The 60,948-nt window shown below is 46.8% G+C and overlaps 1 protein-coding gene across 1 annotated transcript; it reads right to left on the bottom strand.

The window, feature by feature from the left end:
* Positions 1 to 2,362: 2,362 nt before the first annotated feature.
* On the bottom strand, positions 2,363 to 23,880 carry LOC135915259 (retina and anterior neural fold homeobox protein 2-like). The gene is made up of 2 exons (XM_065448285.2): positions 23,421 to 23,880; positions 2,363 to 3,980 (listed from the first exon to the last, which is right to left on the bottom strand). Exons 1-2 carry the CDS (start codon positions 23,706 to 23,708, stop codon positions 3,903 to 3,905), a joined length of 366 nt encoding a protein of 121 aa, XP_065304357.1. The 5' UTR covers positions 23,709 to 23,880; the 3' UTR covers positions 2,363 to 3,902.
* Between the last annotated feature and the right edge of the window lie 37,068 nt (positions 23,881 to 60,948).

Genomic DNA, 60,948 nt, shown 5'->3' with positions numbered 1-60,948 from the left:
ATAGAGCAGCAACTCCCAGGTTTATTTTATGCGGACGATATTGTGTTGCTAGCTAACAAGCAAAGTGATTTGCAACGTCTGGCTAATATCTGTGGACAGGAAGGCAACAAGTTAGGTTTGAAATTTAGTGTTAGAAAAAAAGGTGTCATGGTATTCAATGAAAACAGTGAACAGACAGTGGAGATACAGGGCCAAGAAATACCTCGGGTAACAGAATATATACCTTGATATATGGATAAACGAAGGCAATGGATATATGGAAACACAGGGAAAAACCATAACAGTAAACGGGAAGAGAAATGCAGCCATAATGAAGCACAGAGCGCTATGGGGATGCAATAGGTACGAGGTCCTTCGAGGTATGTGGAAAGGTGTAATGGTTCCAGGACTTACTTTTGAAAATGCGGTTGTTTGCTTTAAATCAGGGGTACAATCAGGACTCGACGAGAACCAAAGGTCAGTGGGTCGCCTCGCATTGGGCGCTCACGGGAAGACTACAAATGAAGCTGTGCAGGGTGATATGGGCTGGACTAGTTTTGAAGTGAAGGAAGCTCGCAGTAAAATTGAGTATGAAGAACGGCTGAGGAATATGGAAGAAAGTAAATGGGCTGGGAAAGTGTTCAGGTATCTGTACAGAAAAAAACATTGATTCACAGTGGAGGAAAAGAACTAGCAAGCTTACCAGCAAGTATGCGGCCTGTAGGGTGGGCAACACAGCTACAAAGAAGGTCGAGCGGAAAGTCAGAGAGGCTGAATTAATCTCATGGGTGGCGCAATGGAAAAGAAACCTGCCATGAGTAACTATACTTAAAAGGAAAAAACTAAATCAGGAAAGAAACAATTTATGATAACTCAAAGGGAAGCTCATTACTTTTCGAAGCGAGATCGGGATGCCTTAGAACACGCACCTATAAAGCGAGATATAAGAAGGAAGAAGCATGTGCTTGCTGCGGTAAAGCTAGGGAAACAACGGAGCATGTTTTATTAGAATGTGAAGACGTCTACCCAGCGGTCGATTTAGGAGCCACTGGCCTCCTTGAAGCCCTTGGGTTCAGCGGGAGCAGTGGGAAAGCAAACATGTCCGCAATAGACATTAGTAAGAGGCGATTGGAGAATTGGTGGAAGAAAAGTATGGAAACGACAAAAGACGGAGACGTACAAAAGCACAGTTCGCAATAGGGGATCAGAAAATTTGGGCCTCGTAGTTCATAGTGTTTTTTTTAATTGTTTAACCTAGGTAGGATATTAGGCGTATAGTAGCAAGAGCTTGGTGGCGCATCCCACCGCCCCTTTCCAAAGGAGACGCTCATAACATCCATCCATCCATCCATCCATCCATCCGTCCGTCCGACCGTCCACGTTTCGGCAACCAAGTAAAGGGTAATTGAAACTGTAACCAGACAACCAGGAGTCGTCAGAAAGAAAGTAAGAGAAACAGAGACAGTTAAATGGATGCAAATCCATTTAACTGTTAAATTGTTAAAATTTAACTGTTAAAAGTTAAATGGATGCACCGTGGAGATTTTCAAGACTGAGAAGAAAGAAATCAGAAGGGAAAATCGGTGCGATAACACAAAAGGCAGTGCCCTGTTACTTCAGACTCGAGCCGCTTGCCTAAGGAGAAAAACATACCGGAACAAATATTTGGAAATAGATGAGGCATGTGTATGCTGCAGCAAAAATCTGGATGCCACTCGGCGCATCATAATGCAATTCGAAGGGATTCACCCAGTGAGAACCGTAGGTAAACGCACACCGTCCAGAAACGCTTGGGTTTAAAGTGGACAGAAGCGTCAACCGGTCAGCAGTCGCGATGAGCAAGAATTAGGGGGAACAAAGCAGGGAAGAGATACGACCGCATCTCTGGCATTCGTAGCTAGCGGTATACAAGGTAGATTTTTAAGAAAAAGAAGATTAAAAAAATGTATGCAAAAATGTTAGATAAAAACATGTATAGCATACCTGATTAGGTCAAGCAGTTTAGGTGACTATTTGTCACTGCCCCGTTTCAAAGGGGATGCCATTAAATCAGTATCGTCATCAGCGTGGAAATTTGGCAAGCAAATATTTGGACAGCAGGGGTTCATCGGTTCATCATCATCATCGGTTCATCATCATCATCATCATCATTATCATCGGTTCATCAGCAGGGGATCATCGGTTAAGAAAGAAAGCTTAAGGAAACAGAGAGGGGTTTGTGGAAAATAGGGATGCAGACGAAATCGGCACTGGGAACATGCAGAACTTTCACGTAGGAATTTTTCAAAGAAAATATCTATGATAACTCTAGGTGAACGTCTTTGTTGTTTGAAGCCAGGACGGGCGTATTGCGGACTAAGACGTACCGAGTCAAGTACCAAGGGATTGTCACGTTATTTTTTATTTTATTTCTGAAATACTGCGTACACGTAGTCCAAGCAGGGAGGGCGTCATATGGTACATACAATAAAAATAAGATTGACAAAACAAACCATAAAGTTACAAGATTAGGATGTGGATTCAATTATACGATCCCATTCGGTTACAGTTCAAGGAAAAAGAGAAAACTTATGTATAATTAATAAAGGAAAAATGAGCCATTCATCCAATCGTAGCAATTGCTACAATGGAAACCCATAAGGGTTCCTAGAAAGAAAAGCCTCGCAGTTGCAGGACAATTCGTCATGGTCCGGGACTCGAACCCGGGACCATCGCCGTTCCGGGACAGCCATTGAACAGTTCAGATGTGTCTTCCTTGAGCAAAAGAGTTACTGTGCTCGAAGCAGTGTGACACATTTCTTTCGCTGTAACACCGTTAATAAAATTCCCAGAACTGGAGGTGTTCTGTAAAGGCTGCGACGGTTAACGTGAGTTGAATGCTGCCAGCAGCAGACGACACGCGGAGCAAAAGTCACGTGAGCAGGGTGTATCTCGATCACAGTGCCGCCGCGGGCTCGCTGCTTTGGCGAGCCCATGGAGTTTCCAAACTGCCCACTGAGCAGCTGTGTGCACAACACAGCCATTGTACATACGCTGGTTTGCATAAGCCGAATTGTCAGTAAGTGTCCAGCGAAATCTACTTAGCTGGGCGCTGACAAACGCCGATGGTCTCATCTCGTGTACCATCGAGGCGCGACGCCCGCAACGCCGCTGGCGGCGCTCACGCCAGGGTGGAAATAAGGGACTTTAGGCTGAAAGCCTTCATCTCTACATGAATTCTGAGACGCCTTCCTCCTGTTATCGCTTTCTGTACCTGGCCTTCCGTCTAAGCTGCCATTTTTTTTATTGCGATATCAATTATTGACACTCCAGGCGAATTTCCGCTGTCGGCGTGATATTCCGTATAAAGTCCTGGTGCGATAACAGTGCGGCCACGCGCCATGTGCTGTAGGTGCGAGCGTAAGCTTGCAGCGAGTGTCCACGGTCATCGAGTGAGATGTGTTCATGTTTGTCTGGTGGCGCGTGACAACTCGCTTGTAAATTCAGTTAGTATATAGGGGAATATTTGCACCAGTTTATGCAGGCGATAAAACGACTAACCTTACTTCGTATTGCTGTCTAATAATTTGCTATCGCAATCAATGCTTCGCATTTCGGTTGAAACTGAGTCTTTTAAGTGTACCATATTGCCAAATTAACATGGAATAATTTCGCTCTACGCAGTCGACAGCTTTCAAAGCCGCTCCGTGATATGTATCACTAACCGTCTTTTGTCTGTGCGTAAACAGGAGTTGCAGAAATAATGTTTATTGCTCCACGAGCGTGGACGCCATAGTCATCACGCCCTGGTCGGTTAGTACTTCCGAAATGTGCGTTATCCGGTGCCTGAAGTAGGCGTCCCTTTAGTGTGTGAAGATGTCTTTGGCTCGTGTCTCTGCATCGGCTGCCGACCGCATCTGGTGGTGCGGTAGCGCCGGTCCACTTCACTGGTTCACCATTCTGCCGTTGGCTGGCAGGCCCTGGGACACTCGCCAGCGCGCCAGTCGGTTCTCGAACCACATCTGCGAGCACCAGATATCATCATTATGCAACAACTAATAATTGCTGGGGTTTGACGTCCTAAATTCGAGTATATGACAGACGACGTATATGTAGTTGAGAGCCCGGTTGAATTTTAACTTCCTGAGAGTTTTAGTATAGCGTTTGCAGCCAAATGTAAACGTATTACTTAAGTAAATAAATAGCGTTGTCGTCACTGCATGCGCATACTCTGTGCGCTGTTGGGCTTCTGCGGTTTACGTACGCTACGTTAACGTATACATAGAGGTTTAGTTTAAGGAATGGCGTCCCCAAGCAACTTATAATATATACGCAAAAACGCAAACTCCATTTACCCAAATTTAGGGACGCAAACCGCGGGCGTACAGGAAATCCGAAGCGGTACAAAAGAACGCTAGTAAGGTGTGGCACTTTGGGGGCGCAAAGGCGTTTTCTTTGCGTTGCAAAAGGCCTTTGCGTTCTTTTGCGCTCTCTTTAATTGCGTTCTTTCGTAAGCGCGGCGGTTTGCTTCCGCTAACTTTGAATGCACAAACGTACGTTACAGAGCTATTTGGAACACCACTCCCTTGCGGCATTAAAAATTTTGGGGTTTTACGTGCTAAAACCACTTCCTGATTATGAGGCACGCCGTAGTGGAGGACTCCGGAAATTTCGACCACCTGGGGTTCTTTAACGTGCACCTAAATCTAAGTACACGGGTGTTTTCGCATTTCGCCCCCATCGAAAACTCCCCTGCGGCATAGAAGAAACACAATCGTGTGTTTCGTGTCACATGGGGCAATGTTTACGTGTATACGCTAAGAAATAGCGTTGCCGATCCAACATGGCGGCCCCCCGTTGGCCCGCGCTTCAGCGTAAATTCTCGTGGCTCTCTCGCTTTCGTTGGTCGCCGTTGACTGTTATAATGAGTTTTCGTTTTCTCGAACTCATCTGAAACGTTCGTGTATAGCGCGTCCAATTTTTTTGAGATCGTTCAAGGATCTTGGTGTCCGTAGGCTTAACGAGACGCGTCGCCATAAAAATGACAGGCTGGTTGCTAATAGATTGCCTCATTTGAAATTATGGACATTGCGGCCTATTGCGTCCAGGAACAGAAGACCCCATAGCCATTTAGCCTCGACGGTGGGTCACCGCAAAACTCGTTTGGGCCGTGCCAACTATGTCTGACCATTCCGTTTGAATCGCTTTGGATCTATTTTATTTCTTCCATGAGTGGACTGGTCTGCTGGGCTAAAAGTTGTTCAGCAGCGGGATAAGTACCCAGGGGTCGTTTGTTCATATGACAGCAGTATTGAACGTATTGAGAACTTGTTGTTAATGGCCGGGACATCACTAGCAATAAACACTGATATTACAGCATCCATCATTTTGACATGTTAACTAGGGCATTACTAAATATTCAACACTGCAGCACCACACAGTAACGATATAAAAATAAATAAAACATAGTATTGTGTGATCTAACATACTGAGAAAACAGAATAGAAGCATGTGTACTTGCACAAAAAGATACCGTTAGAAGAAATAAAGCGAGAGCAAAAAAATGATTTTAAATTCTCGTTTTGTCACATAAACAGATACACATAACAATAACGCACGTAACTTCTAGCATCTGGCATCGATACAAATACTACATGTTAACAAAATGCATTTCCAGTTGGTTGTACGTGGGTGCCACTCAAATTACTGTAACTTGTTCGAGCTTTAGCCGCAGCGCATTTTCTTCCCCAGATATCCTCGCTATTGCTCCACTAGAAAGTCTGTTACACAATGGCCAGTTCATAGGATTTGTCAAAGGATCACACGAAGGTAACGAGTGTATAGCGTGAATGTCTGAGCGTTAAAATGGCTGATCTCTACATGCGCAAAATTGGGAAACAGGATATCACACAAGAAGAGACACACAGGGGCTCGCTATAATGGCATCCGCAATTGTAAGTCTGGGACCTTGCAGGTGTTTATTTTTAGGGCAAGAAGGCACAAAGCTGAGATACATTTCTGCACCATTGTTAGTGAAAAATCCTCGTGGCAGCACGAGGCTAGCCAATTTCTGCTAGAACACTTGAAATCATTGAACGTTAATGACCCGTTTTCGACTTCAAAAAAAAAAAAAACCTTGGAGGTCTCGCGTTTTTGTGCAGGCGACCGTGCGCCTGGGTTTGGCATTCTAGGTTGACGTACAGGACCTGTTTTATTCCGTTTCTCATAGAGTGCTTTTTAAATGCGTTAGAACTTGCCTAGAAGAGAACTCTAAAATTGAAGTTCAGAACTCTACAGGCTCGACTGTAGACAACTCAATGTAGAATTTCATTTGAGGCACACTTTTATAGATGAAACTTGCCAAGGTTGACGACTGGGCGTGTCGGTATAGCGTATTAGAGGTTGGATTGCACAACATTTTGACGAGACACAGAAGAGAAACACACACCCACAGAGCGCTCTGCGGTGTGTGTTTCTCTTCTGTGTGTCTCGTCAAAATGTTGCGCAATCCAACCTCTAATACACTTTTATAGGCTTTGACAAAGGCCTGTTCCTGCAGAGACAAGATATATATGCATCGTCTCTTGTGTAACCCTTGTGCTATGTAACATTTTTTAGCTTATATTGACCGTGACCTTGTTACTGCTATTAGTGACGATGATGTTATGAAAGTGTCTAGATGCGTGGACGATTTACTTGTTCATAAGAATCAAACTAGCACAACTAATTGCACTACGGTTAACAATGTTGAAGTTTCACGACTATGGGAAGGGTCTAACTTTCAGCCACGAACTGCCATCCAAAGGATGTTTACAGTTTTTAGATTTAAAGCTCACCGTCAGGGAACACCACACCTGTTGGGCGTACTGTCCGCGACCTAAGAAAGCTTTACTGCCGTACTCATCCGCGCATTCTAAGACCCTCAAGAGGGCAGTCGCTTCCTTGTGTTTGGAGTCGGCCCTTACGAAATCGTGTCCTCACGAGATGCAGGCCAAATTCCTACATCAGATTAAAAGATTAAAATCAGCTGGGCTAACACAGTGGGTGTTTGCAGCGGTAGTTGAGACCCTCCTGCAGAAGTTTAAAGGCCGCTCACGAAAGCAGTGGCAGAAGGAACCAGGCGTCTTGCGTGAAAAAAAAAAAACCGCTGGTGGTTCCTTAGTTACAGAGGCTTACGTAAAACCTGAAGAAGACTGCGAACCATCACGGCATAGGCATGGTGTTTTCGGCACCGCAAAAACTTGCGCGGTTGTGTTCGCGTATTTCACGCGATGAATTCAATTGGATTGAATTCTGAGGTTTTGCGTGCCAAAACCACGATGTAATTATGAGACACGCCGTGGTAGGAGACTCTGGATTAATTTTTATCATTTAATTGGGGCTCTTTAACGTGCACCCAATGCGCGGTACACGGCTGTCGTAAAGCGAAGCTTTCTTTGCCTCTTCCTTCGACTTTCCCCCTGTTGCTGCTGCTGCTGTGGGCTGCTGTGGCTGGTGCTGTCGCGCACCCGGCGTCAGGGGCGAGTAAGAGAGGAAAGGCGAAGGGAGAAACTCGTTTTCACCCCACCGCGTCGAATGTGCACAATGCCCTCTGGAGCATTGTGGCTAATGTGGTCGTCGCCACATAAGCCGCTTGACAGCTGTAATTATCCGTGACTCCCCTCAGAAGCATTATCCGTGACTCCCCCCAGAAACTGCAGCGCTTCCCTTTCTACTAACGTGCGAGGCCAGAGGGGACGCAGATAGAACTGTAGAGACGAGAAGAGGAGAGGGAGAAGAGGCAGTTCCTATATAAGAGAGGGGGGGAGGTGACGTGAGAAGGCAACGAAACAGGTAAGCTTAAGTTCAAGGTACGGTACGGCATGTTGCTGCTATTTCTGAAAAATAAACGCCATGCAAATATGTCAAGCCGTCTAATTATGCAGTGCGTGCAGAAGCAGAGCAGCATTAATTAAAGCGCACCGCAGGGTCCAGGCGACATTACGGAAGCTGTCGACCGTCAAATCAACACTTCTGTGCCCGCCACGGTAGCTTTGCGGCTATGGCATTGCTAGAGGTCGTGGATTTGATCCCAATCGCGGCAGCCGCATTTCAACGGGGGCGAAAAAGAAAACACACGTGCACTTAGATTTCGGGATAACGTTAAAGAACATCACGGTGTCAAAATTAATCCGGAGTCTGCCACTACGGCGTGCCTCATAATCCGAGTGTGGTTTTGGCACGTATAGCCCCATAATCCAATTCAATTTTAATACTTCTGCCACGATGCGATGTGCCCTGTGAGGAAATGACAACGCTCAACCTTCTCAGAGGCTATAAAATATGGCGCACAACAACGCCTCAAGCAAACACCTCTCCCTGCGTGTTCTGTGTACTACGCAGACAAACAGCAGTGGTGCACGCAAGGTAACGTTTAACATCAACTCACCACTCTCGTGTTAGCCTAAACGTTGAAGAAATTGAGGGTTAGCCGTCAACATCACCGCTAATTATCGTCAATCAAAGCATCCAGCACGGAAAGCTTCGCTTACATCGATTCCCACAGTGCGTGGGACCTGCATAATTTTTGCATTTCACCCCCGTCGAAATGCGGCCGCCTTGGTCTGGATTTGACCCGTGCATTCGGGCTTGACAGCACAAGGCCGAAGCCACTACGCCACCACGGCGGGTAGTGGTTCTCTTCCGTTGTCGATTATTACTAGCACCTAACATTTTCGACCATAGTGCATTATCACCCGCCGTGGTTGCGTATAGTGGCTGACGAGGGCGCGGGATCGAATCCCGGCCACGGCGGCCGCATTTCAGTGGGGTTGAAATGTAAAAAACACCCGTGTACCGTGCATTGGGTGCGCGTTAAAAAACCCCAGGCGGTCAAAATTAATACGGAGTTCCCCACTACGGCATGCCTCATAATCAAATCTGGTTTTGACACGTATAACCCCAGAATTTGATTTAATGGTACATTACCGCACTGTAGTTCATTTATGTTACACCAAGTGTGAATTTATTGCTATTGATGAGTTGTTTTATTGTAATTCTTTTAATTATGTAATCCCACTGCTATCTTGGTCCTAATCAGCACCGATAGTATCTGTAAAAAAAGAAAACGTTAGAACCTGTTCGACCTGGGCCGATCACGAAGGTGGTATAGCTTCGCACAGTTTCTACGTGCAACTGCTACGGCTGAAGTACTGCGGAATGTGGGCCGATCCCGGAGATGGGGGTGGGGGGGGGAAGGGGCAGTCTAACATGGCTTCTCAAAGCGCGAGCTGCCCCAAAGAAAGAACACTAGAAACTGGCACGTGATGAGTGAGTGAAGAAACTTTATTGCAGGTTCGTCGCGCACCCGGCTAGTCCCACGTCGGGACCGGCAGGCCTAGCCCACCGGCCCGGTCGCGGGCACGCCGGACAGCCAGGATTTGCTTTTCTAGAGCGGGGCTACGCAGAAGCGAGTCCCACTCCTTCTTGATGAACTTCGGGTATGTCGACCCGCACTCCCAGAGCATGTGCGCTAGAGTGGAGGACTGCCCGCAGGAGGGGCAGGCGTCGTCGCGATACACGTCCGGGTAGACCTCGTGGAGAACGGACAGACACGGATACGTGCTGGTCTGCAGAAGTCTAAGCAAAACGGCTTGCCCCCTATTCAACTTGGGGTGAGGAGGTGGAAAGACCCTTCTAAACATGTAGAAGAATTTAATAATCTCGTTGTGAGTAGCGGGAGCCTCCCTGTGGCCGTAGGGAGGAGGGGAGTCGGTGCTTCTTGCAGAGGAAGCGCGGTCGGTGAGGTCACGCGCAGCCTCGTGAGCAGACTCATTGAGGTTCGCGGGAGCACCCTCGACCGACTCCACGTGAGCCGGAAACCAGTGGATTGAATGATGCCTAAGAGCATATGGAATCGAGCTGCTAAGAAGACGAGCAGCTTGCTTGGTGATGCAACCCTTCTGAAAAGCCCTAACGGCTGTTTTGGAATCGCTATATATGTCGGACCCACGACCGACTAGCAGGGCGAGGGCGATGGCGGCTTGCTCGGCGACTCCGGGGTCTGAAGTGCGAATGAAGGCGCTATTGGAAATCCTGCCGCTGGAGTCGACCACAACGATGGCAAAGATCTTACCATCGCTGTACTCCGCGGCGTCGACGAAGCTTGCTCTAATGTCTCGTTGCTTGATCTGTTTGAGGATCGCTGCTGCTCTGGCCTTGCGTCTGCCCTCGTTATGGACGGGATGGATGTTTCGGGGCACAGGGGCCACTTCGAACTTGTCTCGAATGCACCTAGCGATTGGGGTACTGACCATCGGGAATCCCGCAGGGTGGTAACTCAGCTCTTCGAGGATGTGTTTGCCTGCCGCTGCGGTGCTCAGGCGAGTGAGTTGCGCACGTTCTTGGGCTTCGCAATCTCCTCGGTAGTGTTTTGTACCCCCAGCTTGAGGAGATCCTCGGTATGGGTCCTGATGGGTAGCCCGAGAGCCCTCTTGACCACTTTGCGGATGAGTGCGTTGAGCTTGTCTCGCTCCACTCTGAGCCAGTTGTGCATAGAAATTGTGTACGTACAGTGACATAGTACGAAGGCATTGATAAGCCTGAGGAGATTGTTTTCCTTCATTCCTCGGTGCCGGTTTGCTATTCTGTGAACGAGGCGGAAAGCGTTGCCCGTCTTTGCGATGATCTTGCGGAGAGCCGTTCCGTTCCCGCCGTTGAATTCGGCAAACATGCCCAGGACCCGAATAGCGTCGACCCTGGGTATCACCCCCCGTCACAAGTGCGAAGACTGATGCTGCTTTCGGAGACTGGTTTCCAATCTTTGGGTCTGCCTCCCTTCTCTTTTCTGTAAAGCAGAAGCTCCACTTCGCAGGAGAGCATCGAAGTCCGGTGGGGCGGAGATACTCCTCGATCACATCGATCGCCTCCTGCATGGATTCTTCGACTCTGCCCTCGCAGCCGCCGGAGCACCATAAGGTGATGTCGTCGGCGTATATGGTGTGCTTGACGCCCTCTACGCGTGCCAACCTCTCGGAAGGACCAATCATACAGATGTTAAACAGTGTGGGTGAGATGGCGGTACCCTGAGGTGTTCCCCGCCCTCCGAGGGGCAAATCGTCGGAGCGGAAGTCCCCAATGCGAAGCTTGGCCTTCTGTCCTTTAAAAAAGAGCTGACGTAGCTATGGAATCTGGAACCGAGGCCCAGGTCTGAAATTGTCTTTACGATGAAGCTGTGGAGCACGTTGTCGAAAGCTTTCTCGAGGTCCAGACCGAGCAAAGCCTTGACGTCTCTGGAACGGCCATCCACAATCTGATGCTTTATTAGCTTCATTGCATCCTGCGTCGAGAGTCCGGCGCGGAAGCCGATCATGTATGTGTAAACCTCGTTGTCTTCGAGGTACCCGTTGACCCTGTTGAGGACGACGCGCTCCATGACCTTGCCGACGCAGGAAGTTAGGGGAATCGGCCTGAGGTTCTCGATGTTCGGGGCCTTGTCGGGCTTGGGAATCAGCACCGTGCAGGCCATCTTCCATTCTGCAGGAACAACGCCGCTATTCCAGGACTCGTTGATTTTGTCAGTCACAAAGACGATCGACGTGTCCTCGAGGTTTCTCAACATTCTGTTGGTGACTCCTTCCGGACACGGCGCCGACTTGCGGTTGAGCGCGAAGATGGTCTGTCTCACCTCGGCAACGGAGAAGTCTTCGTCGAGCTCGGGGCGTGGAGGGCCTTGGTAGTCCGGGAGTTGGGTCGCCGGGTCTCCGTCGCGATGGACGGGCAAGCACTTCTGTACAAGTTTTGAGACGAGGTCATCGACCGTGTGAGACCTGGTGGCTTCGTGAAGATCCCGGGCAAACGTATGCCTCTGATTTGACTTCGAGCCACTTTCGTCGAGAAGGTGCTTCAGCATGCCCCAAGATTTGCCGTTGCGCATCTGTCCGTTGATGGATTCGCAGAGCTTGTCCCACTGCTGCTGGCATAGCGCCTTGCAGTGGTAATCGATGACCTTGTTGAGCTCCGAGATCTTTTTTCGGAGTCTGCGATTGAGCCTTTGACCCTTCCATCGGCGGAGCAGGGCGTTTTTGGCCTCGATCAGGTGGGCAAGTTTGCTGTCCATCCGCTCGACGTCGAGATCGGTTTCCACTTTCTTGGTAGCCGCGGAAGCGTCGTTCCGGACGGCACGTGACGCACACGGCAGACGCCCCAAAGAGCTTGTCGGCACGAGAGGAGTATGCGTGTGATCGTGACCCTGTTGAGGTACGATCTTTAGGCTGCTATGCTCGAAGGCAGAGGTTCCATTGTATGTCATGCATTTCTTTTTTATTGGAGAGGTCCAAAGTGTGGCGAGACACGAAATACCCACCTACCGCAATGTGCCTGGAATAAGGCAATGAATGCAGAAAAAGTGAACTGTTTAAAGAGGTCGTCCTTTTACGAAATTCGCATAATTGTCGCACTATGTTATTAGTTTTAAGCACGGCTTTTACAATGCATGGAAATAGGTTGATAATGTCAAACACTTCTATGTGTACATCCAACAACAGCAGACAAAGCGTAAATATGACCGCTTTGTGACATGCAAAACAGTTGAAAGAGAAAAAAGTTGTTCGGTTGCCTGTCTCGTCTAAATACTGAAATGAAATACGGGTAGGTAAGACCCGTCCTCATTAGAGCTTTGATTAAGGTTTAGAAATTGGTGGTTCACGAGAAGGGCGGGGGGTAGGTGTGCGCTGCAGGTATTGTATTTCTCGGAGTTGTGACGAGAGACCCTCCCTTATGAGTAAACAGCTCCCCCCTAAAACTATTGATTGGCTAACGTGCTCATCTTCTGATACATATTGTTGCGTGTGGAAAGACACAGACAGAAGAGGCTATTTACAGGCTATTTACACTGGAGCCAGACAGTCAGGCCGACACTCGCTCGAGCGCCAAGCGCACCGACCAACTTCATCGTCGTTCTCGCGGCGGCTCGTCTCTTGAGCATCGGTCGATGATATCGTAATACTACCTCCCCCCCCCCCCCCCCCTCCCGGCGGCGAAAGCGCCGTCACGGTGCTGTTAAATATCCAAGGCGCGTGGAGTCATTTAGTGCTTGAGTCGGACGACGTGGACAATGTCACTGGTTGTCACAGCGGAGGACGTAGTGGGCTTGGCTAGAACGATTTCATAGGTGACATCGGTCACTTTGCGGAGCACGCGATATGGGCCTGTGTAACAAGAAAGCAGTTTTTCACAAAGGCCAACTTTACGCGAAGGTGACCAAAGCAACACGAGGCTGCCGGGCACAAAATGGGCATCATGGTGACGGAGGTCGTAGCGTTGCTTCTGCTTGTCTTGAGACACTTGTAGACGAGCGCGCGCAAGTTGGCGAGCGTGGTCAGCATGGACGATTGCATCACGGGCATAATCGCTAGTTGAAGCTGTGGCGGACGTACGCACAGTGTCCAGTGGTAGTAATGGTTCGCGGCCATACAAGAGATAAAACGCGGAAAAGCCAGCAGTTTCGAGACGGGAAGAGTTGTATGCAAAGGTAATGTAAGGTAGAGCCAGGTCCCAGTCACGGTGGTCGTCAGAAACGTATTTGGATAGCATGTCTGCAAGGGTGCGGTTCAAGCGCTCAGTGAGGTCGTTCGTTTGGGGGTGGTAGGCGGTGGTAAATTTATGCCGTATTGAGCAGGCACGCATGATGTCGTCGATGACTTTGGCCAAAAACGTACGGCCACGGTCTGTTAGCAATTGACGCGGGGTACCATGCTTCAACATGATATCATGTAGGAGGAAGTCCGCAACATCGCGGAGGACGAAGAGGCGTAGAGTAGCATCGGACGGAGAGTGCTCAAAACGGTCGATGAGTGCTCTGATGTAGGCGCCACGGCGTTGCTCATCGGCGAAATGAAGCAGCTGTGATACAGAGAATACGCAAGAAGCACTGGCAATATTGGAGGAGTCAGAGCAGTCAACAGGGTAACACGACAAGCTGTCAGCGTCTTGGTGGAGGCGGCCAGACTTGTACACCACGGTATATGAAAATTCTTGTAGCCTCAAAGTCTATCGACCAAGCCGGCCTGTAGGATCGTTTAGCGATGAGAGCCAGCAGAGAGCATGATGGTCAGTGACTACGAAAAAAGGGTGACCGTAAAGGTAAGGGCGCAACTTCGCAACCGCCCAGACAACAACAAAGCATTCTCGTTCCGTAATGGAATAGTTGCGCTCCGATGGTGCTAGGAGGCGACTCGCATAAGCAATAACGCGATCCTGGCCACGCTGACGCTTGGCTAAGACGGCACCTACGCCATGACCGCTGGCATCTGTACGCAATTCTGTAGGGGAATCAGGGTCGAAGTGGGCGAGAATGGGTGGTGAGGTTAGAAGAGTGACGAGACGAGAGAAGGTGGCGGCCTCTCCAGTGCTCCACGACAATTGTACGCCTTTCTTCAAAAGATTTGTTAGGGGTCTAGCAATTGTCGCAAAATCTGGAAGAAAACGACGAAAGTACAAGCATAGCCCTACAAAACTTCGAACGTCAGCGGCTGTCTTCGGAACCGGAAACTCTCTGACAGCGCGAGTTTTGTCGGGATTAGGCTGTACTCCGGAAGCGTCAACGAGATGGCCCAGAAGAGTAATTTGCCGGTGGCCAAAACGACATTTGGACGAGTTAAGTTGCAGCTTCGCCTTTCGAAATACATCAAGTATAGTTGTGAAACGTTCAAGGTGAGTGTCGAACGTTGGCAAGAAGACGATGACGTCGTCGAGGTAGCAGAGGCATGTGGTCCATTTGAAACCTTGGAGCAAGGAGTCCATCATACGCTCAAAGGTGGCAGGGGCGTTGCATAATTCAAACGGCATTACTTTAAATTGGTATAGGCCATCAGGTGTGATGAACGCGGTTTTTTCTCTGTCGATATTGTCAACAGCAATCTGCCAGTATCCCGAACGGAGATCAATAGACGAGAAATAGCTGGAACCGTGCAGGCAGCCAAGGGCGTCGTCTATACGTGGGAGCGGGTAGACGTCCTTCTTAGTAATGTTGTTCAGATGACGGTAGTCTACACAGAAGCGCCACGTGCCGTCCTTCTTAACCAACACCACAGGTGACGCCTAGGGACTAGAAGAATGCTCAATGATGTTTTTATCTAGCATTTTGTTGACTTCGTTTTGAATTACTCGGCCTTCCGACGCAGAAACTCGATACGGTCGTCGGTGAATAGGCGTATAGCATCACCAGTAAGAATCCGATGCTTGACCGCGAGCGTGTGGCCTAAAGGGCGATCGTCGATGTCGAAAATATCTCGGTAGGACGATAATACTTGGCAAAGCTCTTCAGCCTGCGCTGAGGACAGGTCCGTCGCAACCATTTTCTTTATATTGGGATCGGCACCCGAGACTGGCGCGAGGGGAATGCTAACCTCGCGAGAACCATCGGTCGATAACGCTGCCACGTATTGGTCGCCGAGACAATCAACGGTGGCAAGGCAAATAAATACCTTGCGGTAGAATTTGCTTCGCCAATCCAAAGTTACAGAAAGGCATGCGAGTGCGGTTCCCAGTAATATTAAGTATACTGTGAGGCACTGTAACGTCATACCATATTGGAATGTCGGGCAGAGGAGTGACGCCATGTACTCGCCATCAGGAACTGGTGGGAAAGACAACTTGACTTTGGGTGCAGGCGAAGAAAGCCGGTGGGAGGTAAGCGGCAGTAGGGTGCGTCAGAAGGTTCTGCGAGCATCGGCAACTCAAGGCGAAGGGTACTGGAAGAGCAGTCAATAAGAGCAGAATGTGCGGAGAGAAAATCGAGTCTGAGAATGAGGTCGTGGGGGCAATGACCATTTACGGTGAAGAGGACAGGAGTGTCGCGGCCGGCGATGCTGACGCGTGCCGTACACATGCCGATGATAGGCACAGTACCGCCATCCGCAACGCGGATGACGCGTGCCGACGCTGGGGTGAGAAGCTTGTTCAGTCGTCGTCGGAAGGCAGCACTCATAATAGAAAGATGTGCTCCTGTATCGATGAGTGCCGTGACAGGATAGCCGTCAACGTCAAGAAGGTTTCGGTTCGTGGGTAACGTGAGCAGAGGATTTGAGGGCAGGGTCGACAACGCAGCTTCACCTCCAGAAGCTGCAGTGCCTAGTTTTCCGGCTGGATCCGGGAGGCGATAGGCGGCGAAGAGAAGCGTCGGGGTTGGGGCGAACGAGACTGATGGCGTCGAGGTGAGGGCGAGCGGCTGTAGCGAAGGTTCGGAGCAGGAGCATCAGCGGCAGTGGATTCATGGCGGGTGGTATAGGGAACGGAAGGTCTAAAGGTGCGGGAATAAGCGGCGGCGTATGTCCGAGGAGGTGGTGGCCATCGGTTGCGGCAGTGACGAGCGACGTGGCCGATGCGACAGCAGTGGAAGCAGATCGGCCGGTCATCAGGGGTACGCCAATCGGACGGGTTGCGGCGAGATGTGGCGGAAAAGGACTGCCGAGGACGAGGAGGGCCGCTAGAGAACTGGGGAACGCTGGGTTGAGACGTGGAACTCACGGAGTTCAGACCCATGTTCTCAAATTTCTGTAGGACGACGGCCTGAATCATCGCAATGGTCGTTGCTGGCGGATCGGGAGGCGTCGTGGAGAAAGCTGGCGAACAGGCGGCCTCGAGTTCGCGGCGAACAATAGGGGTGACGTCGCCACAGGTGGTGGTCTGACGTGGTCGACCCTCACGTGTCGACGTAGCAGCAGTGTTGGGTAGCCGCGTGATATGGTGTGTGATACGGCGGCTCTTAGCTTGTTCAAGGCGACGGCATTCTTTGATGATGGGGTCGATAGTCGAGACGTTGCCGAAAACAAGCAAATTGAAAGCGTCGTCGGCGACACCTTTTAGAACATGCGACACTTTATCTGTTTCGGACATAGCATCGTCAGCTTTGCGGCATAGAGCCAAGACGTCGAGGATGTAGGAAACGTACGGCTCCGTAGATGACTGAACACGAGACGCAAGAGCCTTTCTCGCGGCAGCCTTGCGCCCAATGGGCTCGCCGAACAGTTCCCGTAGCTTCTCTTTGAAACTGTCCCAACTGGTTATCTCGTCGTCATGCGTTTGGTGCCACACGCGTGGGGTGCCTCCGAGATAAAAGATGACATTGGCGAGCATAATCGTTGGGTACCACCTGTTATTGGCACTGGCGTGTTCATAGAGCTTGATCCAGTCGTCAACATCCTGTCCCTCCAGGCCAGAGAACACACTTGGGTCGCGATGTGGAGCGACCGTGACGATTGGAGAAGTGGGACAAGCCGAAGCCGTTGCAGAGGTGGGCGCGTCACCGGGAGGCATGGTGACAAGCTCGGTGTGCCGACCACTTCAGAGTTCCGTTGTGAGGACGGGGATCGCTGACCTCCACCAGAATGTTGCGTGTGGAAAGACAGACAGACAGACAGACAAAGAACTTTATTAATGGTCCTGAGGAACCGGCGTTAGGGTACCTCCCTTTTCAGGGAGTCCCCGTAGCCGTCGCGGGCCGCACCCAAGTCGGGGTCGGACACAGACAGAAGAGGCTATTTACAGGCTATTTACTCTGGAGCCAGGCAGCCAGTCCGACACTCGCTCGCGCGCCACGCGCACCGACCAACTTCATCGTCGTTCTCGCGGCGGCTCGTCTCTTGAGCATCGCTCGATGATATCGTAATAATATATACGATAAGAGCTTTTAACCACTGCTGCTGCATTCTGTCCTGATGCTCCTTCTCAAAAGCCAGTTCTCAGGTTTCGACAGCAGTCTGAAAGGTGAAAATATTTCTTGTCCCGATCGATCGACCATACTTCAGGGGTGCGGAAGATGAATACCCTGGAGTATAACTCAGAGCAGTGCGTTTTCTTATGTGTTTATTCAAGAAAAAAAACAGTCGCAAAAAACAAAAGACAGGAAGAGAGGTTCGCATCACAAAAAGTTGTGGTGTGAACCTCTTTTTTTGTCTTTTGTGACTAAAGTTGGAAAGGATCAAGCGCTGCTCACGGGAGCGCGTAAGATGTTGTATTCGTCTTCACTCTTCTCTAAACGCCTGAGGAAAACGCACTGATCTGACCTATATTCCTCGTGCTTCACCGTTCATGAAGCCTGGCCAACCAGTACAGGGATAGGTTTCGCCTTTTACAAATATTGTATATTAGAGCGACCGTTCCTGCGGCGAGCGTCGGCGGCGTAACCAAGCGAACGAGCAAAGCGAAAGATGAAAGAGCGAACGCGGAGCGGGAGATGAAAGGACGGGAGCCGCGAACGGCGGATACCAATGAGAGCGGCCCCTTCAGTGACGTGCGCGCGGGAATCTGGTGTCATGCGGACCCACCCGACCGCCCGATGCGTATTCGCATCTGGTCTCAGCCGGATGGCTCCTTTCGCACTATCGTCTGCTCGCGTCAGCTCTCGCTCGCGCTTGTTTGGTTTGCTTGGTTTGGTATCGTTCGTGCTTGTTTCGGTTGTCATGGTTTACGATTGTTTTGTAATCTGATTGTACGCACCACACGAATTGTGTAGTACTTTCTGGAAGCCACGCGGCACTAGCGATTATGTTTTATTTATTTATTTACAGAGTACCTACATTGGTATAAAGGCATTACGTAGGGGGGGAATAAAACATAACCAGTAAAACAGAAGAGCTTTTGCACACTTATATGATCACAAACAGAAGCACTATAATAGCATTTACAGAAAGACATACAAGTATAAGGTGAAACAAACAGGTTTTCAGGATATATAACACATACAGTTGTTTTACAAGAGCGCCGTCACAGCACATAATAGAATAGTTCGTTATTTGACACATTTTCGATATCATTTGATAAACTGTTCCATTGTCTAATTGATTTGGGGAAAAAAGAGTAGTAAAAGTTGTCTTGCAGTTGCAGGCTGAGATCTTGTTGTTGTTATCATAGCCTGTCGATATGTAATTTGGTTCCAGAAGATACTTATAGCGATGGATACCTGTCTGACTCTTATATATTCGGTGCAATAGTTTGAGCCTTAGCTTCTGCCTACGTGTATGTAGCAGATGCTATCCTAAGGTGGCCTTCATTTCTGAAACGCTAGAGTACGGGCTGTAATTATTACAAACAAACGTTACTCCTGGGTTCTGTAGTTTTTCCAGTCTATTAATGAGGTAATCTTGATAGGGATCCCGTATTACACAGGCATTATCAAGTATTGTTCTGACATGTCAGAAATATAAAGCTCCTTTAACTTCGCGTGTTGCCTATTTGAAATTTCTGCGAATAAAATGTAGCATCTTACTCGCATTTGCTATGACAGTGTCAATATGTTTATGCAAACGAGTGATTCGGTGAAATAAACTCCTAGGTACTTGTATTCCGACTTTATGTCGATAAGCGTGCCATTGATGTTATATCGGGGCTGAAATTTGGATAATTTTCTGGAAAAACTTACGCTACTGCACTTTTGAAAATTTAAATTCCTGTTCCATTTTTTTACGCCAGTTCGCTACCTTATATAAATTTGTTTGCAAAGTATGTATGTCATATTCAGTAGTAATTTTTTTGTAAACCACTCAGTCATTGGCAAATAGTTTCATGGGTGATGTAATTAGTTCGACAATGTCGTTTATGTAAATTAAAAATAACAAGGGTCCCAATACACAATTCCCTGAGGAACGCCCAAAGAAGCAGTTATTGGTGAAGATGCGGCGTTGTTTAGGACGACAGACTGTGCTCTTCCGCTTAGGTAGTTTCGTATCCAATTTTGAACGTTTTTGTTTACATTACTGCAGCACGCTTTACGTCTAAGAGCTTATATGGGCCACAGTACCGAAAGATTTTTGAAAATCAATAAAAACCGCGTCCACCTGACTGTTGTTATCAATGCCTTTGGATTAAAAATGCTGAAATTCCATTAGTTGTGTGTTGCAGGAATAACCTTTTCGGAATCCGTACTGGGAGGGTGTAAAGAAAGCGATTGAGTCAAGGAATGCAGATATGTTGCTATACAAATGTGTTCGAATATTTTGCAACATATCGACGTTAGTGAAATCGGCTTATAGTTTTCTCTGAGTTTTCTATCGCCCGATTTAAAAACTGGTATCACGCTTGCTGTTTTCAAATCTTGGGGTATCAGGCCTGTTTCAAGGGAAAGCTTATAGATGAGCCTTAAATACGAAGCAATGATGCTATGGCACTCTTTAAGGACCACTGGGGATATTCCATCAGATCCAATTGCTTTTGTTTTATCTAAATGCGCAATAAAGAATCGACGCCACTAACATCTATTTCAATATCTGGCATCATATCGCCCTGATTGTTGTTGTTCAAAAGCGAAGTCTCCCCAGCAGATACCTGCGAAAACACGGATTGGAAGTACTGGTTAAAGCATTCTGCCCTCTGACAGTCTGACGCCACGGGTTTGCCGTTAATAGTTAAAGATGGTATGGACATGTCTTCTTTTCGATTTTGTTTTACATATTTCCAAAACCATTTTGGATTTTCTCTCAAGTTCTTGTTTAATTTACAGTGGAAACTTCGACGAGTCATATATAAAAGTCGACGCGCTTGACCCGCAGATCAGATTTTCGACGATCGCCGACTCTGCTACATGTCTCTCTCAAATTCATTGCCTCAATATATCGCGAAATGAAAACACGTAAAGAGCGGCATTCAGATTTCGCATTAGGGCCTATCGTAGTCACCGGCGATTTTTTCCCTGGTGCTTCCATTGATGTGGCCCGTTAAAACCATATTATGAACTAGGAAAGCATGGGTTATAACACACTTATTTCGATATATATATATATATTGCGATTCGAAGCAAACTAAAGAAGCAATGTTTTTCAGTTTTACTTGCATTGCCGAGGCGTTCGAGCGTGGTGTGGCAGAAATAGCCACATTCCAATGCTCATAACTGTTTAGAGCAGGAAAAGAAGGAAGGGCAAATGCGAACGCGCTTTTCCAACTACCGACGGGGCAGGATTACGGCGCTCAAAAGAATGCAACGCTCGACTGCGCACAAATGCCTTCCCGCCCGCTTTGCGGCCACCGGAAGGAAGCGCCCTGTCTCCTCACCATCAGCACGCCGATGGACGGGGAACGCGTTCCAAGCTCAAACAGTACGGGAAAACATGACGAGCCGCCTAACGCGGGAGACGTTTCATTGGAATCCTGGATATCGGGATGTGAGGGTGTATGCGGATAACTTGAAGAAATGCGTTGAAAACAATATCACATACATTGGATTTTATTCGCAAAAGGATAGATAGGTGGGCTAGTTGGTAACGCGTAATAATAAAAGCTTACAGGGATAAAAACACGAAGGACGTAGAAAAAGAAACAGTTGTGAGTGTTGTGACATCAGTTGTGAGTGAGCGGGTGTGGTGTGTGTTCCTTTTTCTACGTCCTTCGTGTTTTTAGCGCTCTAAGTTTTTATTATTATGCTTTTCTTTGTTTACATTGTTTCCTTCGTTGTGCTTTCGAAGAGTGCTCAATAAAATCATCTTCAGCCTCACTAATAGACGGAGTGCTCCCTTATTAGCTTCCCGGTGACCCGCAAATATAATTCGGTATGCATACGAGGTCACATCCTTATTTGGGCATTCTCGCAAAGTGGTATGGTAAGCTTGCAGAATAGGAGGAGCACACTGCAGCCTTGACTTACTCCTATACCATATGTGCGCTGCGTAAGGACGAAGGTTTATGAACTCGCTCAACTGTTCATCCCTTCTAAGCAGTTTCCTGTCAGTCATTGGTGGAGATAGAGGGCCCATACTTCAGTTTGATTTCTTTAAAAACGTGCTTCTGGAAGCCCCTTGCGGCCTTGTGACACCGGTAGCACGGCAGTAAAGACAGCCTTTTCTTTAGAAGCTTATTTTGTAATGCCCATACGGAGATGGGGTCTTAAATGACGTAATTTCAGCTATCCATAACGCTGAAATTCTTTTCAGGAGGAAATATTAGACAGGTTACAGGCGTGTGACGCAGATAAGCACATGAAGTGCGCGCAGAAAGCGTACTTTAGACTTCGCTGACGGACAGTGCAACTGTCCTTGATAGTCACGGTGAGACGAAAATAGTGCAAAATATTTTCTTTGTACACTCGGTTTCTTCCTGATTTGAAATACACACGATGATAATATGGATATTGCATGTGTGTTTCGATTGCCGTATTACGTTTGTCTTTTCCAAGATGTCCTCTTTAGTTTTCATTACTTCGATCTGACGCAGTTCAATAGCGCACGAAGTACATAAAGTTTCAATAACGCATACTTCATAGCACATACGCCAGTACGTGTTGCAGCGTCACCTGACTACTGTTATTAAAAACAGGGAATTTTAGAAAGAAAAAAAATTGCTGGCCAATATGTTTAATAAAACGCACTACTATAATTAGTTTCTTAATTGGTAATGTGAGCGTACGTGCAGCGATTGCGGAATCGAGGGCATGAGAGCGAGAAAATTTAATGATATCTGGTGACTTTTACCTAGCGACAGGCCTGACACGATACTCCAGGTGAGATATGGTTGAAGGAAAAGGGTGGTGAAATAAAAATTAATATGCGCCGACACTAAGAATCTTGCAGGCACGATGACACCAGTTGCGGGATGTCCGGGCCCGAACTTTCGGCGAAATGCACTGGCCTTCTGCTTAAAATTTTCTCAGAGACCTTTACTTGAGCACTGCTGGACAAACCTCTGCGTAGCAACAGTATATTTCGTGATATAGTTCGGGATGGAATATCTCGGAAACTAGTGGCAGCCTAAGGATACCCATCAACTGGACATGCGAACGTTTGAGCACTGACCGATTTCAATTCCACAGTCGCAGCATGTGTCCCAAAGCGATTGAAAGGAAACTTGGTGAATATACCCAATCAGCGTACTGGGGCGTGTTACAAAAATTCTAGGGCGCGCCAGTGCTACGAGAACGTGTTCCAGCGTCGAATGCTAAATTTAGGCGAAAAAGGAAAGAAAAAGTGGGGTGACGGGGAGACGGGAAGGAATTGCAGCCAGGAGAGCTGTAAAAAAATAAAAGTCGCAATTTCTCTTTTCATATTAAATGAATCTCGGTCCCTTCTGCGAGCGTCCTGTATTTATTTATTTTTAATCAATTCGCCATTCGTCTTGTCGAAAGAGTGGCAATAACCTCGTGACGAGCGTAGCAGCGCAGGAGATTTGACAAAGTGTTAGGCGTCAGTGCAGCGAGGCACAGCGTAGGCAGTAATTGCCCTTCATCGCGCTCAGTAAAGCAACGAAGGGGGCTAGCTGGTGAACGTTCATGGTTATATTGCGCTTAGTTTTACACCGACGATATTAAATGAAGGACAGGACGTGGACAGACGCAGCGCAAGTCCGTCCACGTCCTGTCCTCCTTCACTTAATATCGTCAGCGTAAAACTAAGCGCAATATAACCATGAAAGCACTGTTCAGCAGGCCGTCGCATTGCGTGCAGCTTGGCTCGCTCGAAGTTCCCCGCGATGCAGTCGGCAGGTAAACGCGCGAGCCTCACCTTGACGGCGTCGAGCGGCAGGCCCGTCTCTGCGGCCAGGATTGCCAGGTCGCTGAAGTTGGGGTTTCGGTTGTGCTCGAAAGCCGCTTCGAGCTCTCGCTCCTGGAAGCCGAGCACCATGGGCAGCCGGTACGAAGGCTGCAGGTGCGCTTGGATCGCGGCGCTCGTCATTCTGCGCGCGGCGCGCGGAGACCACGGCTTTTCAAGGGCAGCGCTGCCGCCCGCGCCGCTGGCCGCGCGTGGGTCGCCCGTCGCCTTGACCGTGGGCGAGCCGCGACCCAGAAACATGGCCGCCGCCGAGTGCCTTCAAAACAAACCACGGTCGCGCCGCCCGCTCGCGCGGCGGCAAACAACACCGCCCCTCTATTCGTCATTTCGCTGTGACGACGAGCACGGGCCGCGTGCGGAAGCGGCGTCACGCGGATGCCCGCAAGCCTTTGTGCGGCGTGCAGCACCAAGCTCCCACAACGTCGACACAGACGCGTTCTCGGTGAGAGAGGCGAGATGCATTCCCACAGTTCCGGTGGTCCGCGCAGCAGCTCAGCTACAACCATGCTGTTGGTAACGCGAGGAAGCAGCTTTCTCCCGAAGAGTGCCGCACGTATTTTTACGCAAAACACTCGGTGTACTGTATCGTCACGTCTCAATTTCGCAAAGTAATGGTTCTCGGCTAGACTATAGGAGCCTCCCTTGTGCTTGCGCAGTGTGCACCCGCAGGTTATGTTGTGTCCCGGTCATTCATTCCACACCAACGGATCCAGCACTTTCTGAAACTTCGCATATTTAATTGAAATAAGAATGTACGTTTCGGCAGCTGAGTGTAAATGAATTACCCTACCCGCCTCACCCGTTCAGGTAATGTATCAAACATTTTACTGTTACATAGCAACGTTTTCACCTTATTTAAAGGCCGGTTCGCAGTGAGAAGGGAATTTTTTCGGCAATACGTTAATCACTGACTTATGATAATGCTATTTTTCGCCAGGGTTTGATTTGCTCTGTTTGTAAAAGATTATTTCTGCGACCTAATTAGGTGGGTAAAACAATAATGCCTTAGATACGCGTGGTTAAAATTGACAAAGAGCGCTAATACCGCCAAATTCGAGCGCACACACACACACACACAAACACACAAACACACAAACACACACACACACACACACACACACACACACACACGCACACGCACACGCACACACACACACACATATGCGCGCGCGCGGTCGGACACGGCACTCAGATGCGATGAATTTTATGCTCACCTTTTATGCTCATGTTCGATGAATCCCGCAATGTACTTCCTGCATCTTCGTGAAGCTCCCTCAAAGTCTGACGATCTTCGTGATTCTCCCCGCTGAATGACTACACGGTGGCCCTTAGCCACGTTTATAAAGACCGCGATCGAAAGACCGCCCCCCTTCGTGATCTCATAGGGAATCTGAGAAATTCTTTGGAATAAGTGCGATGTCTTTCAATGTACAGGTATCTATTTCCGAAGAAACCTTTGAAAATGACCGAAAAATGGCGATATAGTGAGCGCAATGTTTGCTTTTCGTAACGTTCTCCTGAACACTGCGTTTCCTCTCAGCGTGGGCTGCGCCGACGTTATTGCGCCTTTATTCCTTTCTTCAAAGAGTTGGCGTCTGACAAAGGCGCCCGAGGGAGGAGCGCTGAAAAGGTATAACAGCCGCTATAACAGCTACTGCGCCTAGTCATGAACAATCGCCCAATGGCTGGTATTGTTTGAAGGGCTGTCGTGCTGGCTGCGACGTCATCGACAGCCGCAATGGAGAAGAGGCGTGAAAAGCCGATGTGAAGAGCAGGCGGTCTACCAGGAGAGATAGTGTAGCCCTTGCTGCTTGCAGCGAAATATCATAGCTGGTTCGCATGTTCGTGGCAGCGTCCGTCTACAGATGACGAACGTTTTCTGATACCGTGCTCAAAACGAATTGCAGCGCCCTTGTAGTGTTCTTTCATTGGATTTCAGTGCGAGGTATAAAAACGAGTTACAAAATGTAAACGTACCCCCAAGCCTCTGACTAGCGTGGCATAATGTTTAAAGTCTCTTTCTATATGACGCCGTCGTTTCCTTGGATCTAGTGGTCGTCCACGACTTCGACGTCTTTGCCCCGTATCCATTTTGCAAAGCAATAATATACTCACATTCAAGCCAGCACACGCCGACAATGCGAGGCATTCAGTTTACGCGGCACAATGGTCACGATTTAACAAGGCTTAAATGCTTACCATGGACATAGCTCAGAAATAATTTAGCAGAATTATAATATGCTTAGAAACGTGCTCAGAAATAATTTATTCAGCTTTTAACCTATTCTCAGGGACAAGCCAAGAATGCAGAAGAGGCTCCTTGCAAAAAAGCAAGGCGCGCCAGATTTATCCATCTTACAAATGGATGCAAAAGGCTAAGGAAAGAGAGAGGCCTATACAGAAGAGGTGATATTCGCTGGCGCCGTTTGAGGGACAATTGCCCCTGCGTTCTTGATCTCTCACTGACTGCATAAATTGCCGGTATAGATTGAAAAATGCAGTAGCTGTTACCTTAGTTTTCTTAAACAAGTCTGAAAGCCATTAAATTTCTGAAATCCCTTAAACATTGCGCCCTTCAGATGCCACCTGGATTGTTCTAAGTACGCAGTTCCCCCTCAAACCACGGATCCATGGAACAGCCTCGACGGCGCTCTGCGCTAATTGCCAAACGAAGCGTTTACCCAGTCTGTGTGAGCACTGCTGTATTGCTGCTTTACTATTGTCCTTTTTTCTTTGACTTATTTACCCTTGAGCTTCATATTTCAAAACCTATGCTTTTATTTGTCTTACATAGCTCTACTTTTGCGTAACTGTTGCTTGCTACTTCCTTGCTGTACTCTTTCAATTTTGTTACATTGTATTTTTCGTTCTTTACGTGCATGCCCCTGCAATGTCGTGAAAAAAGACAGCAGTATGTGTAAATAAAAATAAAACACGCATATTTTTTTAAGTTTTGTCACGTAGTCATTGCATATTTGGAAACATCAGTACACGTATTGATAAACCAGTCGCGGTGCAACACGACCTGTGGCAGCGCTTGCGGGCGCCCTCCTTGTCCACCCACGCTGACGGCCGCCACTGCAGAGGTCTTCCGCCATAATTGTGCGGTGACGAGGCGCGCGAACTATGCTAACGAGCGGCCATGTGTAATGGCGGCCGAGAGGCATGCGTAGTGCCCCATTTTATGCGTCGTTAGGGCCCATTAAAATCTTTTGTTCATAACGCGTGCTCATAGTATTTGCATCGTTCGGGTGGTGTTACCATGTGTGTTTTGGGTCATTAATAAAAAAAAAACTCAAATGACGCACGTTTACTTGAAATAATATTGGCTGAACATTGCAAACCTTCTGCGACTTTTTGCACGTTGATTTAGCAATGACAAAAGTGCAAACTCGATATACAGTAGTAATGGGTGACTTCAATGCAAAAGTGGGGAAAAACCAAACAGGTGAACAGGCAATTGGCAACTACGGCGTCGGTTCTAGAAACCTAGAGGAGAGATTCTGGTAGAATTCGCGCAAAGGAATAAGCTGAGAATAATGAACACCTTTTTTCGGGAAACGTAGCAACAGAAAGTGGACTTGGAAAAGCCCTAATGGAGAAACAAGAAATGAAATTGATTTAATACTTCCTGCCGTTCCCGGCATAGTGCAGGATGTAGAAGTGATAGGTAGGGTAAAGTGCAGTGATCATAGGTTAGTGAGGGCTAGGATTCACCTCAATTTGAAGAGAGAAAGAGTAATATTGATCAAGAAGAAACAGGTCAACCTAAAGGCAGTAAGTGTAAAAGCAGATAAATTTAGGCTGGTACTTTCAAACAAATATGCAGCCTTAGAACAGAGAGATGATGATGATGACATAGAGGTAATGAATGAAACCGTAACGAGGCTGGCTTCAGGGGCAGCAATTGAAGTGAGACGCAAGGCACCAAGGCAACCAGTAGCCAAGCTCTTCCAAGTAACAAAGCATCTAATAAAGAAACGACAAAGAATGAAAGTGTCCAACTCAAGAGATAAGATATAATTCGCGGAACTATCGAAACTGATCATCAAGGCGAAAGTATGTGTTATTCGAAACTATAACGTAATAAAGAGTGAAGAAGCCGTAAAAAATGAACGCAGTCTGAAATCAATGAGAAAGAAATTGGCATATGACAAACTAAGATTTATGCACTGAAAGATAAGCAGGGTAATGTGGTCAGCAACCTCGAAGATATAGTAAAAGAAGCGGAAGAATTCTATACTGACCTATACAATACCCAGAGGTGTCAGGACACCTCCATTAGAAACAATAATGAACAGGATACAGAAACTCCTCCTATAACTAGCGATGAAGTCAGAAGGGCCTTGCAAGACATGAAACGAGGAAGAGCGGCCGAAGAAGATGGAATAACAGTCAATTTATTCAAAGACGAGGAGACATACTGCTTGGAAAGCTACTGACTCTTCATACGAAGTGTCTATCGACTGCAAAGGTAACAGAAAACTGGAAGAATGCAAACATTATACTAATCCACAAAAAGGGGGACGTTAAAGAACTGAAAAATTATAGGCCCATTAGCTTACTCCCAGTATTATCTAAAATATTTACCAAAATAATTTCCTATAGAATAAAGGCAACGCTGGACTTCAGTCAACCAAGGGAACAGGCTTCCTTCAGGAAGGAATACTCTACAATGGATCACATCCGTGTCATCAATCAGGTTATCGAGAAATCCGCAGAGTACAATGAGCATCTATATATGGCTTTCATAGATTACGAAAAGGCATTTGATTCAGTAGAGATACCAGCAGTCATAGAGGCATTACGTAATCAAGGAGTACAGACCGCTTACGTAAATATCCTGGAAAATATCTACAGGGATTCCAAGCTACCCGAATTCTCCACAAGTAGGAAGATACCTATACAGAAAGGGGTCAGACAAGGAGACACAATCTCTCCAATGCTATTCACTGCGTGCTTGGAAGAAGTATTCAAGCTATTAAACTGGGAAGGTTTAGGAATAAGAATCGACGGCGAATGCCTCAGCAACCTTCGATTTGCCGATGACATTGTTCTATTCAGCAACACTGCGGACGAGTTACAACAAATGATTGAGCAGCTTAACAGGGAGAGTGTAAGAGTGGGGTTGAAGATTAATATGCAGAAGACAAAGATAATGATAAATAACCGGGCGAGGGAACAAGAGTTCAAGATCGCAAGTCAGCCTCTAGAGTCTGTGAAGGAGTACGTTTACCTAGGTCAATTACTCACAGGGGACCCTGATCATGATAAGGAAATTCACAGAATAAAAATGGGTTGGATCGCATACGGCAGACATCGTGAGCTCCTGACTGGAGGCTTACCGTTATCATTGAAAAGGAAGGTGTACAATCAGCGCATTTTACTGGTTCTGACATATGGGGCAGAAACTTGGAGACTGACAAAGAAGCTCGAGAACAAGTTAAGGACCGCGCAAGAAGCGATGGCACGAATAATGCTAGGCATAACGTGAATAGACAGAAAGAGAGCGGTTTGGATCAGAGAGAAAACGGGTATAGACGATATTCTACTATATATTAAGAGAAAAAAATGCCGCTCGGCAGGTGATGTAATGCACCGATTAGATAACCGTTGGACGATTAGGGTGACAGAATGGGTACCAAGAGAAGGGAAGCGCAGTAGAGGATGACAGAAGGCTAGGTGGTGCGACGAAATTAAGAAATTTGCGGGTGCCAGTTGGAATCGGTTGGCGCAGGACAGGGGTAATTGGAAGTCGCAGGGAGAGGCCTTCGTCCTGCAGTGCACATAAAATAGCCTGATGATGATAACTGCTGTGTTTGTGTTGTAGTTAAGATTAATGACTTTTCGCATCATCAGAGTTTATGACAACGGCGGCTTCTTAATTTACAAATAGTAATGGAGATAAGGCGAAGTCTTGAAGTTTCTTCACGGGCTCGAGCCGGTTGTCTAAGGAGAAAAACATACCGGAGCAAATATTCGGAACTAGATGAGGCACGTGTACGCTGCAGCGAAAAATCCGGAGACCACTCAGCACATCCTAATGGAATGCGAAGGAATTCACCCAGTGAGAACCGTAAGCAACGTACCTTCTAGAAGCGCTTGGGTTTTACGTGGACGGAAGCGTCAACCGGTCAGCAGTCGAGATTGGCAAGAGACGTTTGAAGAATTGTCGGGAAAAAAAGCAAGAAGATAGACAGGACCGGATCTCTTACAGTCATAGCTAGCTCTACCAGCTAAATCGTTCAGAAAAAATAAAGGTTAAGGAGATGTATAGAAAAAATGCAAATACAAACCTGTATAGCATACCTGATTAAATCAAGCAGGCTGGGTGACTATTTCTCACCGCCCCGTTTTAAAGGGGATGCCATTAAATCACCCTCATTATCATCGCTCAGTGCGAGTAAAGCAGCGAAATGAGCAAGAGATGGCAGCGCAGGCGCTTGCGTCTCGTGAGCGGATACCTGTGGCGCGCGTTCTCGGGTTCGCTGATGTTCGGCCGCTTGCCGAGTGGGGCTGAGTCACTTGCGCTTCTCGAGACAGTGATAACGCGGCCTACAACATCACCACTGCTAGGTCGCGTATGTTGTTTCAAAGTATAAAACAAGCGCGCTGGCGCCAATATACGATGACTCATTTCGTTTCCCGGGCGCGCGCGCATCCTAGAAGCGGATGACGGAAGCGTTTTCGACGGAATAATCGTGCGCTTTGAGCCGGCTGCTTTATTTTCACTGAGGAGGAAAACTGTTCCGATTTATCAAGAAGAACGTTAGGTTCAGTGCCTTCATTTCAGTTTCTTAGGCAAAACGTCAAGTTTGCGTCACGATACGAAAGCGAAACGTGGCCATCAGCGCCATTGTGTACCTGTCGCGCCTACGTCGGAATGGCGGAATGCCCAGGGCGGGGGCTCTATTCCGGACATTCAGGTCACACTTTGTCGGTGACAATTAAGCCTAATTGTTTATTGCTTAGCTAATTAAATGTACAATTAATAAACCTAGTTGTATGATAGCGACGGTTGCTTAATTATTCGATTAATAAGTCTGTGTGGTTTACTAATTAGTTAGGCTGCATTAAAAGTATTATGAAGGTGTCTGCGTAATCACCTAATTGTTCAAGTTAATTATACAATTATCCACAGTCCAAGCAATTATAATTTACTAACTAAATAAATATTACGTAATTGACTAAACCCTAATTATTAGACTAATATACTTTTGATCACAATTCTTTATTTCTGATTATGCTTCATTAGCTTGATTAGGGTAATGATATCTAAATTAATTTTCATTAGCCTCACTGTTCTTAACTCCCTCAATTCGTCATGACGCTTAATTTCATCGTAATCGATCTCCAATGCCCCTTCTTAATTACCCCTCATCAGTCTTAATGCGTCTTATTTACGTCTAAATAATCTTATAATTATTAATCCAATGCATCATAATCATAATAATAATAATAATAATAATAATAATAATCATCAACCTATTCTAACTCCATTGCACGACGAAGGCCTCTCCCTGCGATATCCAATTACCCCTGCGCTGAGAAAACCAGTTCAAACTTCTGGCTGCGAATTTCTTATTTTCATCGCCCCACCTAGTTTTTTGCCGTCCCCAACTACGTTTCTCTTCTCTTGGCACGCATTCTGTAACACTGACGGTCCACCCGTTATCTAACCTACGCATTACATGACCTGCCCAGCTCCATTTCTTTCTCTTAATGTGGATTAGAATATCGGCTATGCCCGTGTGCTCTCTGATCCACACCGCTCTCTTCCTGTCTCTTAACGTTACGCCTATCATTCTTCGTTCAGCCGCTCTTTGTGTGGCCCTTAACTTGTTTTCGAGATTCTTTGTCATTCTCCAAGTTCCTGCCCCATATGTTAGCACCGGTAGAATGCATTGATTGTACACCTTTCTATTGAATGATAATGGTAAGCTTCCAGTAAGGATCTGAGTATGCCTGACGTATGTGCTCCAACCCAATTTTATCCTGTAAATTTCCTTCTCGTGAGCAGGGTCCCCTGTGAGTAATTGTCCTAGGTAAACGTATTCTTTCGCATACTCTAGAGGCTGACTGGCGATCCTGAACTCTTGTTCCCTTGCCAGCCTATGGATCATTATCTTTGTCTTCTGCATATTAATCTTCAAGCCTACTCTTACACTCTCTCTGCTGAGGTCCTCAATCATTTGTTGTAAATTGTCTCCAGTGTTGCTGAATAAGACGATGTCATCTGCAAAGCGAAGGTTTTTATTTATTTATTTATTTATTTATTTATTTATTTATTTATTGTCATACTCTCAAGGCCCGGGGGAATTACAGAGAGTAGTGGTGATTATTACAAATAAATTCGTTAACAATATTCTTAAAGCTTGTGGCGTCATAAATGGCAGTGATGGAGGCAGGGAGGCGGTTCCAGTCATTCGTCGTTCTTGGTAAAAAGGAATCAAAATAAACGTTGGTGCGACAAGTTGGAACTTCAACCTTAAAACTATGATGCGTGCGTGACGATATGTATAATGGCGGGGAGATTAGTTCATCCTTAAGTGTTTCGTTAGTGTAATAAATCTTATGAAAAAGGCATAGGCGAAAGCATTTACGACGTAACTCTAGGTTAGGCAAGCCATTGGTTAGTTTCATTGACGAGACACTTGCATGACAAGAATAATTCGAAAGAATAAAACGAGTAGCTCGGTTTTGAATGGATTCGATGGCATTCTTTAGCTTTAGAGTAGAAAGGTCGAAAATGGAGCATGCATATTCAAGTTTAGGCCTGACTAAGGATTTGTACAGAAGTAACTTGACAGCTGAAGTTGCCGACGAAAAAATACGCCGCAAAAACCGAAGCATGCGATTAGCGTAACCGTAGATGTAATTTATATGAATGTTCCATATAAGATTGTGTGTAATGTGGATACAAAGATAATTGTATGATGAAACATTTTCTACAGGCATGTTGTTAATATTGTACGTAGGAAGGGTGGTATTTCTGACAGCATGGGACACACGCATCGCCTTACGTTTATTAGAATGGAGCTTCATTTGTGATCTAGAACACCATGATGTTACTATGCCAATGTCTGATTGAAGAGTATCGCAGTCGCCAGGGTTAGAAATGACACGACAGATAACGCAGTCATCGATGAATAACTTATTTGATTATTTCATTTGGTCTGGGAGGTCATTAATATAAATTAAAGATAATAATGTTCCTAGAACTGACCCTTGCGGTACACCGGAGGTTACTCGACCAGTGGAAGAGAAACATTCGTTAGCATAAACAAATTGTGAATGGTTAGACAAAAAACACTTAATCCAAGCAAGCACGTTAGGATAAATGTTGAGGTTACTTAATTTAGTTAAAAGTAATGCGTATGAAACAGTATCGAAGGCTTTGGCGAAGTCTAAAAAATGCAGTCAATAGTAACATTAGCATCCATCACCTGGAATAAATCATTAGTGAATGACAAAAACTTGCTGAGATATTAAAAAATGACTTGCTGAGAATGACAAAAGGTTGCTGAGATATTCGCCGTTGCTCCTTACCCCTAAGCCGTCACAATTTAATAGATTGAATACTTCTTCCAAGCACGCAGTGAATAACATTGGAGAGATTGTGTCTCCTTGTCTGACCCCTTTCATCATAGGTATCTTCCTACTTTTCTTGTGGAGAATAAGAGTAGCTGTGGAATCTTTGTAGATGTTTTCCAAAATATTTACGTAAGCCTCCTCTACTCCTTGATTACGCAGTACATGAGGGCTGGTATCTCTACTGAATCGAATGCCTTTTCGTAACCTATGAAGGCTATGTAGAGAGGTTGATTGTACTCTGCACATTTCTCGATTACGTCATTGATTACATTGATGTGATCCATTGTGCAGTGTCCCGTCCTGAAGCAAGCCTGTTCCCTTGGTTGACTGAAATCAAGTGTTGCCCTTAATCTATTGGAAATTGTCTTTGTGAATATTTTATACAATATTAGAAGTAAGGTAATGGACCTATAATTTTTCAATTCTTTAACGTCTATCTTCTTGTGGATTAGTATAATGTTCACATTCTTCCACTTCTCTGGGACCCTTGAAGTTGTGAGAGATTTCGTATAAAGGGCCGCAAGCTTTTCAAGCAAGATATCTCCTCCATCTTTGATTAAATCGCCTCTTATTCCATCTTCACCTGCCGCCTTTCTTCGTTTAATGTCTTCTAAGGCCCTACTAACTTCATCGCAAGTTATAGAAGGAGCCTCTCCAACCTGTTCATTACTACTTTCAAAGGTGTCCTGGCTGCTCTGGGTATTGTATAGGTGAGTATAGAATTCTTCCGCTGCTTTTACTATATCTTCGAAATTGCTGATGATTTTGCCCTGCTTATCTTTCAATGCGTACATCTTGGTTTGTCCTATGCCATGTTTTCTTCTCCCTGATTTTATGATGCGTTCATACGTGCCAAAACCACTTTCTGATTATGAAGCACGTTCATTTTTTACGGCTTCCTCAGTCTTTCTCACGTTATAATTTCGAATGTCCCCTATTTTCGCCTTGCTGAACAGTTTTGACAGTTACGCAAGTTCTATCTAATCTGTTGAGTTGGGCACTTTCATTTTCTGTCGTTTCTTTACTAGGTCCTTCGTTGCTTGGGAGAACTTCCCGACTGGTTGCCTTGGTGCATTGCCTCCCACTTCAAGTGCTGCTTCTGAAGCCAGCCTAGTTACGGTCTCGTTCATTACATCTATGTCATCTACATCTCGCTGTTCTAAGGCTGCATATTTATTTGCAAATACCAGCCTGAATTGGTCCGCTTTTATCCTTACTGCGTCTAGGTTGGCCTGTTTCTTCTTGGCCAATTTTGCTCTTTCTCTGTTCAAATTCAAGTGAATCCTAGACCTGACTAACCTATGATCACTACCCTTTACTCTACCTAACACTTCTACATATTGATGTAGACGATGTAGAATTAGTCCTATTAGTCTTTGTGAGCCTTAATTACACTTAATGTTCTTCAGTTACCACTATATATAGGTTGTCTCTTGTAATTTTAGCCAAACTTTAAAGATATGCAAATGCCACTTAGCTAGACAGAATCAAAGTAATGTTGTTTGCCGTCGCTTGGAGATATTCAGATGATTCAGATGATCATTAGTCTTAATTAATCAACTTCTCCAATGTTAAAATTAGATAAAAAGTGTAAATGAGAAAATTGTAGAGTAACAATAAGAACTCCCGATATAGCTTTCTGTTGCTGAATACGTGCTACATAAAAGTGTTTTTGCGAGGGTGAAAGAAGCCGGCGAATGCACGCAAAATTGCCGCGCGACTGGCCGCTCGAGGCACCACTCGTCAAGGCATACCGCGCGATATCTCAGCATATGCATTGGCTTTTTTTTGCCTTTTGTAAGTCATTTTCACAGCCAAAGGGAAGGAGCTGCGCAGATCTTCCAAATGTGTTTATTTTGGTCTAATTTACAAAGTATAACGCAGCACTGCTCAGTTTTCCGAAATTAGATCATTGTTAGGATATACCAATTCGTCTGTGTTAGTATTACGTTATTTTATTGTCCGCTTTTCGCAGCCTAACATATCCTGACGTGGGGAGTAATAGGGGCATCCAGGCATCCTGCTTTCTTCTAGATCTGTATAGAAATTGGGCTATTTCTAGTCGCTGATGTATTCTGTGATCCTCATCCCGTGAAACATGGCCTTATTGTTTGATCACGCACATATATTGATGAAGTATGGACAAACTCAAGCAGGGCTGCTTTCTGCGTTATAAGAAGCCCGTTTAAATGCGGGGTGGTCAGCTGTCGCCCCCGTAGGTCGCTGTGCAATGAAGGCTCGCAGCTCTGAAAGATTTTAAAGCATTCCTACTTCTGAAACACGCTCGTGGCTTATGTTGCTTATGTTCTCGTGCGTGCGTGCGTGCGTGCGTGCGCGCGCGCGCGCGTGTGTGTGCGTGTGTGTGTGTGTGTGCGTGTGCGTGTGCGTGTGCGTGTGTGTGTGTGTGTGTGTGTGTGTGTGTGTGTGTGTGTGTTTGTGTTTGTGTGTGTGTGTGTGTGTGTGTGTGTGAAAACTTTTATTGAAATGAGGTCCGGAGGCTGCTCCACTGTCAAGCCAAGACTGCTCCCACTGTCAGGTTGGCACTGTCAGGTCAAGCCCTTCAGCGACATCATGGACCCTCTGGACGGCCCTTAGTCTTGAAACAATGGTCTTTGAAGCCCTTTGTCCCACTGCGTCCATTCTTCAACGAGGTTGGGGAGAGCCGCGGCCCACTTACTACTCCTCATGGCTAGAGAAATTGCCGCTTGTTCAGTCACCATGGGGTCCTTGGTAAAAATAGTGATAGCGTCTTGCACCTTCCCTTGATAATTTGATACAATGACCGCATATGCTTCTCTACCTTTCACCCAGGCAGCATCAACTATAGCTGCCAGTTGGTTCTTCTGCTCTATTTCCTGCAAGAGCGCTTTAGCTCTTGCCTTTCTCCTTTTGATATTATATTCTGGATGCATGTTTCTGGAAGAGGGTTGGTTCTGACCTTATTCCTCAATTCAGTCCTTAATTCTACTTCAGCCTGTGTTGGGCTACTTGATCGATTCAGTTCTACACCTATCGCCTGTAATATGTTCCTGCCAGCTCGTGTTTTTGTTAGTCTTTCCTGTTGCGTTAGCTGTTGGGCCTCCGCGATTTCTTCCGTTGTGTTGTGCACCCCTAGACTCATGAGTTTGTCGGTTGCAGCGTTACTGGGTATCCCTAGGGCTACTTTAACGAGCTTTCTGAGCATCACACCAAGTTTGTTAAGTTCTGTCAGTTTCCATTTGAATAATCTAGCCACATAAGGGAAGTGACAGAGAGCAAAGGCGTGTATCAGCCTCAAAGCGCTGTCTTCTCCTAAGCATCTGTGTCTATTGGTAATTCTCCTCAGTAACATAATGACTTCATCTGTTTTATTTGAGATATGTTGTATTGTTCTATAGTCAGCTTTGTGTCCTTCTATGTGATTCCCAAGAAGCTTGATTTTTTTAACTAGCTTGATTGCGGATCCTTCATGAGTGTATAAGCACACGCTTGGCTCATCTTCCGGAATGTAACCTCTTGGTTTACGACCTTTTCTGCGATGTTTAATGGCCAAAAGTTCTGATTTGGCTGCCGATCATTTCAACCTCATGTCTTTCAGTGTGTTCTCTACAACATATAAACTTTCCTGTAATCTGATCTCTGTCTGTCCTACATTACCCTTGGCATTCCATATGGTTGTGTCGTCGGCATATACCACATAATGTATACCCTGAATTTTCTCCAGATTTCTTGCAACCTTGGACATTGCTAAATTGAATAGCATGGGTGAGAGCACAGCCCCTTGTGGAGTGCCCCTATTTCCCCAATTCCTAGCTTCTGATTTAAGATCTCAGCATAAGTTGTGCAGTTCTGTTTCTAAGAAAATCCTTAATCATGTTAAAAAGTATTTTACCTAATCCCATCTCCGTGAGAACGTCAAGTATTGCCTTATGCTTTATACGATCAAAAGCTTTTTCACACCCTATCTTAAAAGAGCTTTCGTGTGCGCTGGGCTGGCCTGTATAAGTTGGTGTTTGATCAGTAGCGTAGCATCCTGAGTTGACAGGCCGGGAGGAAAGCGGGTCAAGTTGTATGGGAGGATTTCGTTCTGCTCAACGTATTTCGTGAGCCGATTTATGGTAACAAGTTCCAAAGCTTCGCCTAGACATGACGTTAAGAAAATTGGACGGAGATTGTACAGAGATAGTTGTTTGCCTGGCTTTGGTATGAGGTTTATTATTGACCACCCTCCATTGCTCTGAGTATACCTCTTTTCTCCAACATTAATCGAAATGTTCAGTTAGATAAGAAATTGATTCATCATCTAGATTTCTTAATATCTTCTTAGTTATTCCGTCAGGTCCAGCCACCGACCTACCATTAAGACTGTGAAGAGCCGTCCTCACCTCACTCTCAGTGAAGTCCCGGTCAAGTTCTTCACATATGCCTCCCGTAAATTCGCGAGGCTCTCGTCTTCTTCGTTTGGTTGCTTAAGTCGGAAATATGTGGCTGCGAGTCTATCCATGATATCCTTCTGTTTTATCCTGGCTTTCCTGATCAACCAACTTAGCTGTAGCTGTTCTTTTGCTTGCCCTTGTTTCATTCTCGTTGAGCAAGTGCTTGAGGAGGTTCCAGATATACCTTCATGTTACGATCTACGATCAGCCGAGTTACAAATCTCATCCCACTGTTGCTTCACGAGGGTCTTCGAGTAATCATCAATTTCTCTTGTACTCGTGGCTTGTGTTGAAAAAATTCACCGACGAATACAATACTCCCTAATGCTAAATTTGAACGCAGCTCTACACGTGTTTTCATTTCGTGATATATTGTCTGGCACGGACACCATCTCGTGCGGCACGTTCCAAACGGAGCGAACTGTGGCGCGACTGCGTCGCTAGTCGGCAGATCGCGAAAGGCAGTGCGTGGGTGACGTGGGGGCGCGATTCAAAGCAGGCACCGCAGACAGACCTCCGCTCATGTAGCGCTTTGGCGAACAGACAACGCGCGCTGCTTTGGCGCCATCTCATAGCCATGGTCACCGCAGAGTCAATCTCGCGCGGCACCGCGCTTTTCTTCCCACGCTCTCGCCATGCCCTCCTCCCCCGCTTGCCTCCAAGCGCTCCCTTCGCTATCGCCGTCTTTCATCCACCGCTGCGCTCCGCGTTCGCTCTCATCCTTCTCTGTGCTCGTTTGCTCGGTTACGAGGTATGACGCCGACGAGGTATGACGCGTAAGAGCTGCGCTCTAAAAATGCAATGTGATTATGAGGAACGCCGTTGCACGGAGCTCCGAAATAATTTTGGCCACTCGGGGTTCTATAACGTGCACCTCAATCTATGTACACGGGCGATTGCGGCATATTTCTGTGGGCGGGTCGTGCTACGTGCTGCTTCACACCATATCACGGCTGCGAAATGTGCAGACGAAAGTAAGCGCCGATACCAGCAGCCGATACTGCTTTGAAACCGGCTCGCAAAATGATTAAATTTCGTAGTGCGTTTCCAGCACATTACGACCTTCCGCAGAGACATTTCACTTCTACGTACTCACTTGAATGTAGCGAGTGCATGTCTTTTTTGTTTTATTCTGAGAATTTTTTTGGCCATACCTGGCCCTTGCACCAATAAACACCATTCATTCATTCATTCATTCATTCATTCATTCATTCATTCATTCATTCATTCATTCATTCATTCTTTTTTCCTTTTTCTAACATAGCAAGTACCATGCACTGAAGCTTTTTTTTTTCACAGCTTTTCCAACGCAGAGGTAGAGAGAATCACGCATCTACATAAAGACCCGTCTTTGCTGCAGGCACTTCTGCCACTCCTGCCATCTTTTGCTAAACCCATCTTCACCGCCAAGCAGCGAACTTTTATATGCAAAAGCATCACGAAAATGGGCCGACGCCGGTTATGTAGCGAGTGTACGTCTGCAGAAAAAAATCAAACGCATTTGAGAAAATAGGCTTCCAGCATGCACTCTGCCCCTCATACACCTTGAGCCGTCGTGTCCAAATCAGTAAAATATCATTAAGCAGCGCAAAAACATTCTTTTCTCGCCTCATCCAAGCCGCTGCAACAGTACCAGACGCGGCGTGGAGGAGCCGGCCACGCCCACCTCTGAAGTTACGCTCTCCCCGTGCGGTTGGGACGGCCGGAGGAAAAACCAGCGGGCGCGCGCACATTTCGGAGGCGATGCTATGAGCCGTGAGATCGAGCTGCAGGCGGCAGCACCGTCGCCGCGTTAGTGTGGATGGGCGGCACACGTCGACATGTACACGGCGGCGCGTCCCTGCCAACGATTTGTCTAAATTTTATGGTAATGAAACGCGCTGGCTCTAGTGAACTGATTATACAGGGTGTTCCAGCGAATACTTAATTTTTTTTTTAAATTGCCTGTCGCAGATAGCACAGTTCTAGTCCACGAGCTAGTCTACTTGAAGAGGGGAACATTACTTGCATAAGAAAATTGAAATGCATGATCGGCTAATTAACAAAAAATCACTAATTAGATTCTTGGCTAATTGCCTTATGGCACATATTTGATTTGACATATTCTAGCGGGTGAGATTGCAAGGCATATCCACTTGACGATAATTGTGCGGATGATACTATTTATGCGCCGTCAAACTTGCGGTAAAAATGCACTGTCGTTCGCTTACTTAACGAAATGTTGTGTAGTACTTTGAAATAAAAATTAATGGAACGACAATGCTTTTCTGCGTGAAGTTCGGGAATTAATTTTGGGAAACTGGTGTCATCCTGAGAATTCGTTGCAAGTGGATGCGCCTTGCAAGCTCCCCGGCTAGGATTTGTAAATTGCAATATGAACCACGCGGTAATTAGCTTAAAAATAATTAGTACAATTTTGGTAATTAGTTGGTAATGCATTTCAATTTTTTTTGCAAGTAATGTCCGCCTCTTCAAGTAGACCAGCTCATGGCCTAGAATTGCGCTATCTGCCACAGGCATTTAAAAAAATAATATTTGAAAGTGTTCGCTGAAACACCTGGTATATTGCCCTACAATACCACATTTTTGCACGAAACGCGCTCAAAGTTACTTTTTTTCTTGAAAAAAGCGCAAACTCCCGTTCAACGGGGTATTTACACTTAGGCAATCAATGTGTGTTTCCATACTTCCTTGGAATTAGTGCCTGCCCTGTTAAAAATTGTTGTGCATCTTAATTATTACCGCATTATCTACGAATCTTTAACTGGTTATAGAAACAGTCAGCATTCTTGTACAGCGAAGTTAAATTATCAGGATAATGCGCACTCTAAGTCTCCAGTATTTAGGCACACATCTCCGTCTTCATTTGCTGTGAAACACAAACAGTTAATGAGTTCAGTAAAACAAGCTAAGCCACTGTGAGTCACAGCGCGTTATCAGGATCGCCAGGTTGCTTTAAAGGAGAATACTTTTCCCGCAGTAGCACTAAAAACGTGTAATTTAAGCACAAAGTTACCCTTGCATGATTACGTGACAAGTTGTGATTATTTGTGAGGCTAAAATCATTAAGTTGTCTTACTTCACCGAATAATGTCCGCTGTTTTCGGTCCAGCTAACAACCCCACACTGAAAAGCAAATGAAATTATAGTAACCGCCTTCCAACTCAGTGTTATGACTTCCTGCGTCTAGAGACTGCTGTCACACATGAACCTCGCTAATACCCTATTTTAGTTTTTCTCTTATAACAACGAGTCAAAACACAAAAGCCCACGATTTACTTGCGAGGCCAAATAAATTCACCATCGTGGCATCAGAACGTGCACACAATAAAACAAGGCATCAGGTTGCCGCGTAACCACTAAGCGAGAGTTATGCAATTTTTGCAATAGTCATGATGCAGTTATCGTAATATAGTGTATATGACGCGATAATGAGTGTTTGCTAGGACTGTTTTTTTTTTTCTAAGGGATATTCGCCCATGCTGTGTGATATCGCATGCAGAGATTGCGGAGTGATCAACATATCGCGACTAGTCACTAAAGCGCGGCATTCACGTATCACTGCGACAATTTCATTTCTTTAAATAAGAAAAAGTGCATACCTTCTGCGGTTTACTCGAAGCACAAAGCTCTAATTAAATTGGTGTATAATTGTGGCGAACGGTGGGTGCGACGGTCACACATCACCCACTCGGCATGGGCAGTCACTGATCTTAAATGCAACGCAGTGACGGCAGCGCAAGGATAAATGCTTCTTTACATCGTCGAAAATTGCAGCTTTTCTGCACTCGCTGCAACCACAGAAGAAATTGTATGCGAGCACTACGCACATATATAAACACGTAGGGCGCAGCAGAGGACACGGGGCGCAATCTTCACTATTCGTGCTTCATCCAGTACCCGCCAGGCAGCGACTCTGCTCGATCTCGCGGCTCTATAGCTGTACTTTGAATCTCATGGGGCGTGTAAGCTGAAGACTAAAGGATAAATTTAGGTTTTCTTCCACATTTGGTGATCTTGGGTGAAAGAACGCGATTGGTGGTCGGGTCGCGGTGTTTACAATATGACGCAGCACAGTTCGCTTCACCCGGTTGGGCGACGTTATCTACCAAGTGTACTCCTTCGACGGCTGCGAGATGAGCCCGAGTTCGCTGGCACTGACGCCGCAACGTCTCCTGTACTGCGCTCCTGGATCTTCCAGCTGCCTTGACGGGCGGCGTAGGCAGCACGCTCGCACTCCGACCGCCATGTGCGTGTCGCAACACACTCGTCCGAAAGCGCCCAGCATTAACCGCGGCCGGCTTGAAAGGGGGCTGACCCATTTCGTGACGCGGTCGCTCGATCGGCGCCGTATATGGACTGCAGCGTGGACAGAAGAGTTTCGCTTAAGCCTAGGCTCCTCTCCAAGGTCTTTCCCGCGATCACTCGCCCGCGTACGTAACACCACACCACTACATGCCCCTCGGGCGCAAACGATTAGACCAGTGCGCACGCGCTGCCGCTGATTGGCACGTCGGCCGCGCTCGGAGACGCTCGCGTCTTAATGCGCGTGTCGCAATCCGACCGACTAGCGAGTAAATTGGCATCCCTGCATGACTCACAAGGTCACCGTTCTGCTGTGATGCGGGTAAATACGATCCGTAATGAGGCGCTCGTTGTACGCGTGCAGCCGTGATCCTTGTCTCAGCAGGCTATGTATAGTCATGCCGCGGTCCTGTCGAAGGATGCGAGTCCAAGGAACGCGCTCCCTGCAAGGGACATGCGTTAGAGTCCGCGCACGAGAAAAAATGAAATGCGGGTCAATTGTGCTTAGGCACTAATGTACAAATACGTTGGTCCTTCGCTAAGCTTTGCCCGTTTTTGTTTCGAATTGAGAGAGACAAATTAGCTTGATCAGAACTAAAAATCCGGTTCGCCAACTTGAACGGGGAAGGCAGAAAGATGAGAGAGAGAGAGAGAGAGAGAGAGAAGCACAGACATGTGTCTGTGCTTCTGCGCACTATATCACTGCGCACTATATCACAGCACAGGATCACGTGCAGTGCAGTGAAGACCTATACAATAACGCTAAAGCCGTTTGTACGTGGATGTTCTTAAAAACAGACTGACTCCCTGGCAACGACCGGGTGAGCATGCATGCACAACCACTGGGACGACACCAAAAACTGAATTACGTGTCGTTTTATTTGAGCGGTGTCGCCAGCATGTGGCACCGCAACCACGAACGTGGTTTGACGGCGTGGACGGCCTTCAAGACTAACGTGACAGAGGTATTCGGGCGCCCCGCCGTTAGCAAGCTTCGCGCCGAGCAACGTTTGTGTGGCCGTGCGCAACAATGCGGGAATACGTTTACCAGTTATATAGAAGATGTTGTCGACCTCTGTAACCGCGGTGATGTCACAATGGCTGATGCCGAGAAGATCCGCCATATCCTAAAAGGCACTGAAGACGACGCCTTCCAGATGCTGTTGGCAAAAAATCCGTCGACAGTCTCTGAACTCGTCAGTCTCTGTCAAAGCTTCCACGAACTACGCAAACAACGCATAGCCATTCGCTAATCTACACATCAGGCCACTTCAATGTCGAGCTTGGCTGTTGCCCCGGATAACACTTCGCTGCTGCTATAGAGATCAAGGAGTTCATCCGTGAAGAGGTGGCTCGTCACTTTTCTTTGATTCCACTTACACACGGCCAGTCGAGTACTCCGCTGGCGCCCGCTCTCCAATTTGTCATCAAGGAGCGGGTAGCCGACCACATTTCGCCTTCTCTCCAGCAGGCTCCAATGGCCGCTCCCCTGACGTACGACAAAGTCGCGACGAGGCCTGCGCCACAAACCTACAGTCCCCTTCGCCCACCTTTGCGCCCACCCGTATCCCCTCCAGTCCGGCCACTGAACTCTTAGTTCGCCGCCGTTCACTACCACTGCCGTTCGCCGTCCTCGAGTTCAAAGCTGGCGCCTCTCTCATGTGCGTGTCAAACCCATAACCCATCGGCCGAACCAATTACTTTACGCCGCCGTGAAAGCCTTGACAGAGCAGAGCCCCTGACCTCATCTTCAATATTTGACACGATGAACGATTCCACTTATCTTGCCGCTCTCGAGGCATCGCCTCCTCAGTCACTGCCGCGTTCTTCTTCGCCAGCTATTGTCAGTGACTTTACGACGACGCAGCGCCACGAACTTCTTCGCTTGCTCCAAGGCTTCTCTTCCTCTTTTGACTTCCAAGCAACATCACTCGGCGGCGCAACGACTGTTTCGCACACTATCGACACTGGGAGCCATGCACCAATTCGACAGCGTCCCTACCGAGGATCGGCGACTGAAAGACGTGTTATCAATGACCAGGTGAACGATATGCTCAAACGCGGTGTCATCCAGCCTTCTAGTAGTCCTTGGGCATCACCAGTCGTCCTAGTTAAAAAAAAAAGACGGCACCATTTGATTTTGCGTTGATTATCGAAGGCTTAACAAGATTACCCGAAAGGATGCATACCCGTTGCCACGTATTGACAACGCACTTGACTGTTTGCAGCAGCAGTTTTTTTCCTCCTTAGATCTCTGCTCTGGCTACTGGCAGGTGCCCATGGCTGACGCTGACTGTTCTAAAACCGCGTTTGTAACGCCAGACGGCTTGTGTGAATTCACTGTAATGCCGTTCGCTCTGTACAACGCGCCCGCCGCCTTTGAACGCATGATGGACGGCATCCTACGCGGCCTGAAGTGGCATACTTGTCTCTGCCACGTCGACGACGCTGTCGTCTTTTCCCCTGATTTTCCGACCCATCTTCGCCGTCTTCGCCATCTCCGACCCATCATGGCCTCGGAGCAACGAAAAGACCCATGGATCGTCATGATATTCGATTTTTGTCAAATCCTCCGCCAACTTCGGCACCTCGAGGGTTACGCCGACAGGCGCAGCATTTCAGCATCCACGACGGAATTTTATACCGCCGCAACTACCACAATGACGGCTGCACATGGCTCTTAGTAGTACCCCGCCACGTTCGACAAGATTTATGCTCCGCTTTTCACTCTGACCCGCAGTGTGGTCACGGCGGAGTGTCGAAAACCTACACACGGCTTCGCCTACGATATTATTCGCGAGGGATGTGCAGCTTCGTCCACAAATACGTACGCTCCTGAATTGCCTGCCAACGCCGCAAATGTGTCCCGCATTTCTCCACCGCACCTCTCCAGCCACTTCCCTGCCCAGCTCAGCCACTCGAACGTGTCGGCATTGATTCATACGGGCCTCTTCCATCTACTGGCGCTGGCAACCGATGGATTGTTGTCGCCGTAGATCATTTGACACCTTGCCGCCTTGCCTGCCGTATCAGCAAAAGACGTCGCCTCTTTCATTCTAAACAACTTCGTTCTCCGCCATGGCGCACCTCGTGAACTGTTGAGCGATCGGGGTCGCGTATTCCTCTCGGACGTCCTGCAGTCACTCCTATCTAAATGCCAAATTATTCACCGCACTACTACTGCTTATCATCCACAGACCAATGGCTCAACAGAACGATTCAACAGAACTCTTGGTGACAGGCTATCAATGTATGTTGCGTCTGACCACTCCAACTGGGATCTTGTACTTCCATTCATCACATACGCATATAACACTGCCTGTTCGACGGCGCCGCAGTCCTTGCCTCTTGGACTGCGACGATCAGTTTTCCTCTTCTCGAGCCATAGCACGAGGTCACATCGGCGATATTGAGCGACGACGCGGAGGTGAATGGTGGGTACTGAGCATCGGTCGAACAACTGACAGGGCCGAAGATGAGTCGTAAGAGCTGCAAAATGGCCTCCTGTTCAACATCACACAAGTCGACAGGATGAAGACCTGGCAGCCACATCACCAGCCGCACATCAACATGGAAGTCTTCCACGCCACGCTGTGAACTCAGAGCTCACAGCTCCTCCACCGACACCGGCCAGCATCATGACCGCATTACCGCAAGCCCTAGACACACCCAAGTACACCGGATCAGCGGACGATGTGCCCGACCGGTTTCGCCTCTTCGAGCTCCACACATCCTCTGCATCATGGTCGGAAGGGATATGGTCACCAACTTCAATCACTACGTCACTGGTGAGGCATTTCGCTTCTATGCCTCACGCACATCTTTGAAAATATTGAAACGTTGGAGAAAATCAAAGAAGAGATGATCAGTCGATTTCAAGTACACGTTGCAGATCCCTCCATTATCTACCAGCTTGATACATTTCAACTGGGTGGCCGCCGTCACACGCAGACTCCATGTAACGATCATCATCAGGGGCGAACAACGCCTCGTATGAGGAGATCGTGGATGACTTTTCCGTGTAGTGATCCTTCCGAGAAGACGATGCACTAATGCATGCCTTGCATAATGATGACGACCGCAGACCCACCTTCCCCATCTACGCTCTCGACACAACGCAAGAATCATGTCACTGAACCATCTGAGACGTTCACACCGTTATCCTGTACGCGCGGCCCACCACCGGGTTTCTCGTCACGTGGCACTTCTACGGCTGTCAAATACGCCACAGTTCATGCGCTAGTATTACTTATTTAGATGAATCGAAGCCGACTTGCTTTCCGACAATAGGTCAGAAGGAAACCATCACCAACAAGTGCTCTTTTTACACTAAAGGCAATGAAATTTCAGCAGCAACGTATGAACCACGTGCATCAGGGGACCAAACCACACTGCAAAATACAATCTTTCTTCCGCATGCAACATCTGAACAAGCCCTTGCATCTGCAGAAGCGTTACAGGCACCAATCGTGGCACCCTTCCATATAACAGTAGCCTTCATTCATTATGGCGTCGCAGCTGCCTCAGACCAGCCTGCTGTGAAGCCTGGCACAATATGTTTTTGCCGACAGACAAGTCTCTCAAAAGCGAGCAGTGTGCCGGGTACCCACAGATCACCACATCTATTTGCAAACTAAATCAAAGGCCAATTCTGATGGAAACGCTACCTCAACACCTCCCGCCGAAACATCAAAAAGATTAATATTGTCACAGTCGGTAATGTGAGAAGAGGACGCTGATGGTGGTCTTGGAGACGACGAAGAAGAGTTTAGTATTACCGCTGCTCTACGCTTGTTGGCTCAGCCATTGAAAGCCATCTCTCAATAAACGCACGCTTCTTCCTTCCCGTGACAATATCAACTCAATAACAATATCAATATTTTCAAATCTTGTTTCTTTTCTTGAATCGAATTCATTTTTTTCGCCTTCACAACATGGTTACCGCAAGACATTCTCGTGTGATACTCAACTCGTATGTTTCACTCACCATCTTCATGCCATCCTCGATCGTTCTTCTTTAGCTGACTGTATATTTTTAGATTTTTCAAAAGCCTTCGATAAAGTATGTCATGATCTCCTTTTATATAAGTTGCAGTTACCAAATTTGGATTCCAAACTGCTTGCATGGCTCGAATGTTTTTTACTAAATCGTTTCCAGTTTGTCACTGTTAATAGCACTGACTCTCCTCCGAGTCCTGTTTCCTCAGGAGCACCACAAGGATCGGAGCTTGGCCCTCTCCTCTTTGTATTCTACATTAACGACTTAGGCTATGTTCACACTATGGTCGTAACGCGCGTAACAGCTCTTTCGGCGTATCGAACGTAATGACTCTAAAAAACGTTACGGCAGTTAAGCCGGCACCTTTGTTCACATTTACTGCTGCGTAAATTACGGCTTTTACAACAGGCCAATCAAATTTGGAGCTGCAGAATCGACGTCAACAGCGGTCCAATATGGCTCCTGCCAACATGCGAGCGCTGGCCGAGATCGAAGAAATTCACGCTCAAAGCAAACTTATAGTCATGTATTCAATCGCCCAAAGACGACGAAGGCGACGCAGAAGGGTTTGGGTGCGGCAAGTATTTCTCGACAGGGCCGTGGACGGCGATTTGCACAACCTTTTCGCCAAGCTCCGAGTTGGTGACGCTGCGATGTTTCATAACATCATGCGCATGTCGCCCCAGCAGTTCCGCTTCCTTGAAAACCTAATGAGACCGCTCATCGAAGTTCGGAGCACGCATCTGCGGCCATCGATTTCTTCGGCGGATAAACCAGATGAACTGAAAACAATCTCGCAAGGCGCACGGCAAAAATTTTCACAAACACAGCCAATCGTGCGCACGGAATGGCGGAATGGCACTTCCAGCGCCCGGAGCTGTCTGCAGACGGGAGGACGGAAGTGTCGTCACCGGTTGTTGAAAGCCGAAAGCTTATCGGTCATTGGCTGTGTCGCAACGGTCGTAACATAACAGTCGTAAATGTTGCCGACCCTTTAACACTCTCACCCACGATTTTTGCGAGAATTGCGCACGTTGGTACCTTTACGTTCGCAGTCTGAACTAGACGCATACGCTTGTTGCGCTTCCGCTTACGTATGTTACGAAAAATCGGCGCCTTACGAACGTAGTCTGAACATAGCATTACCTTCCTGCGTCTCTTCCCATATCAACTTGTTTGCAGATGACTGTGTAATATTTCGAGAAATAAGTAGTTCTAACGGTACTACTATTCTACAGTCTGATCTTGATTCTGTGTCCGCTTGGTGTAAGACTTGGTGCATGGAATTAAACACTAAAAAATGCAAAGTCATGCATGTAACTAGATCTACTAATGCAAATATTTCATATCATCTTGATAACTTTTCTTTAGAAGTAGTATCGTCATATAGGTATCTTGGCGTCACTACATCCTCAAAACTAACCTGGAATGATCACATTGAATCCATAATCGCCAGCGCCAACAAAACACTTGCATATCTTCACCGGAATTTCTCACACGCTCCTCAGGCTCTTAAACTTTTACTTTATAAAACACTGATTCGTTCGGAGGTGGAATACGCCGCCTCTGTTTGGGACCCTTTCTATGACAATCTAATCTACTCACTCGAAATGGTTCAAAATAACTCTGCGCGTTTTATTATGTCTAATTATGCTCGAATAGCAAGTGTGACTAATATGAAATCGAGCCTTGAACTACCATCACTAGCATCTCACCGTAAGTTTTATCGCTTGTGTCTTTTTCACCGCATATTTTTATTCAAGTACCCTAAAGGCCCATGCGGGCATTACATAGGGGTGTTACAATGAATTAGTGATATATACAGTATACGCATTTAAACAGATAATGCATGCTACAATAAAATGAACACAAGCGGAAAAACAGGAAAACAAAACAAAAAAGAAACCAGTAAGCATAATACAACGACACGTCCTAAACGCTGAAGATACATATAGATTTAAACTGGGTGTTATGCTATGTTCACACTACGGTCGTAACGCGCGTAACAGCTCTTTTGGCGTATCGAACGTAACGGCTGTAAAAAACATTACGGCAGTTAAGCCGGCACCTTTGTTCACATTTACTGCTGCTTAAATTACGGCTTTTACAACAGGCCAATCAAATTTGGAGCTGCAGAATGGACGTCACCAGCGGTCCAATATGGCTCCTGCCAACATGCGAGCGCTGGCCGAGATCGAAGAAATTCACGCTCAAAACAAACTTATAGTCATGTATTCAATCGCCCAAAGACGACGAAGGCGACGCAGAAGGGTTTGGGTGCGGCAAGTATTTCTCGACAGGGCGATGGACGGCGATTTTCACAGCCTTTTCGCCAAGCTCCGAGTTGGTGACGCTGCGATGTTTCATAACATCATGCGCATGTCGCCCCAGCAGTTCCGCTTCCTTGAAAACCTAATGAGACCACTCATCGAAGTTCGGAGCACGCATCTACGGCCATCGATTTCCTCTGCGGATAAACCAGATGAACTGAAAACAGTCTCGCAAGGCGCACTGCAAAAATTTTCACGAACACAGCCAATCGTGCGCACGGAATGGCGGAATGGCACTTCCCGCGCCCGGAGCTGTCTGCAGACGGGAGGACGGAAGTGTCGTCACCGGTTGTTGAAAGCCGAAAGCTTACCGGTCATTGGCTGTGTCGCAACGGTCGTAACATAACAGTCGTAAATGTTGCCGACCTTTCAACACTCTCACCCACGATTTTTGCGAGAATTGCGCACGTTGGTACCTTTACGTTCGCAGTCTGAACTAGACGCATACGCTTGTTGCGCTTCCGCTTACGTATGTTACGAAAAATCGGCGCCTTACGAACGTAGTCTGAACATAGCATAATACAAAATCAACGTAGCTTGGTTACTTTATACAAGGAAAAATACTTGATAAAAACGTGCACATACCATAACATACTGCATAAACAATGAAAAGCACAAGCAGAACAAATTTTATGCAGTACAAGTGACCCTGCGCTAACCCAGAACAAAACCATTTGCGCAAGGAACATCAAAATATGGTGAGGGAGAAAAAAAAATACAAGGCACGCAACAACACAGGGATGCCTATAACAAATGAGCACGAGAATACTATGTTAGTACGTTAAAATACTGTTTTAGTTTTGCTAGAAAATCATCGTGACTTAGAGCAGATACGATTTCATGTGGTAACATATTCCAATGATATATCGCGAGAAAGAGGGGCGAGTGTCTCAAGAAGTTAGTGCGCGCAAGAACGGGCTGCACTTTAAAGGAATGATCAAGGCGCGGGAAGATACGATGGGCGGGCCTGATGTGGCATGCGCTGAAAGACGACCCGCAGTGATATAGCTTGTGAAAATGGGAGAGAAGTCCTATCAGTCTTCGATTTTCTAGCGAGGGGAGATTTAGAGATATCTTTATGTTAGTGATGCTAGAAGTTCGTGAGTAATTTTTCGTGATGAAGCGGGCTGCTCTGTTTTGTACCGACTCGAGCTTGTTTATGAGGTACGATTGATGCGGATTCCAAATAAAGGATGCGTACTCCATTTTCGAACGAACTAGTGTCGTATAGGCTAATAATTTAATAATAATATTTGGGGTTTTACGTGCCAAAACCACTTTCTGATTATGAGGCACGCCGTAGTGGAGGACTCCGGAAATTTTGACCACCTGGGGTTCTTTAACGTGCACCTAAATCTAAGCACACGGGTGTTTTCGCATTTCGCCCCCATCGAAATGCGGCCGCCGTGGCCGGGATTCGATCCCGCGACCTCGTGCTCAGCAGCCCAACACCATAGCCACTGAGCAACCACGGCGGGTTAGGCTAATAATTTAGTGGACTTGTTTGCCGAGTAAAGGTTACGCCTAATGTAGCCAAGGGTTTTACAAGCGCTGCTAGTAATCGCATCGATGTGATGATTCCATGAAACGTTTGAAGATAAATGAATTCCCAAATATTTTATTGTTTGCGCATGTGCAATGCTAATGTCGTTCATTACGTAACGGGTAACCCTAGGGTTACTGGATCTAGTGAAGGCTATAGCCTTAGTTTTGGAAACATTGATTTCCATTTGCCACTGTTTACACCAGTCGGTAATTTTCGCGAGGTCAGATTGCAAAATGTCAGTGTCGAAAGAGTTAATTATTCGTCTATAAATTACGCAATCGTCTGCAAATAGTCTTATTGTAGATTTAATATTATTGCTGATGTCGTTGACGTATAGCAGGAATAAAATTGGTCCCAATACAGATCCCTGCGGCACTCCGGATTTTACTAGTGATTGCGGAGAAGAAAATCCATTAGTAGTTACGAATTGGTACCGGTTAGTTAAAAAGTTACTAATCCAATTCGTAATCCTACTATTTATGTTAAAATGGCGAAGTTTTAATAATAAACGGTTATGAGCTACCTTATCAAAAGCCTTCGCAAAATCAATAAATATGGCGTGAAATCATCGTTCACTACACGATGATTTCATCTTTCCTCCCCAGTACGTATCATCACGCATTGACCACCGACATAATGTAGCCGTTCCTTTTATGCGAAGCATATTACGAGAGCTCGACCCAGTTCCTAAGGCGCGGCGGTGTCGCCTTCAATACCACGTGACACCGTGACGTCACGACAGAAGAGAAACGGGGCTCCAACTCGCGCCGTCGCTCGCGGCGTCGCGGCGGTATGCAGCTGAGCTTGCCTCTGCCATAGACACTCACGAGGTAAGATGCCTCCTGGAGACAGAGCTGCTCGTTGGAATGAGAAGCGAAGGTTGCGGCGTGCTACAGAGACTGATTTTCTAGGTGGCTTTCGCTCAACTCTTGCAAGATGGGCTGGGTGGGAATCGAACCAGGGTTTCCGGAGTGTGAGACGGAGGCGCTACCACTAAGCCACGAGTACGATGCTTCAAAGCGGTACAAAAGCGCCTCTAGTGAATGCGGCGTTGCCTTAGAAACGAGCTGTTTCTAAGGCTCAGGCGTGCGTCGCTTGCTCAGGCGCACATTTCGTTGCCGCGCCGAACGCTGCGTTGCTCGACGCTCACCGCGTCCAATGCAGGGCGCGTAGTCGCTGCGCCGTAGCCCATTGTCTTACACCCCTTGGCGGGTCGACGGGAACGCTGTCGCGTTCCACTCTTGAAGGCGAAGCAGAGTAACGCATGAGTTGTTTCTTCGTCTAGCCGAACCAAATATAGCCAAGCAACAGCAGTTCACCAGGCTAAACAGTGGTTCAACAACTAAAATAAAGGCTAGTATGCTTCGCATCCTGGGCTTAACCTTAGCTAAGCCACAGCCATTTTTTTTTTTGCAGGTCTTCTACTTTTCAGTATTCATTTTTTCCCAGGACTTGTGAAGAGTGGAACCATCTACCTACCACTACTGCAGAAATTACAATCAACATTTCAAAAATGCTTTAACAGTAACTAATTAGTTCTTTACCTCATGTTATTTATCGTTTTTTCCTCTTGTTTGCTTGTGCTTACCTGTATCATCTACTCATTTTACATTGTTTTGTAGTTTGGTGATTTGTATTGATTTGATTTGTTAATTAGAGCATTTGTATTTGTATTGGTACAATATATAACTCCATGTATAAGTGTATCTTTTCACAGAAATGTTTGTTTGCCACTCCCCTCTGTAATGCTTCGGCTCTGAGGGTACAATAAATGAAATGAAATGAAATGCAATGAAACTCCACCAGCAACTTAAGCGACCACGACGACGGCTTCGGCGCAAACAACGACGAAGAGCATCGCCGAAAACACTGATGCGACAAGAAAGACGCAAACACGCAAGCCAACTAAACCCAATGCGGACCCAAGAAAAGAACACCAATCAAGACTGCGCCTATTGCGGGCACAACCGCGACGACACCGCATGCGATGCGGGTACCATTTTCTTCAGAAATGAGACGACTCACGCGCTAACGGTACATCTCACGCGAGCACAATTTCGTCCGCACTAGTTTCAAGAGCAACCATCGCTCCTTCTACTTCAAGGCGCTTGAACAGTACTCAGCTGTGTCAAGAGCTGAACGTGTACTACTACGAGCAATTATCAGGTGCTTTTGCGCATGAAGACGTCGTCCGGAGCGCAACAGTCAGGCTCGCCCACCAGACCTATGTTAGACGTCACCGGACAGATACACTTTTCTATGAAGTTGTCAAGAGATACAGAACCGTCTTGGGACATTGGACTAACTGCACATTTTTATGCTATTCGTTCATCAGTCTCTTTGCTCCCTCTCATGTTGTTTGCAGCAAGCGCTTTCTCAGGGGGAGGGTAATATGTACCGGTGTGCAGTTGAACCGTAGCTGGAAGTGAAGGAAGACGAAGAATAAAAGGAGTGTTCGGGCAAGAACGTTTGTCTCCGTCCGTAACCTCCTGCTCGCGTCACACATTTCAGGGTGCCCTAACTATCATGAACCAAGATTTAAAAATATGCAAATGCCACGTAGCTGGACCGAATCGTTAAATGTTGTTTGCCGTCGCTTGGAGGTACCCAGATTATTTTTTGCACTTCGCCTAATTACATAATTAGTTTTGCAATACGCCTAATGACATAACTAGTCTATATAATTATTCAACTCCTCGAATATTATAATTGCATGAATGACAAAATTGCAGAGCAACATGAAAAACTCCCGACACAGCTTTCTGTTGCTGAATGCATGCTACATAAAAGTGTTTTTCCGAGCGTCGCGTCTCGCAAAAAAAAGAAGTGGCATGAAGGAGGAAGATACAGTCAAGTTGGTTAAGAGCCTCATAATCAGCCGGATTACGTACGCCCTCCCATATTACAACACAAACAAAGGCGAACGGGACCAGGCCGACGCCATCATAAGGAAAGCGTTCAAAACAGCGCTTCACCTGCCGGCCGACACCTCGACAGAGAAGCTGCTGGCCCTCGGATTCCACAACACGTTCGAGGAGCTCAAAGAAGCACAATTAGGGTCGCAGCTACTCAGACTCCAGCAGACTACCATGGGCAGAAAGCTCCTAAAAAAACTGGGGCACAAAGAAATTGAAAGGGAAGAAAAAAGAACGGCAAACCTACCCGACGAGTATCGCAGTACCATCAAGGTAGGGCCCTGCCAAGAAACATGGACCCGAATTTACACAGCCAGGCGGAACGCTAGGGCAAAGTATGTAGAAAAATACCTAGCAACCAAGGCGAACACGGTATACACGGACGCCGCGGTATATCCTCGAGAACGAAGAGAAAAAGAACAAAGAGTCGTCGCGGCAGTAATAGGCTCGGACTATAGGGAAATCGCTTGCGCGTCGGCACGGGATTGTACGGTAACCGAGGGAGAAGAAATGGTTGTTGCTCTAGCAGCTGTGGAGGGCTACCGCACAAATAGATCCCTTATAATTCTAACAGACTCCAAGGAAGGATGCCGAAACTACATTAACGGCAGAATCGGACTAAAAGCGCTCCAAATCTTCCTCCGCGCTGGCAGACAGAATAAACGCATTAGACACACCATCTTTTGGGTACCGGGGCACACTGAGATTGAGGGCAACCAAAGGGTAGATAGGATCGCTCGCGAGCATACAAACCGAGCGGACCTAAACAGAGATCCTGAGGACTTCATGACAGTGATCCCTACGTACTCTGACATACTAAATTACCATAGAGGGACGAGGATCAGACATCCCCCGCCTGACAATACACTCACTCAAGAACAGGCAGTTTACTGGCGAAAGCTGCAGACAGGAACTTTCCCAAATTTACATAAACTATACAAAATGTTCCCGGGTCAATACAGGGACACATGCCCGTGGTGTGTCGCAATACCCACACTTTATCACATCACATGGGAGTGCAATACGAATAAGGCATTCCACAACATAGAAAATCCGAGTGCGGAGCAGTGGGAGAGCGTGCTCTCCAGCGGCGACCCTAGCCTCCAACGAAGGCTGGTGGATCATGCCCGACGAGCAGCCACGCTCAGTGGTGCCCTGGAATAGGGGCGCCAACCATGCAGGCCGGAGATCGGCATCAACCAATAGAAGATGAAGACATCCGGCCCGACCGCTGAATTACTCTTTCTAGCGCAATAAAGTTTACTTCCTTCCTTCCTTCCTCGACCGGCCAGTCGCGCGGCAATTTCGCGTGTATTCGCGAGCTTCTTTCACGCTCGGAAAAACATCTGCATGATAGATAACAAACTGCTCGGCTGTAAGAATCCTAAACCAAAGGTGCTACGCATTGCTGTTCCGTTGGAGGAATGTGTTTTTGTACACAGACGCTCATGTTACACGTGACGCGGTCGATGCACAGCATGGCACAGCTCTACGCATTTGCATCTGCAAAAAAATCAGGAATATACAATGGATGTCTAGGACTCTACTTAAACCCCAATCCATACAAGACATCATTGATACAGCCTCATTATGGTCACATATGTACCGATTTCTTCAGTACCATGAAACAGCTGAAGCGAGTGAACAAAGCTGCATTACTTTGTCATGTAATGACAAAGTAATGTAACACAAGCTTCACAATAACTCACCTTTCCGTATTCACATGGTACAAGGGCACAGCTCTGACCCTTTCAATGCAATCGCAGATAGCAAGGCACGCGACAAGAAGAACACGCACCAACCGACACCTTTTTGCCAGACTTATTTGCGACCTTCCTAACCTCAAAAATATCCCCCCGTGCGCCAGCTCTCTCGCCCGCAACCTTACAAGGGCGGAGAAAGTTTCCCTGAGGAGGATATGGGCTGAGGTAGCCTTCATCTCTGCTGTTACCTTCCTCCTATAGTTCTTCACACAGGAGCTTCAAGAGTTGCCATATCGCCTTATCTTGGCGAAATAGGGACGTAAAAACCATTTAGTTCGGTCCATTACTGTATCTGCGTACAGCAGCCGTCTTTGCCGACAGCCGTTCAAGGCATGTTGCGTGCTGCTCCTACGTTTCGCTTACAAGAGACCTGGATTAACCCAACGCCGGAAGTCGAGAGGCTGAACTCCATTTTATACAACAAGAACATCGATATAGCCCGGTCTACGTGAAGGTACCGCCAAGCCTACCGTCAAGCACGGCAGCCGACAGTGGTAGTCTCCCAGCTCATTTCAAAGAGACGTAAGACCATGCAGCTGCTCTAGCAAGACTAATTATTTCGTCTACGAAACCAGAGGAGCAAAAACGAAGCAGATCCTACACACTGTTACGCGAATAAGTTTGCTTGTAGCCGGCTATCCAGCATCGTTTTGGATTAAGTAAATAGCTACGAAGGGCCCTATAACGCAAAACTATTCCAATATGTTTTTATTCCAGTCTCCGGACGTCAAATTTGCGTAACCGCCGACGCAAGCATCGGGTGGTGGCCCACAGGGTTGTCTAAACCGACCTATAAACACTCTCCTCGTTCATAGGAGGTCACTTTTGTTTGCTTGAAAAACGAATAACATTGCCTACACTGAGCGGCTTCTCGTATCTAATTGGCTGACAATATGCGAGGAGCACGCTCAAGTGGAGAGGGACTTGATGGGGCCGAGTCAGTGCACTGAAAATCGATAACCGGATGAAGAGGGTGGTGCCGGCGTCTGCGATTGGCCCGCTTTGCCTTACTTAGCTTGCGGTGGCTGGTCGAAAATCGCGGCGGCATGCAACGGAAGTTTAATGACGCTAAAACAGAACCTCAGCAAAGAAGAGTTGGCAGAACGAGGCCGTAAACGTGCCGAAAGTGCTGGAAAATGTTCAACGGCCAAGCAGAAAGTTTTATTATACGCAAATAAACCCATGCTCTCCGGCAGGACCCATGATCTCCTGAGCTATCGGCGGCAACCATCTTTTATTCCTTTCGGAGCGAGGCAGCCTGCGGCTATTCAGAAGAAAATTCAGTTTTGTTCGGCATAGTAATGCATCTTTAACGCGTGCACGTCACTTTGACGCGGTGAGTTTTCGCGGTTTTGTGATGTCGCGTGACAGGCAGGTGAAGTGGGTGCAGCTCGAAAATTTTTGACCAATAGCAGAGGGCTAATGGCAAAAAGGCGTCGAATTAAAAATAACTATTTTTCTTTTGTTCGGCCAAATCATGCATGATCAGTGTGCACACGTCATATCAGATGGGGAGATATCGCTGTTTACTTGACGTCGAGTGAGTGAGAGGCGAAGGGGGGGTGGTCCAAAAAGTTTTTGACTAATCGTGGAGGGCTGATTGCAGAATATGAATAGAAAAGTATGGAATAGCTTTACGTTATAGCGCCCCAGGTAGACCAACGTGTTTGTGTAAAACGAGCAGCTATGTGTATGATGCGAGGGTGTGTGTGACGACAACAGCAAGACGATAGTGACGACGATCGTCGCTGACAGCATGATTTCGACTATGGCCGTTAAACGCGAGCCTACCACATGCCGATTGTTAGGTTCGACATTGGTGCTGGACGAGGCGCAGGCGAGATAAATACTACTCATCAGCGGCAAGTTGTATGCAATCGTATGTGCTTGTGTCATTTGCACTCTGGCGATGACATTTGCGCTCCGGCGATGAAACGGCAAAACCTCTTCGACCTATAGTCGGATACAACTCAAGTCTGCAGTGAAGTCCCGCCCACGTCCTCATAACCGCCAGCCACTGTTCCTCCGCGAAGCTGCAAACAGTTCGTACTTCAAACGTTCCCTGTTACCTAAATAAGGTCGTAACCACAAAAATATAATTATAAGCGCGTAATTTTCTACGCTTTCACTCGTCTATTATAGTGGAACAGTGAAAGCCTAATTCTTTACTAAACTGAAATAAAACGCATGCTTCGCTGCAACTGTTTATTGTCAAGTTTCACTTCATTTGGCAGTGAAGTTTCATAAGTAAAACGGGGTTAGCAGTGAAATTAACTATACTGCGGACTTTTGAAAAGTGAAATGTTCAGACTCCATACACTTTGTCCATGTCTGTTGCACATCTCATCGCTTCAGCCGATGAAAAGACTCTTCAAGAACAGCAGACACTCCGGATGTATCAAGTACGACACCATTTTGAAATGGTCGCAAGACAACGATTTTGTTTGCTTCAGTTATTGGCTGGCGGAGTAACAACCCCGGGCGGTCTGTGTGCGTTGGTTGGCAACTGCTGCTTGTTTTAAGTTGTATCCTACTATAGGCTGATCATGAAGGTTCCGTCGTGCAGTTTCTACGTATAACGCTATTTGCTACGAGGAAAGTAATGTGGAATGTGGGCCGATCTTGGAGACGAGGGAGGGGAGCGGAGGTTGCAAACATATCACAGCGCGAGCTGTCAAAAAAAAAAGGAAGAGAAAAGAAGCATGAGAAATTGGCGGCTGACGCGCGCGCCAAACGTCTCAGTCGGCTTTGGCACGAAGGGAGTATGCGAGCGATCGCGGCCTTGTGGTTAGAGCACTCGACTACTCAAGCATTTCTTTTTATTGCAGTGGCCCGAAGTGCGGTGACAGACAGGAAATACCTACTTACCGCAAATTCCCTCGAATAAATTTAGAAGGGTAGCGTTTGGGCTAGTTGGTTTTCCATTTTAGACTGTGTGGTACACTGTAAACGAAAATAAACCCAGCTGAGAGTTTTTAAGAGGTGATGTGCCCTAAAACCTCCCCTCCTCAAATATTTACTCCGATGTATGGGAGCAAAACAGCGCCATTCCCTCGTTTCACTCCGCTGGCTAGCTGCCGGAGTATTAAGGCGACATGACGCGATTTTACTCCGCTTAAAAATTTTGTTCTCCCGTGAAACTCCGACAGGGAGTTTTGAAAAACTCCCCTCCGCCGATACAGGTTAGTCACGTGGCGCTTCCCATGAGGCTGTGCGCCTCGCCAGCGACCGGGCGCGTTCGGCGGAGCGGGCAGTGCTCATGGCTGACGGTTTGTTTACGTCTGTGAAGTGTCGTTCCGTGACAGCGTTTCGTCAATTTGTTTCCCGTATCTCCTTCCAGAAAGTGTTATAGGCATCCCTGAAGCTCACTGTATCTCAGCTTCAAGTACATTAGCTGTGATCACTTTGCTGACAACGATGATTGCAAGAACCACGTTTTCAAGTGCGGAAAAAGGCTTAGGTATACCTCGAAGCTGCTCACTGGCTCGTGATGTCGGCTCACGTTCTGGCTGTGTTTCCGTGCTGCGTCACCCTGTCTTGTGTTCTTCAGTACGTGAAATGCCACTTCTATGTCCTTTTGAGTACATGCTGACAACGTCCGGTGTAATGTTTGGAAGGACCGCGTAGCAATGGCAACAGCAGCCACTGTTCGAGCGACGACATCCGTGCTAGTCGCGCATGAATGGCGTAACCCAAGTTCGTTGCGGTGCTGTGTTGCCAGTGAGAAAGACCGGAGTGCAAGCAACTGTTTTTATTTATCTGTGAACGGATATCCTCGCCTGAAGAAAAACGGTAGGACATAAGTATATATGTGTGCTTAAAATAAAGCTTCTTATTGAGCGATGTGAATCGAATTGTTATCACGCATATAGGTTTTGGTCACGTCGTTGCTTCCGATATTGCATTAACATTACGCTCTATCCGAGACACTGATTTAGACGCATGCCTGCTGGCTACGAGTTTAGGGGTTCACTCGACAGATCAGCAATGTAGCTCCTTTTCGCAACCGAGACAGATTGCTTGTACTCAGAGCAAGTAGCCATGACTCTGTGCCAATGACTACATGTGGTTTTGTCGATTCCAAAAGAGATTCAAACTCATGTTTTTTGTTTTTTAGACTTCGACAATTCACGACAATGAAATTCAGGTTGTGAGCCGTCTTCTGAGATGTAGCGAACTGTGATGGCTATCCGTCTAACTCGATTACGTTATCGGAATCAGCATTGTACTTGTATGTCTTTTTACCTATTTTGAGCTTATTGAAGATAAGCTTGAAATCACTGCCACGTGATTTAGCAAACTGAAGCAACTTCTTGCGCTCAAAGCAAACCTTCTTAGAGTAGTCTTCACTAATGCCAAATCCTGTTCCCTTTAGTCTTGAGGCGGCCTCAAGGACGCGTTGTCTTTCTTTAAATGATATAAATTTTACTATTAATGGTCTTTTCTTGTGCTCAGAGTACCGCCCTATTCTATGTGCTCTCTCCATAGATTGTAGTTCAAGTGACACATTTAATTTCTCTGCACAGAAGGACGTAATCTTTTCTGCTGATTCAGCCCATGTTTCCTTCGCGGTGTCGGGAAGGCCGAAAAAAATCAAGTTATTCCGTCGAGACCTATTTTCTAGGTCGTCTTGGCTATCACGCATTGAGGCAAGTGTAGAAGTGGCCGAGTCAACACGACATGAAATCCTTTCTATCGTGGCATGCAGTGATGTGACGCGTGATGCGGTTTCCTCAGCGAGTTGAACTTTGACACTCAAATCGTTTATCTTTTGTTCCATAGCTTGGTGATTAGCTCGAAGGCAGCGGATCTCATCTAGTATCTCGGACTGCCCTTGCATCATCAATGGAATTTTCATAATAGCTTGAAACATTTGCTGTTCTTGTTCAGTAGAAAGGGGTCCTGGATTTTGTTCTACATCTCCAGAGAGCAGTAAGTGAATCTTAGACAGACAACCAGGGCTAAAAATGCAACTTAACCCAAAATAACACAGTTTGCTTGCAGCGAACAGTAAGCATGCAATGGGATCTGCCTTTACTGCCTTTATCTGCCTTTATCTGGATCTGCCTTTACTGCCTCTTATACTTCACAACTTGATATTGAAATCGCTTACCTGCAAGCTGTCGATATCTTGGTGTTCACATCACTAAAAATTTCTCCTGGTCACTTTTCATTAGTAAATTAACCAATAGCGCTTACAGCATGCTTGGATACCTTTGTCGAAAGTTCCATAACTCCCCTTCATCTCTCTGTATATGAAACACCTATTCAGAGCACACTATAGAGTACGCTACGTCCATTTGGAAGCCTAACACCATGCCTGTCACCTTGTGAACATGAAAATTCGTAAAGTGCCACATATATATGCCACAGTTTGCCCGAAGCACGCACCTTGGGCGCTATAACGTAAAACTATTCCAAACTTTTCTATTCCATTTCTGCTATCAGCCCTCCGTGATTAGTCAAAAACTTTTTTGGACCACCCCCACTTCACCTGCCTGTCACGCGACGTCACGAAAACCGCGATACTTCCCCATGTGATAAGATGTGTGCACACTGATTATGCATGATTTTACCGAAAAAAGAAAAACAGTTATTTCTGATTCGACGCCT

The sequence above is a fragment of the Dermacentor albipictus genome, chromosome 1 (genome assembly GCF_038994185.2).
Source record: "Dermacentor albipictus isolate Rhodes 1998 colony chromosome 1, USDA_Dalb.pri_finalv2, whole genome shotgun sequence".
Taxonomy (NCBI): domain Eukaryota; kingdom Metazoa; phylum Arthropoda; class Arachnida; order Ixodida; family Ixodidae; genus Dermacentor; species Dermacentor albipictus.
The sequence above is the reverse complement of the archived record's forward strand: the minus strand, read 5'-3'. Positions and strand labels throughout refer to the sequence as shown.

Bases quoted from the DNA above. Each gene is read 5' to 3' on its own strand.
- LOC135915259 (XM_065448285.2), bottom strand. From the start codon at position 23,708: ATGTTTCTGGGTCGCGGCTCGCCCACGGTCAAGGCGACGGGCGACCCA. The intron at 3,981-23,420 runs GTGAGGCTCGCG...TGGTGCTCGCAG, and splicing joins TGCCGCTCGACGCCGTCAAG to ATGTGGTTCGAGAACCGACT.